General features: G+C 35.2%; 1 long non-coding RNA gene across 1 annotated transcript; it reads right to left on the reverse strand.

The window, feature by feature from the left end:
• Positions 1-1,765: 1,765 nt before the first annotated feature.
• On the reverse strand, positions 1,766-35,092 carry LOC140155177 (uncharacterized). Its single transcript, XR_011859353.1, has 4 exons — positions 34,879-35,092; positions 6,858-7,075; positions 5,201-5,268; positions 1,766-3,740 (listed from the first exon to the last, which is right to left on the reverse strand). It is a non-coding gene; the product is annotated as an uncharacterized lncRNA (long non-coding RNA).
• Between the last annotated feature and the right edge of the window lie 36,997 nt (positions 35,093-72,089).

Raw genomic sequence — 72,089 nt, forward strand, 5'->3', positions numbered from 1 at the left:
ACACTGGAATTCCTTGATCTTTAAAAATTCTGCGAAGTTTCTCCGACATTCCAGATACATAAGGTATAGTCACGTTCCTACCGCATTTAGTTTCACCGTCACCTTGTGTCACATGTGCGGATGACACTTAATCAGCTGATTTGTTTCGAGAGAGAGCCGTGTGAAAAGTCCGATCGCGATATCCGCAAAGTTCAAGGCCTTCTGATGGTGTTTTCGTTCCTTTTCCTTTGCGTCCTTGCTTGACGGAATCGTGTACGCTCTATGGAATAGCGTCCGTATTACTCCGAGATTATGAATCAGTGGATGGTGGGAATCAAATACAAAAGTACTGATCTGTGTGCATGGTGTGTGTGTCCTTTCTGTACACTGATGTTTCTAAGCGACCATCAATTTCCACTGTAACTATACAGTCCAAAAAGGCAAATTTGAGAAGAACTCAAATGAAGGCAACCTTCAGAAGGCATTGAACCTTTGCGGATATCGCGATTGGACTTTTCACAAGGCTCTCAAGCCAAATCAAAGTGGTAAAGTGTCCACAGCACATGTGACACAAGGTGACGGTGAAATTAAACGCAGAAGAAAGGTGACTGTATCTTATGTATCTGGACTGTTGGAGAAACGTCGCAGAATTTTTAAAGATCAAGGAATTCCAGTGTCTTTCAAACCAAAGAACACTATTTTAAACTGATGTTCTTTACAACAGAGGTGTTTATGAAATTTATATATGAACACAATTATAATATTCTGTTTGATCTGATGACATAATATTTCCCTTCGTCGTTGTATTTGCCAATGTAAAAGAAAACGTTCGCCGACATAAACGAAATCAAATGCAAACCATCGCATTAAATGATGCTGAAGACACCCAGCGTGGACGACAAATAATAGTATTTCTATTCTCATTTTTACTTTGCTGCGCACCTGTCCTTTGTCGTGATGTATGCCATTTGATTATTCTCATGTTCATCTATAGCCTCAAGAAAAACACAATGCCACTTGTAGCTGCTGGCAAAACGTCACAAAGACGCTTTCAAAAAAGAATCGAAAACTTTAAAAGAAACTCTTGATGAAACAATATAGCACATGTCCTTTAATGTTTTTACGACGAAACACAAACAGTTGTGTATTGAATTATTATAGTATCATTTGCAAATTCGTTACTTATCCATTTAGCAGTGTACTTCAGTTATATATATAAATGCGCTTTTGTAAATGCGCACGTGACCACCTCCGCGCTGCCATAACACCTTACAGACAGTAAGTCTCGAAGTGACCTTCTACATAGCGAGTGGTCTTTCTTTGTACATTCGAATGCAAAGGCGGAACAACATGAGACTGTTGTGCAGCAAAATTGTCGATTTTGTTCAACTTTGTGATTATATTGTAAACGTTTCATTGAATATTTTTTCCGTCGTCAAATACTTTCAAAATTTTGTTTTTGATAACATTACAGATTGGGAATTGCAAAATGTGTAATAATTGTGCAATTCAATTAATACTTAAATTTGATGATATTTATCTACAGAGTTCCTATCCCTTTCTGTATAGTGGTCAATGCATGAGGATTTGGTCACGCTTGCTGGTCTTGGTATGCCGTGCCCATGGGTCATTATAAACGCGCATTTATAGGTATACCGAAGTACACTGTTTTAATAGCAACTGAGCCGAAGTATGTGTGCTTAGCGCTTAATTCAGATAGTACAAATGTATGTGAGCTTAAATTACAACACACGTTAATTGAATCAAGAAATCTGGACAAGATGTGTAAAAGCAATGAAATAAGTGCATTTATTTTTTGTCTTTTTTCTCTCAGATTAGTCGAAGGCAACAATACGCAAATATTTTACAATATCATAATGTACAATACATTTATTTCATCTACTACACACATACATATCTAACCAGGAATTGACTAGCACGTTCCACAATACACTTTTAATACCACATTTAAAATAATTTGAATTAAGCCAGTCATTTTTAACAGACTTTCTTTAATTACTTATCCGAATTTCTTAAATTGTTTGTCTTAAAACAAAGATACCAGTAGATTGTCACCTTTATAAATCAATTTTGAGACAGACATAAGTTAATAGATGTTACCTTGAACGGTATATTTAATAAAAAATAATGTTCCTGTAATGATCAATGTTTTTGAAACGTATTTTAATGCAGTTGACTATATATGACAAATTTATCTGTAATGATATTAATTAATACATTTCGTTTGAGATTATTTACAGATATCTCAAGCACACTGAAAACACAAACAGATTGTGACGAACATTAAATCAATACGCAATCTTGGTATCACAGTGTTTTGAGAATAATCGATGGGATGTTAGCTTGGTTTAATTAGTCACAGATAAGGATACATGAATAATATTATATTGACTGATTTTAGATACGGCATGTTACAGATTTACCAAATATATATTTGCCAAATTGAAATAGACAGTATAAATATACTACCAGATATCTGTTGCTACCAGACGTACACTGTTGCCCAACTACTTTGTGGCTATTCAAAAGTACCAGTGTACTACAAATCCAGTACCAGTGTATGTACTGTACGTATGATACCGATGTATGTACTTTCAAGTACGCACACGGGTATTCTAGAGTATCCGATGAATTCAGCATTGTACCTTTGGGTTGAGAGAATAAGAATCTGGTAGTTTATGTTATGTCACTTACTTCTAACTTCATTTGCTGACTCAAACAATAATTATTGTCAACGTATTGAGACAGTATGTGCCGTGTTATTTACTTTAGCTGAATTCATACTCCATCGCTAAGCGACAAGTGATTGGTTTCTAGCCAATGGGATAGAGGGCTTTAGGTTGCGTTTCCAAAAGCGTGCTACCTCATTGGTCAACTGTAAAAACAGTGTTCTAATCATTTGTTCATTTTTAATATATCAAGAGATTTTTATTTCTGAATATTTCAGAACCACTAGGGATTCTTCCTCAGATCAGGAGGAATAATAATTGTCAGGCTCGGGATTTCTGTGAATACCTGTTTAAGTCCATAATTTGTTGCTCTGAGGTTTTTAATCGTTAAGTATCAAGAAGAAGGAATGAATTATGAGTTACAATGAGTTGAAAATATTGTTAATAAATAATAACTTATAGAGCTCTAACATGTATAACATTGCCCTTTCAATAATTGCTTTTATATACAACTAAACGTTCTTACGCAAACAATATAATTCTTACACACATACAATACACTATTTACCTCTCCCAAGCCAGTGAAGTCAAAGCGTTGACGCAATACGTACTTACCGTATTGCGTTTTTTACAACACTTTATACAACACTCTCTCTATGTATTTCCTATTAATAGTAACAAATACACAGGCCATCAATTATCAGCACCAGAATATCAGATATAATATGCTTGGACATTCGACATAGCGGCTGCATCGGAAGCCTGGCTATTTATTACCAAAGGAATTATTCATTTGTCATCTTTCTCAAGAATAGACATTACATACAATTTTGTAAACTCGCAGTTATTTTTTTATATTTTTTTAGAAAAATATTTTTTTAGAATTTGTTTCAAACCTACAATACTATGTTGAGGGTGTATCTAATTGTGCGCTGTACAAAAGAGATTCAATGTTGTCGTCATGTGCAGCCGGATTTAAAAGTTGTGTCCGTAACTCCAAATGTAAGTTAGTTTTGATACCCCATCCTGGATCTTGGTCCCTGGACATTCTATCTCTTGGTGTCATGCGAGCTGCGAATATACATAAAAATAAACAGTTTTAGTTCAACAACTTACACAAACCCCATTTTTAGTATTTCTCTACTTGTGATTTTTGATTCTAATTTCTTTCTGAGAATATGCATAAAAAATAAGCAGTTTTAGTTCAAAACCTTGCACAAACTTCAGTTTTCGCACTTCTCTACTTGTGACATTCGATACCAATTTCTTTCTGAGAAATATCCCTCTTCATTTTGATTTAGATGGGGATATTATAGATAACTCGTTTGATCTGAATTTTTTCATCCGAAGAATCACGGCTCACATCCGTCACTGTTGACCACAAACAATATATTTCTAAAGTGGGTAGTTGCATCCACTTCGATATAAGTGTTACACATAATTTGGAACACTTGAAATTTCAGTCTAAAGTCATAAAAACTTTGTACAGTATTTTATCACTGGAAATGATAGTACCATGCAGTGTGGTTTTTTGTAACAAGTGTGGTGGGCAAATTTTTTTTTTCTTACAAGGAGCCCGTGAAGACAGGTGAATAGAAAACCACAATTACGAAATAATAAAGTTCCCTGCCTAGAATATTAAATTATCTAAGTATAAATGTATACCTGGGTCTTAAGAACCCCTTCCCCCATCCTCTAAGTTTGACGACCTCGGGTAAGGTTTATAGGGTGAAAACAATTTCGTTAAAATGAGCGCAAAGAATAGTCGGACAATTACATGGAGCCGTTTGGCGGTTGTTTTGAACATTTTACGGTGTTAGCGTACACTGTAAACAGAGAAGATGAGAATCTTCTCTGCTGTAAATAAGCAAAATCGGCATTGGAAGTTTGAATTGCATTGTGGGACAGTTTTTGTAGTTTTGGGGCACCTTGCCCTTTGACCTATTGACTCTAAAATGTTTTACAAGAATGTAAACAACCCAAAAACATTATTATTAAATAAATAAATTATTCAAATATTTTAAATGATAAAATTATGACAAAAATAAATTAATAAATAATAATAACAGCAATTTCCCTGATATGTCAGAGGTCAAAGTGTCCCAAAACTGCTCTCAAAAACCGGAATCTAGGTTACTTCTCCAAAATGGTCTTGCAAACAAATTCCTTCGCATATTAACTAAGGTATAGCTTATCATGAGCAACATAGTGCGGAATGACATCGTTGGTGCATACATATTGCCAAAGTTTGAATTGGGTAACCCTTTTCATTCGGAGGACAAATTCATTACCTAAAGATTGTCCAATCAATTGAACTAGCAAGATTAGACTTGATTCCGTCTCGAGTTTGGTAGTGACGAAGTGGATATTTCACTGGTGCCAGTATAAATACTTGCGCTTACCCTCTAAGCGTACACACGTGTACAAAGGCGGTTTGTTGATACACATGCACGGCATCCGCGTAAAGATACTGTCCTCACTACCTAACTCGAGGTGAAACGAAGTATAGTTTTATCTTTAGTATTCATTACCTTTAAAATAAATGAACTCGACAAAAAGTGCCAATATCTAATAGCCATTATCCAACGCTCTCTTTAGCCTGGAAGAAAAAAGGAAAATGTATGATTATATTATTTGTGATCTGAATTTCCTGTTTATAGAGATAGTTTAACCTGATCAATACTTGATGTTATATTCCCAAACTTCTATAAGAATTACATCATTAGCATTGTCTTACTAAACACTATGACTCAGTTTTACTTTATGACCTAGTTGCTTTTTTATGTCATTCCTGTGTTCAAGTCCAGGTGCTCTTATATTGATATTAATATTATTGCACTACGATTGATTTTTAAAAATTTTGAATATTAATGCGAAATGTGTATCCAGCTAACTTCATAGAAAAGACGCGACCTTTATTTAGCGGGAGAAGTTCTAACTACACACCGGGCCCATACACATGAAAAACCACCGTGAAAATGCAGACCCACAGGAACTGTGCTCGTCCCCGGTTGTCAGGGCGTGCCCGTTTGGCCAAAATTTAGAGAATAAACGATAGGAATTTTTATTTTGCCTATCCTCTACCGTGTGATAGACGACAGGCAGGTCCAATATTTTGAGTAGTGGATGCCGGCGCAGCCGGTATCCACTACGATAAAAAATATTGGACCTGCCTGTCGTCGATCATAGGTAGAGGATAGGCAAAATAAAAATTCCTATCGTTTATTCTCATTCTTAGTCAGTTAAATATTATTTTAATAACTGTAAACAAATTTGTTAAGCAAAAACTAAGTTACCGTCATAAAAACTCCCCTCATTATAAAATGAACGAAACTTGTTTACAACTTCACGTATTCTGTTCCGAGTATTGCTAGCGCGTTCGCGTATTCCGCACTAGTCTACGCATCCAGCGCGATACATACGCGCACCTCTACACGCATGTTACGCATTATCAAGACGCATGATGACGTGGGGTCGTCTACGGCCTGATAGACGGCACCCGAAATCATGCGATTGTCCAATCAGAAATGTGGCTACGAACTAGACCACTCCCACTGACTAAGAATGCATAATAAAGGTCCCCGGTTGCATGGTGTTTTCACAATCTGTAGCCCGATTAGTAAAAAAATTAAATGTGTGTGTGTCCAAGGTTAGGTTGTATGGTGCTTTCTCAGACGCGTGTGTGTACGTCCCCGATTGCCGGTACAATGGTTGCGAACAACGAACTGTACAGGTTTAGCATGAAAACGGATAAATATGCGCCACTCTATATATTCAAGGAGTTACCTAAACGTTCTGATCTTTTCATGCTAACCAGCTGTCATTTTCGAAAATTGACAGTTATTCTTACTTAATGATAATTGACAGTAATGCTGACAACATGGTAACCTCTTTCTCTTTCTGCAACTACTACCTTACACCGTACCTCCAAACCGTGATCAACGTTACATGAAAAGAAGCATCTCATTTTACAGTACTTTACAATGCGTTGTCATAATCGTGGTATATCGAAAGGAGACACTTTTGGGCAGGATCGTAAATGGAGAAATAGCAAAAAATCTTAACCTGCTCAAAAGTGTCTCTGTTTGATATACCACTTCACATATACATGACGTATCCGACTAATCAATTTCCTTTCTTTTGATAAGGTTCTGTAAATGACAGATTTAATTTTAATTTTTAACATACCCTTTAGTGAGCCATTCTTCAAAAGCTTGGTAATCTAAGGGAGCTGCTTCACCGTCTAAACCTAATCTCTTCTTGAAGCTTTTGTACTTGAAGCCCGAGCTAGCTACATTTCTGTTTCCCCCTTTTCGAGCCCAATAGTTACCAGCCTCCGACAATGATATAACGATGCTGACGACCACAAAAAGTGTTAGCACCGATTTTGTTCTCATTGTTTAGCCCTGAAAGAAACAAAAATAATATACCAGTCTTAAATTAGTAAAGGTTAGATCAAATATGTTATCATATCATAACATAGTGCAGTTTCGTCCACGGCAAATTCACCGTGACCTTTCCAGCCATAAACCCGCTCATTGAAGATTTATGCCGATATATGCAGTACTAAACCATTATATAGTAATATATTGTCCAATGCAAATTTATTACCACCTGATAATATTAATCCAATGAGCGACCGAATTGTCCGCTACGGACGACTAATCCAATCGATAATGCCGCTATTGACATGTACGAGCGGAGCCCCACTGACCGAGTTTTGGGATATTTTTCACTGAAAGGCAGCTGTTTGCTGTCATTTACTCATCAAGGCGGACCACCGTTATTATAAAGACTATGCCAATTATTTAAAGATTGACATGTAGAGAATAAGCCATACTTGATTGACAGAAAGTACTAAATTTGTACTTATGACGGTTTTAAATATGACCAAACCAGGGCTGCCCGGTGAAACAAAATGTGCATTGGAATAACACGGCGAGTTTGGATAGATGGTAGGATTTCTTTTTAATAAAAATATATGTTCCCCCGTTATTAAAGCTTGTATCGGGTTGAAGATTTAGATATTTGGAAAAGAATAAGTAATTGAAACATAGAGCAAGTACTAAAATCATAGCTTTTATACTTTTTGATATAATGCTAACTAGTTCATCCCATATAGCTACAACACAGCGCTACCAGTAGGGTTCAATTGCCTATTGTGAGTGCCCCTGTGTTGTGTGCATACATGTAGTTAACAATAACTGCATGATGATTACTGTCTTGTATTGAAATGAGTATGGAAGCGAATGACAGAATCGTACACTTCATCATCGTATTTCCAGCACCTGTGTTCACACACGTCAATTCCACAGTCACATCTATAGAAGTGTGCCCTCTGCAGATTCAGTTTTCTATTTTGTTCATTTCATCAAAGAGGGCATTTTTATCATTCCTGACGATGATGCAGGAAAGAGATTATACATTGAATTTCAGGACTTTCTTTCAAATTTATAGTCAAGCAACACCTAAATTAAAACTATAAATAAAACACTTTTTGTCAGATTTTTTTCGAAAGCGCACGTGACCAGTTTGATAAAAGATTTGTAAAAGATGTGCTGTAGAATTACTTTATTTATTAAAACTCGTTTGGTTTTCTGTTGTAAGTAAATCTCTTTGCATTCCTTTCTTATGTTATGTTTTCATTTATACTACATGTACAATATGCACATTTTATCAAATCAACAGGTTAAATATATAATACTGAAGGCTCATAGTAGTGTACCTTAAATACCAGCTAAAAGATGCATACATTTACACTGCTTTGTCTAGCGTGTATGCGGCACATTGTCTTGCAGTATGCATTCACTTACGCTCTTATTACATTAGTTAGCCAAGCAGCAATAATTGTCAGACTATTACTGCCCAACTGCTTGGTCATTTTGACGCCTTGGTAGTTCAGAATAACGTTAGTGTGATCAATCAAAATCAGTTTAAAGTTATTTTGATTTCGCTTATAGTGCTCACGTTAAGCGAAACAGACCCAAACGCAATTGGATATTGCAAGCGAAATCAAACATGCAATCCAGAAAGTCAGTATTGCCAAAAGAAATTAAAGAAATCTGTCGAGGCTCTAATACTATCTTACTCTTGTATAATGAAGTATACGTAGCGGTAAACGTAAATAGAAAGCAAAATTAAACTTCTACGCTACTCAAATTTGGTATGCTCCCCGAAGCGCTTTCACCGGGTCAACCGGCGTCTTCAACGGATGTTATCATAATGTGTTTTCGCTGAAGGTTTGTTGTTGCTAGTGATGTTGAGACACCTCCGATGACTTCACAGGTGTAGATGACGTCAAACATTAATCAAAACCTGTCTGTGACAACCTCCTGGGGTCCACAACATCTTATTTTGACGTCATTGGAGGTGTATCAACATCACTAGCAACAACAAATCTTCAGAGCAACAACATCTGCTGAAGACGCCAGTTGAACCGGTGAAAGCGCTCTGGTTAGTGTACCAAATTTGAGTAGCGTAGAATTTAACTTGTGTTTTCTATATCAATGTTATGTACATTATTTTCAAGATTATATAAGAAAACTTTAATGGAGATGAACCTTCGGTATGTGCATAACGAAAAAGTATGGCCAAGCAAGACACAGAAAGAACGCGATTACGGATGGGGTGTGAAGGGGTGGGGGGGTTGGTGGGGTGTGTGGGGGGGGGTGTGTCTAACATAAGAGGGCAAAGTTGTTATCAGACGGGCTTGGTAATAACTTGTACATCTTTCTTCTCTGAAGTTCAGTTTGTAAATTACTCTTTATTGCGTATACGTAGTGATCATGGTCAAACATCAGTAATGACAAAAGTGATCATAGAATTCAGAAAGTCAAATAACACCCTCTAACAAGAAATCATTGACCTTTTAAAAGCTGGAACTGCTTTGAAAACGCTGTCATCTCCTTTCAGAAAGTGATACAACTTGCTAAGTGGTGAATATCTTATACATACACGTATCGTAATTATTAGTCTATGAGGATGGACATTTATCAATCTTTAGAAGAACGACTAGCGCATATAAATGTTGTAAAACAAACACAAATTGCCGCTGACGGATTTGAACCTGTACCATCGTAATACTAAACTATATTGAACAGCATATCGGTTCATATCGTTGCCTTTCACTCTACTCTTGGTCCTGGTACAAAACCTGACAGTGAAGCCTGTATTCTTTACTGAGGTCTTTGATTGCGCTATTTAATTTGCAGTATAAAACACCCGGGATAAAACACGCCCCTGAAAAAATGATCTCGCTTCCCCCTAAAGATCTGTTAATTTCTTAAAACCACTTGAAACTTTTCGGAAAGTTTATAAATGGCATGGTTAATCTGTAACAAAGTAACTATCAGTTAGTTTGACAATAAGTCAGCAATTATTAAACTAGGTCATTTATATTGATTGTAAACTATTAATACTCCATCACTCTAAAAACGTCATGTACCAAGACTGGTTATAGCAGATTGCAGCTGCTTTGGGCTATAACAGATTCCTTTACACTAATCTTGCTATTAAAGTATTATTGCTAAAACATAACATGTATTCCAACGTAGTGTGATGACGTTAGACAAACGTTGATCATCCTCGTATTGGGATTTAGATTCAATATATAAATATCAAAGAAGGAGGACATATACATCCAACTTAAAGCCTTAATGTAAGATCTTTTTAATTTTTTAGATTTTTCTTTTTTTCTTCCAAAATGATAAAATAGTTATGTGCAATCATTATGAAAGTTCCAAATACATTTGGACGCGGAAAACATTGGAAATTTGCAAAGAAATAACATCATAAACTTCACCTCTATCACTCGAAATATCTCGCACGTTTTGGATTAGGACGGCGAGTGCGGCCCCTACGCAGCCAGTTTGATTACGGTCCCTCCACATGTGTGGAGGGAGCGTAACCAAACTGGGGAGACTACAATTTACGGTCGTACCGCAATATTATCATAATCTGAAAAATTATGATAATATGTCGGACCAACAGAAAATCATCCCGTTTTACTACAAATAGGGCGAATTTGACAGTTAAGTTGGAACATGTGTAAGTATTACAAATATGCCAAAAAAATTGGTTTTGAAAACAAAATAAATGGTATATTCTGAAAAAAGGTCGTTAAAACGTTTTAAAACGTTATGTATAAAAACACATTACAAAACTATTTTTAAAATGTTTTTGAAATTTTATGCAAACATATTTGGCCAAATATTTTGTAAACAAAAAAAATAACATTATGCTAGAATATTTGAATTTAAACGTTTTCTGACAACCTTTTCTAACCTTTGGCGAATGATGTCGAAACATTTTGTGTTTGCTGGGATATAGAAAGGTTTGGCTACAAAAACGATTCTCTAAAGCGCTCCACAGACTCCGAGTATTGTACGTACAATATTGTATGCAACATATCTACGTTATTTAATCTATTGCCATTCTATTTCCAGTAATGTTTAAGTTCTAACGAATGTTTGATGACGATAATATGTTACATGTAATATCTAGTAGAAATATATTATCGATTTTACGTCATCAAACATTCGTTAGAACTTAAACATTACTGGAAATAGAATGGCAATATATTAAACAACGTAGATATGTTGCATACAATATTGTACGTACAATAAAAAGTCTGAATACTGCTTTATAACCACATATGCACAGTTTTCACCTCGATACACCTGAGCACACAATTTTGTCCAAGCTAGCAGTGAATTGTCTCAACACAGACTTTCATTATACTACACGGTTGAGTGCGTAGCATCATAGAGCTGTTATTATTATTAATTATTATTTATTATTATTTTATTATTAAATAAATCTGTGTGAGATTCTAGCTGGAAAATAGGCCTCTGTGTTTGGTTTTTCCCTTCATCCAATCAGAAATTTGTTATATCGAACGAAAGGTAACACTTCCCCCTAAAAAAACCCTATTTTCACTAGGTCAACAGATAACGCAATTCAATATTCAAGGCGAATGTGGTAAATCTGTTGAAAACGACATTTCCAAGCATGATATTTGATCAAAATGTAGGTTTTAGAAGTCAAAATCGCAAGTGTTTCTTACAATATTTTTCCAATTTATGTCATTAAATGAAAGAACATACTTATATGTGACGTGTCATATCAAAAGGAGACACTTTTGGGCAGGATCGTAAATGGAGAAATAGCCAAAAATCTGCCTGGGGTGATTTTTTTTCACAATTTGGGTTTATTGCGAATTTGTGATGCTATTAATGTTTAAGATATTGTCTGATAGTTTCAAACCGGAGTATAACTGCCATCTTGTATTTTTTTGAGACATTTTTCAAGGTAATTCCTACTCTCACCATTGTCAATAATATTTTCAAAGGCCGATATCTCAATTTCCAACTTTATAATACTATAACTTACAAACTCAATATCTTCGCTTAGGAATGTCTGATTTCATTGGGGAAAACGGCGTTGTGGCGCAAAATATCTCTATATTTAAGATATGTAAAAACCTCAAAATTTATAACCTGCCCAAAAGTGTCTCCTTTTGACATGACACGTCACATATTGTCCATGTACATGTACAAGGTGTCCCATAAAAAGGTTACATGTAGAAAATGGACCGCATTTTGTGATGGTACAACAAAACAATGTCATTTTTTCAAATATTATATATTCATCCTTCCTGTAACTGTTTGCTAAGTTTCAATTCCATATCTTAAAAGCAACTTAACTTATGAGCGCAAGATGACAGGGGTGTCAAGAGTGGCTAACCATCAAAAAATCGCACAACGAAAGTTGAACACAAGCACACTTTTGTTTTCAGATTTATTTATTTATTACCTTTTATGTTTCTCTTATTTTTCATTTTGAACTTATTGCACAAAAGAAACATATTGAAAATTAAATATTGTACACTGAAAATAAATCAGTTTTAAAGCTTCTTGACCCTTGTTGGTAAAAAACAAAGGAAGATGGTCATTCGAGAAGAACACGTTTTTGGTGAAAGCAATTCTGCACGCTGTATCTCCCGTCATCAACAGGAGCTATCAACATAGTGAAATGAATATCAATCTTTTGCATTTGGGCCTTGTTTTGATTTTGTTGACTTGAAATCGCTGTTGTTTGTTTTTTACATTGCTGACTGAACTCTTGAAATAAAACTGAACAAGTTTTATTTATTGTTTATGAGAATAAAATACTGCATCTGCCATGATATGGCTGGGCCTACTCAAGTGCCCCGTCAAATGCACGGTGGCTGTGACGGTGGTGTATTATGAACCTCGTATTGCATTATGTCACGTAAAGAGCTTGCGCAGGAATGCGGGGAATGCGGGATAAGTACGTAGGTTGTGAACTTGATATTCACAGGGGTACTAGTAGAGGGTACATAAACTATGTCATGAAAAGGATATTTATATTAATTTTGTTAACATTAACTTCAACAAAATCTACATGTAACCTTTTTTTTTGGACACCCGGTACTAGCGTCATTAGAATAAGCAATGACCAATTCTCTTTAAATATCAAATCTTGTGCAAAAAGTTATTATTTTCGCTTGTTTTGTCATACGGTTGTAAATTCAATGAAATATGAATGTGCTAAAGAGCGCTTAAAAATTGATATGATTGCAAGTATAGCAAAAGAAATCCAATCCCACATCCATATTGCCTACAAATTAACAAGATCCAGAGCCCATAAGCCCATAAGTCCATCGGTAAAGCCTATCCCCCTTTTTTTGTTTCTTCTTCTTTTTTTTTTTTTGTACACCGCCCGGAATGTCGTGCATTGTTATATTGACCACATGTGATACAGATTCCTGCTTCTAGAATCCAAACCGCTGAAGCAATTGAACTCACAACTGTCATCTTGAATGTTTGATTGATGTACCACAATGTAAAGTAGAAAACAACATCTGTTGCAATCCGACAACCAACCTTTAAGACTAAGTTCAAGTTGTACAATTATTGCTACGAAATGCCTTCTTCTCGTGTCCTTTATGCAAAACTATGCGTAAGTTTACAAATGATTTTTCTCGTATAGTCATGATAGGTGGAAATTAAATAATGTAGCTCCATGACTTTTATCAATTATGCGATATGTATTGGCTTTTATAATTAGTTTGTCTCCCATCCGAGGTCTTATTAAGATAATGGATATTTTGAGTGTAGTGTCTACAAACAGCATAGAAATAATTTTTCTTTGTTTATAGTTTGAGTTTAAGTGTGGCTTGGCTTTAATTAATGATAGTTACGTTGTTGTGTTGTGTTTAGTTCTTTGTCTTGTTGTTGTTGTTGTTGTTGTTTTGGGGGTTATTAACGTGTGGCTTACAACTTAACCAAAATGGTCTTTACCTCGATCATAGATACGTTAAGAACATTATCGGTGATGTATTAATGTTCAAAGCCCCTAAGAGAAGGCGATGTCTACTAGGAATCTCTCTTTTATCGGGGATTCTTTTTAGGCTACCAATATCTATATAGCTCACAATTTCGAACTAATAGAACTTAACGGTATGTCGACTCTAATATCCATTATATTTTTCTGCTCTTCGCTCATTATAATGCCAAGCGGAAAGATTAAGGCTACAAAATCTACTAAATGTCACTTCTAATTGCAACCATGCAAGCACATACTGATAGATGTGTTTTGGACGGGGTTTTGGAGTACATTGCTTTATGGTATTTAATGTGCAGGAGCTGGCCAATATCCTTTACATGGCTTAGCTTACACAAAGATGGTTTGGTTCCGCCAGGAAATGCATTCAATATCCAAAGAGTTATTTAAAACACGTTCGCGTTATAAGAGTCCCCAACAGCTGACTAATGACTTAAAAGTCTTATGACTCAATATTGAGTCGGTCGAATCTGCTGGTGTTTCAATACACATTCCTTTCTTCTGTTGATTCCTAGTCTCAGCGAATGATAACATTACAAATAACTTAAGGGCCCGGCTGTGGAAACTATGTGGCTCGCAGTTTGGGAAAGTTGGTTAAAATGGTTAAACTTGTTTCGTTGTGATTTTAACAAAATTAATGATTGTGTGGTTCTCTTGGTAATCCGTGTTGATTACAATATGTTAACATGTTTTTACAGTGTGTATGAAAACAATTAAAAACAAAATCTGTAAATTTTTGTCGATGTGTTAAATGTATCAAAATCCATTATTCCTATAAAATATTATGTACATGATGTCCCTGCATCGTGGGAAACTTAAATTTTTGGGTATTTTAGTGCCCGCACCAACCAGAACTAAATAATTGATCGGGTTAAGGAATAAAACTGCTATCGCGTACTTTTTTTAGAATTTTGACAATTGGACCCTCCGTTCTTGCAATATAAGCATTTTATGACACTACCTCATTTTCAATCCGTTCCACGGAGTCATATAAGTAACATAAGGGATTCTAAAAAGGAAACGTTAAATTGGCAGTAACATTGATATAACGATAGGATTTATATTGTGATCATTTCGATCTCAGGATATCACTCAGCCTAAATCTGTTTGGTTATCGCCTTGCGTCAGAAAGGCAGGAATATAGATTAATAGTAACCGATATGTAAACTGACTCTACCGCTTTATCAATCTTACCAGTTTTTTAAAAATGAATAGGTGTACATGTCGAGTTTGCTAAGTATTTTCTCACGTCTGGTGTGGATTAAATTTCGAATGTTATCACGAGAAGAGATTATGTTCGTTGTTGCATATTCATGAATCAATCTAGGAGTGACCTACACCTTGAACTCTTTAATCCACATCAGTGTTAATGGGTTTGGTCAGAAAACATCCTTCCATTTATAAAAAGATGACTTTTGGAATGAGTGCAATGTAAGCCGTGTCAAAAGTATTTCCAAACCAAATGAGCTTAACTTAAACTTAATACTGAACTTAACTTAAACTTCAATACTAGCTTAAAAAACAAATATTTGTGCCAAAGCATGGTTAGATTTGAGGTAATTTTAAACAGAAATATTCATGCAATGTCAACCACGTGAGCTTAGTATAAAAGATAAAATCATATTTTAACTCTATGAGGTGTCAAGATTTGCACAGAATTATTGTACCTGGTATTGCATTGTGCTTACACTTTATGGAGAAAAGCAAAGCATGAGGAAAGCAAAACAAGGGTGCAAGCAATTCTTGGCACATCGTTGACAGAGTTTCAATAATTGTTTGCTTTTAAATGGCGAAGAAGGTAATTTTTTACTCGTAGGTTTAAAATTGTACAACTCAAAATTTGTGGCACACCGTTAAAAACTTTTCCCACCCAACATGCCACATAATTATTGCACAGCCCCGGAAATCTTTTGTAATGTTGTTAATTCCTGGCACTAGGAATCAACAGAAGAAAGGAATTATATATCAAAACACCAGCAGATTCGACAGACTCAATATTGATTTTCATTATCTTAATCAATATATTATTGAAAAATAACACTTTTGCAATGTTTTGCATACTCATATACTTTGAAAACTTGCTTGCGTTATTGTTGTTATATAAATTAGTTATGTACGTTTTACAAAAGTGTTGTTGTTTCAGCCCTCTTTATAACATAGCTCAAGAACCACAGGAACTACAAAACTGTATCTGTGATATTTGAATTCTTGTACACACTCGCTATGAAATGAACAATGCAATTTTTGCCAAAGCTCACTACCATTCGCAAGATGCTGTGAACTACCAAATTGCAACCGTATGTGGTAATTAGATTCATTTCCTGGCAAACCTATGAATGATTTTTACAATATTTATTTTTAAACTGGCAGCAAACTGGTTCTTTATGCTGACGACACAACTTTGTACAAGCCTATTAGAAATGATGAAGATCTGGCCGAGTTCTAAGATGACGTAAATCTATTTATGATATGATAAAATAGAGATTCCCAATTTTAGACAACTTCATCTCTCGGGAACTTTAAACTTAAGCGCAACTTATATATTTATGGATTAATTTTTTGCGATCACTTTGAGATCATTTTGGTTAAATTATCAGTCAAACTTATAATAAAAACAACGTAACTATCATTGATCAAAGCCAAGCCACACTTAATAATATTTTGGAAACTATTCTCAAAATCGAAAATCTAAATAACCTCGAATATGAGACAAACTATTTAGTTATAACAACCAACGCAATATTTCATCATTTATCAAAGTAATGCAACTACTTACTTTCCATCTATCATGACTATACGAGGAAAATTATTTGTAACCTTATGCATATATATACTTTTGCATAAGGGGCACAAGAAGAAAGCATTTCATAGCAATACCATAGTTGAACAACTTGAACTTAATTTTAAAGGTTGAGCAGCCCACATACATTTCCCCCAAAGTTCTGCCGAAAGTGTAATGTACCCTTTATTTATACATCATACTTTGTCAATCCAAAGATAAATGTATGGTGTACGGATTGTGATTACATTTTCGATCAGATCGCACTTAATGAAATTTTCTCGCATATGATGTTTCCTGTAATAAAGTGAATCGTCAATATGGATTCAGAGTTAGATTTTGAAACACTTGTAAGATTTAAAGGACCATTCAGTGATTTGCTCATCCGGATGATCGTAAAAATCATCAAAATTCAGATGTTGGTACCTTTACCATTGTCATAGATGTGCTAACATAGCCTGCGAGTGGTTCAGCCAAAAGCCGTGTATTTAAGACAAAATATGACATTTTACATGAATCTGTAATTTAGATACTAACAGTATCTAAATTAGCTGCATGTATTTGAATGGGTCTTCAACTTCGTCAGTACTGCTGTTTTCTTTGTTTTTTGCCAAATTTGTCATTTCAAAAATACCAAATGACAATTTGAATGACTTATCCTTCACTTTTAAGCAATTTATAAACAATTTTTTTTTTTTACACTTGAGCTGGGATCACTGAATGGGTCTTTAAGCCATTGCTTCTATTCCTTGTATGGTAGGCTATAAAAGTTTTCCTATCCTTCCCAGGGTATGATAATAAAAGGCTCGGACTAAGGAATAGGGTGGCGCGTATACAAACTTATTTCCTTTAAATTGTCGATTCACACAAGTGTGAAGTGGTCATCAGAAAAACAAGCTTTTAAAAACGGTGTGCTTCACACGAGAGTATGAACATGTTAGACATGAACTACCTTATGTGTCTATGGTTTATTCCCTTACTTGAAGTTTTCAAGGGCTCTTGCATCTTATGAGTACTACTACAACCAGGATTTTTTCTGTCTAGAGCTTATAAGTTTAAGGTATTTGTGAAGGTACATGAGTTACATATTTTTTTCAAGGATGCTAAGGGTGATCAACTTTTTCCAAATGTTAGCGGTTTCACGATAAGCTACTTAACATTTCACTCTCAATTTCAAGTGCATTATTAAATGTAGTACTTTAAAGTTTTATTATATGCACCGATTTATGAAGGATGCCTGATTTAGGAAAACTTTAATATACGTCATTTATTCTTGAAATAAATTCATCAGGATCGTTCATAGTTCGTTTAATTGTGAAAGATTCTTTTTGAGATCCAATCAACTAATACTCACTCAGCAATATTTCAATTCCTGTCAGGAATTATGTTCACTCTGGTATGGTATTTCTAGATGTTTTTAAAACCTGCAAGAATCTTTTCTAGTTTTGATGACGTCCCAAAACTTCCTTGTTGCCGATTATTTATGAGTTGCTCATAATGTTATCCAGTCTATAAGCCCCTCATCCTTGTTCATGATGTCTTTCCCCCTACCACTGATTCAGATTGCTTCCTTTAGCAAGAGTGCTGTTTTGTCGGATTCTTGATCTATGCCCTGAGCCTCGTTCCACCCAATTAAGTGATTTTGATGAGCAACTTGTTCTTCAATGGCCGGTATGTGTATTTTTGAAGTTGGCGCTTTTGTGACCTGGTGAAACTCTTGACGCTTACTTTTTCAGTTTCTGACTTGTGTTCTGCTAGTCTTGTTTCAAACAAGCGACCCATTTCGCCGATGTAAGTATTGGAATATTTCTGAGTGAGTATCAGTTTTTTGAAAAATAAAAATCAGAAAACCTTTATCGGTTACATTGAAAACACTTAAACACCGCCATCTATATTTCCAAAACAAAGCCTCTCATCCACTGTATAATGAGGAGTGGATTAATCCGCTTAAAAATCGATGTTGAATTGTATTGTGTTGTAAGCTTTCATCATTATTTTGTCTACGTGTAACACGGGTGATGGAATGCAGTTAAATATCCCCTCGCAAGGCCACATCATTTCACATTTTAGGTGGGATAGACCTAAGGGGGGACCCAGCTATGGCTGCCATTGAGGTGTAGGAATGTGTGAAATTGGATTCGTCTATAGGTAAGTCCTAGGTAAGATACATTAATGTTTCTTAGGTCCTAGGTAAGACAATATCATAGTGCAAATCATTTTGTTATTACCATTACGGTACGAGACAATTTGATACAATTTTAATTAGAATTGAACAATTTTCACCCAATGTTGACCCTCGACCACTTCACTAATAACTACAGACTGATAAGTAGTAGTAGATATGTTAAAATCCATTTTTCTGAATAATAAATAACAGAATATTTCAATAGTCACAGTCTTGAATTTGGATCCTGTATAGACTTTGACCTTTAAATTCAGGGATTGCTCAAGGGTACCAATTGGACACTCATTACAGCCTCCTTCAACATGTCAAGAGTCAAAGACTATCATTTAGATCAATAAAAATGTTTGCCTTGGCTTGAGTTACCATACATATTAGCGCGCTTGTTTAAGGGCTCTGGTAACAACGTTTGGAGAGTATTTTTTGTGGGACATGAAAGCACATCAGACATATTGAATTGCATTCGGAATACGTAGAATATCCTTTTGATATCAATTCGGATTTTTTTGAAATTCGCATATTTTTAAAATTGATATTTTTGATATTTTACAATCCTCGAAGTAAACTTTATAAATCTAATGATATGTATTTAAAGTGTATGTAGCTGGGATGAAAAGCCGACGATCAATTGAAAATTTTGACCTATCGTATTGAAGATTGTGGATTTTTCCCCAAAACACCAAAAACATTTGGGTCTTTTTTTTTGTATTAATTCTTTAATTTTTATTATCATGATTATATCGCAAATTTCAAAAACCTAAATTATTTCATCACTATCAGAAAGACATTCCTCGTGTTCAGAATGCAATTCGATATGTATGATGTACTCTCAGCTCCCACAAAAATACTGCGCAAACGTTAATCTAATTCCTTAAGTCCTATTTCAAAGAGATTGGAAGTCGATCAAAACTACTTGACGTCTGCTGGTTTTGGGAGACATTCTTATCACTATTAAACATGATGATTATCTACTCTAATTGGATAAGTTTGCTTGTTGGTTGTTGCATTGTAAAGTATAGGCTAATGGTTAATAGTCAAAACCTTTGAGTGGTGTTCCTAACAAAACATACGAAGATTTCTCAAAATAGCGATACTCGTATTGAAACAAAATGGAACTACTAACGTGAATTTGACATTTGAAGTAGATGTGGATTTGTTTGAAGAACTCTTGTCATGATGAAAAGAGTTGTATCAATGTTTACATGAACTGTCCATGCAAATATCGTGTACATTGCACCCAAGCTTTGATCAGCGTCATAATTTTTTCTACCTAAAAAATTAACAAAATAAGAATTAAACGAAATTTTGTTTTTCAAACCGGATTTTGTTTCGTACTACACGTTTTGTCGTTGAGCAATAAAGAGAAATCAACAGGAATTGAACAGCAGTGTCTTAAGGGGGTACTACACCCCTCGATAAATCTGTGTCTATTTTTGCATTTTGCTCAAAAACTAATAACAGAGTGGTAACAAAAGTTATGTATATTATAGGGGCAAGGGATCCAATTACTACACTGGAATTTCAGTGACCAAAGACAAGTGGTTCGTTATTTATGATAAAAAATTAGGTACCGCTAGGATGTACCTCATTTCCGATCATATATACTGAACCGCTTGTCTTGAGTCACTGAAATTTCAGTGTAGCAATTGGGATCCTTGCCCCAATAATCTACATAACTTTTGTTACCAGTGTGTTATTATTTTTGAGAAAATGCAAAAATAGTCACAAATTTACCACAGGGGTGTAGTACTTTAAGGGTAGACGTGTTATTGTTGGTCGGAACAGCCAAAAAATCGATGTTCATTATCTAAATCAATATATTATTGAAAAATAACACTTTAATGTTTCGCAAAAGTTCATTCTACAAATCATTATACTAGTACTTTTAAAACTTGCTTGATTTATTGTTGTTAATGAGTTATGTACGTTTTACAAAAGTGTTGTTGTTTTGGCCCTCTTTACAACATATCTCAAGAACCACAGGATCTACAAAAGTATATCTGTGATATTTGAATTCTTCTATACACTCACTATGAAATGATCAATCCAATTCTTGCCAAAGCTCACTACCATTCACAAGATACTCTGAACTACCAAATCGCAGCAGTTTAAAATACAGCCTGTCTCAAAAAAAATTGTGCAAGTGAAAAGTGCCCTCTATGGTAATTAGACAATACCGTTGTGACATGATGCTTAAATCAGCGTCAAGGGCGTAGTCTCAGCTCTCAAATGCCGTTTGTTCTGTTCAATTTGCTTGTTTTAATCTCGAGATATGTTTATTTAACAACGAAAGGGCAAAATCACAATTGTGGCACTTTTACTAGGAAAAATCATGAAGACTGTACATGTAAATCAATGATAGCATCAAGTTTATCAAGAGTTCCTTCGTGAAATCAAAAGAACGCATCAATTATACAACAATAAAAAAAGCTTTTACTGTTTTATCATGATACAGGTATTGTATGATTCTCTTTTTCCACAGATTAAAAGAGAAATAGATATTTCACATTCTGCTGTAAAATTAAATACATGTGTATGTCAATGATTTATCTTGGTAAATACTGTTTTATTTGTCACTCAAGACATGTTAAAAGACAAACAAATATTGCAAACTTATAGGGTAATGAGCGGGTATTACTTGTTGGGAAAGAAATTAGACAAAATAATGCATGCGCGCTGATGTTGATGCGTCTTATGCACGAGCCACGAAGGGGGAGTGCATTAGACGCATCAACATCAGCTATCAGTGATTTACATGTGCAGCCTTCTTCCCTATAGCAAAAGTGGCACAATTGTGATTTTACCCTTTCGTTGTTAACTAAACATATCTCGAGATTAAAACAAGCAAATTGAACAGAACAAACGGCATTTGAGCGTCCTCTAATTGCCACAGAGGACGCTTTTCACTTTTGTTTTTAGACAGGCTGTAGTTGCCAGCCTTAAAGTGCTAATAGTGAGCACTTTAGTGCAGTTATATCGTCCTCTATTGTTAATGACTTTGACAGTTTTTAGATCATTTCGTTATAAAAGACACATAATTAAAATACCAATTCGGACATTTTTCTTCATTTGAAACAAAACTAAAGACTAAATAATTCCCGTTTGTTGTCATAATATGAAGACGAATTCTTTTTGAAACCCCTACGGCTGTACGTTTCAATGGGAATTTACTGAATACATAAACAAATTTGATTTGGAATGTCAAAATGTATGGTAGAGTATTCTAAATAGTATTTATGAACAAACAGATATATATGTTCCTTTTTTTTTTTATTAAAGACAAGGTCAAGGATATCATAGTACATGTAGACCAATTATTTTGGAGTTTATGTTGACCCACGTTTCCCCGTTCGATTAACTAAACTAGCGACAGCAATCGACCAGGAGTAATCCAGGATAGGAGTAACTATGAATATATTGCGTCGTGATTTTGGCAGTGTGCCAAATAAGTAAATTGTTGTCAGGAGGACACAGCGTTGGAAAATGTTGATACCAGCAGTTCTTCTTAAACTTGAGAACATTCTTGAGCAGTGAACACTCATTTGAAACTTATTCCGGAAACCATTGATATCCATCAAAACGGGTAATTACTGGTATTTGGCATTAAGCCACAAGAAGAAAGTCTGAACCTCTGCGGGCGTGTGAACGACGATACAGTATCATAGTAGGATACAATAGATCGACCTGCTTTGTGCAACTAAGTACTGTATTCCTTGTCGAATCATAACTCCTATTTAGTTAAGGTTCATCCATATCACAACTTCGATACATTCGCCAGGGAATAAGATTGGTGGTTGCAATGAAAGATGACCTGAAACATAATCGTCTCTCACTCTTTCTCGCTCTAACAATATTTTCCTACGCGATATTGTCTGTCACTTTATGGCATCAAATTAATGTCTGCTTTTCAGATAATTATTTTTCCATGACCTTAATGAAAACAATTTTGCCTTTTAGTTTAGCTGCCGTTGTAAATAATACAACCATATTAGTACCATATATTGGACGCGTAAAGAAATGGTGATATAAAGCGTACAGGTTATTTCTCATAAATGTTGTATCTCAGAAATCTTTATATTCACGCCGTTCTGAGCATAATTATTGTATCATTTAAGTGACTTTCAGCACAACAACTTATTCAACTAACCTTGACTTTTCTTGACCATTAAACTATTAATGAAGATGTGTGTCACACATCAAAAATTCAAGTTCAATTGAATTTGTTTTCAGTTTTTAGAAATTGTTTGTCACCAGGACGTATGAACTTATATTCGAATATCATTAAACTAGTCTTGTTAACGGAATAAACTTACCACTGTGCGAGACATTAATGGGAACACGCAGAATGAATGCTTTCTAATGATGCTAAAAATGTTATCTTGGTTCTCTATCAATATTAGGTTTAGTATACATATACTTGAGCTACCGCTAAGTGTCTGCCTTTAATTATAGCGCCATTAAATATTTATACTCAATTTGCTTTTGGCATACCACCAAATTCATTCCGTCAATTTTAACAACGATTAAAAGGGTTGGATCGACCATCTTGCATGAGGAACCCACCAGATCTCCGAACAATATTTTTTTAAGTGCTCATTTTCATGTTTCAGCAAAAAACAACCAAAACAGTTGAATACAGAAAACGAACAAACACATTAAGGCAGAAAAGTCTGAAAGACCCGAGATGTCCCCTTGACCTAAAATGATAAACGATAAATCAAAATAAAATCACAATAATAAACATTATGATAACGAACAAGATAAAGGACTGCTCCTTGGAAAATCATGTTTAGAGATTAGTTTTTCTGCTGTGTAAAATGTCCTCAGTTATCCCGTTTTTTAAGTTTGTAAATGTCGTTCCACCAATATGTTAGGCTTTTGCACCCCGCCCCAAATAAAATGAAATAAAATTAATTACATTAAGGGGTACTACACCTGTGGTTAATTTAGTGACTATTTTGCATTTTTTTCTCAAAAATAATAACACACTGGTAACAAAAGTTATGTATATTATTGGGGCAAGGAATCCAATTACTACACAGAAATTTTAGTGACTCAAGACAAGCGGTTCAGTATATATGGTAGGAAATGAGGTACATCATAGCGGTACCTTATTTCTTATCATAAATAACGAACCACTTGTCTTGGGTCACTGAAATTCCAGTGTAGTAATTGGATTCCTTGCCCCTATAATATACATAACTTTTGTTACCAGTGTGTTATTAGTTTTTGAGAAAATGCAAAATAGACACAAATTTATCGAGGGGTGTAGTACCCCTTAAATAATATATAACATTGTTTAAATTTAAAATATAAATGCAGTTGTACATCCAGACACTAAACAAAAAGTATTGCAACATCGCTGAAAAAAGAAGAATTTTGGCAAACTGTAAAAGTTGATTAAGGCTAATCAATGGGATATAGGTGTCCACTGTGGTGACATTGTGCGCGCGCATTCCAGTGCTTACACTGGCGGAATGGCGGAAACCTGTTTGAACGCAGAGAGAGAAAAAACATTAGCCCACAAAATGTCAAGGTGCCTTAAAATGGTCATCAAATGGGTTGATTGGTTCCTGCAACGCATCAGGAAAATGGTGGTGGGAGAATGATTCACCGATGTATCAGATGGAAGAGATCAACAACAACCTTAGAAGATTATACGGGTCTCAGATAAAAGAAATATCATGCGGCTACCCCCATGTGACCTTGAATCACACTAAACCATTGTTGGGTGTGTTCATTATTTGCGTAATAGTACATCCTTTTTTGAGTAACCACGTGACTCCAAACATATCTCATTCTCACATCCCTTGCAAGGCGTCGGCCATCATTAACTGGGTTTTTTTTTCATTTTAGCAGTAGCACCACTTCCGTACAACTTTCTTCTGTAACAATTCCTCCTGATTTGGCGACCATTTTAAAGGCATATGGACATTTTGTAGATGTATATACATTCCTCCCTCTCTGCTTCCACCATTGCAAGCACTGGAATACGCGCATGATATCACCATAGATGACACCTTCCAGCCAATTGATTTTTTTTTCAATTATATCATGCAAAGAACATTGCCATCTAGTACGCAATGTGCCATCGACGAGATATTGGATGACTGTTCAACGTACAGTTTGGTGAATTCTTCATTTTTAGCGATAATCCAGATTTGTAAACCCCAACTGCATTTTCTTTGGATTTTATTTCAATATTTCTCTTGTGTTCGCAATTTAAAAGGAGAGCAATTCTTTGTTGATCCAGCGGGGTACACGCACGCAATACTGTGCAGTCGCGCAATTTGAATGGAACACAGATACGCTACGCCTACTCGACGCTTACTTGCACGCGCGGTGCAAACTATGGAAGCACTGATTTCACATTGAAACCCAGTGGTCAAAATTCAGTGGCGTATAGCGTCATAGGAGAACGGGGGCACGTAATCGATCTGAGATTTTTAACAAATCCCACACAGGAAATTTGCCGAAAAACGGCTCATGCGCCCCTCCCCCCACCACCACCATCAGACCCGGTGAATTTTGGAAAACGGTTGCCAAAAATCACTTTCTCCACAATTATTGTTTTTTTTTGTAATGTCTGCTTTAAAGTCTTAATGTACGATCTTATAATATGAATTTGGTTAATTTTTTTCAAACCTGATTTTTTGGCATATTTGTAATGTTTACACATGTCACAACTTGCACCTAAATGGAATCAGCCAAATTTCTTGTGTTTGTAGGTAAACAGAGCAAGTTCGACATAAAGTCATAATTCAAAGAATTATGACTTTATGTCCTCCCATAGAACTGCGTGTTAAACGGCCAAAATAACAAGCAGTGTTTCTTTCACTTTACCTCGTTATTTCAGCTCAAAATTAATAGAAAACATTCCCGATAATTATTACTAGTATTATTTCAGCATTTTGAGTATATAATGACAAATTTAAAATTTGAAGGAAATCGTACATTAAGCCTTTAATGTGTACTTATGTATGTATTGCGTGAATGATTTTACTACATATTTGCAAGGTCACGGATATCATAATATAATTATTATTATATCTATTTAACTATGTAGGGTAAACAAGGTTTAACGTCTGTTGACCCATCCTTTCCCGCTCGATTAAACAAGCTAGCGTAGTATATTGACAACTTTGTAACTAGAAATACATCAAGAAAGGACAATAACTGTGTAGATTATTCTCATAAAACTTCATATTCTGTCGACACCGAAACCTTTTGTGTTTTCTTCATGTATTATTAAACGTGCTAAAACAAATATCAAACTGATATTACTATTTTGTGAGATAAAAGTGGAAGATACAAAATATAAATTGAACTTAATAAAGCGTGTCATTAGAGATTGCACGGAGTGCGTAGATACTCTCTAATTTATTTCAGATTCTCGTCTTACTATGATGCTAAATGTTGTCAGATCGGGTGTTCTCTCATGTATACAAATATTAAGGTTCAGTATGCTATATATATATATATGCGTTAGTTACCAGTTCCGCCTTGGCTTCTGTTAGAACTACATTAAGGTTAGTAACTATTTTCAACTGTTGCGATTTGGTTGTTCGCAGCATCCTGTGAGCTAGTAGTGAGCTTGTAGTGAACTTTTTATTTCATACCGAGCGTGTAGAAGGATTTAAATATCACAGATATATTTTTGTAAGTCCCGTGGTTCTTGAGTTATGTTGTAAAGATAGCTGAAACCACATCACCTTCGTAAAACGTACATAACTTACTAAAGTATTAACAACAATAAATCAAGCAAGTTTTCAAAGTATATGATTTGTAAACTGAACTTCTGTAAAACATATTGAATTAGACAATGAAAATCAATCTTTTTGGTTACTTCAACCAACAATACTTAGTCAACCCTTAAACATGTACACTCGCTTAGCTTTGGGCAGATAGCATTCCGTCAAGTTGAACAATGGGTTAACTTGGTTCGACCACATTGTGAGAAACCCAGCAGATTTTACTGACGATTATAATCCAGAAGCTTTTAAAGCTTCTCCCATGTAAGGATATATTTTAAAGTATATTGAACGTACCTCAGGGTTCTAAATTTGACATTATGTTTCACCTGGGTTACTCACGTGCAGGGATAGTAATTAAGTAACAAAAGCACTTGACTTTGCTATAGTACAACACATTTCACGCGCCTAGCGTTGTTAGAATTATACAATATTGAGTAGACGGTGCGTCTGAGTGACTAATGGGTTCCGGTCAGTTGACAGTGTTTCCATACAAAGTAGTCAGATGATTGGCTATCCTACCGACACCATTTTAGACAGAATAACTACATTTAGCAGCTGCATCTGTTCCTGAACATTAATTGCAGACACTTTTAACCGGAATTGTTCAACAGATCGCTTTGAATCTCAATGTGCGTTCTGCAATTTCTTATTTTGATCGTAACATCCCAATAACGCCATCTACGTCAAAACAAAGAGGCTCAGTAAAAGCTTTCATTAGTTCGAGTTCGAGTATGTCATTATGTTTTGCAGATAAGCCATTGTTTGAGGGCAATCGAATGTCAAAAACACCTTATCTTTCAAGGTGTGACAAGTCCAATTGTATGTTCTCAAGTAAACCAACGCAACGAGTTTAAATCACCAAATTTCATGCCAATATAGAATCAGGGTAATCGTGTGTCTCGCAGTTGGTGATGAAGTAAATTAAGCTTAAAGATCAAAGTTTAACATATCGCAATACAATTACAGCTCGTCAAAAGTAGTTTTGCAGCTTCGAAGCTTTTTAAATTCATGATAATGGAGCTCCCTGTTTCTTTCAATTTTTCCATTACAGTAAACATACCTAATTGAGCTTAATTTCTATCATTATTTTTTATGGTACATCTTTTGGGCAAAGCATTTGGCGAAACTTTTAATAATTTGCAGCCGGAATATGGACCTCCAAGATTTAATGGAAAAAAAAGAATATCATTTATTATGACCCTTTCTTTAATTAGCTATTTTTCTATGTATCTATTTACAGTATATTGTGCTTATTATTTATTTGCTATTCATTGTACAGGCTCGAGAGAGGCCATCGGGCCAAAACGTTAGTGTGAAATAGGAGTTTTTGTAACATCTCGTGATAAATCAACGATATGATACTCAAAGTGGAGACCATTAATTGGCCATTGTACAATATATTATATGAGACATTATTCTACAAGTCCTGTGTGTACTAATAAGCTTAAATAGCATCAATCTTCCATTGTCCGTAGTTACGCGTAATAGACATTTTAATTGGCGTGTCAAATTAGATTCAAATTAATTGAAAACTCACGATGAGGATGAGGATTGCAGATGCTTCCATAAACAATAAATAATCATGCTTCTTCTTTAAGGGTGTGTAAGGGGCAAACTAAAAGTACTGGTACATGGAGAGGGGAAATCACAGCGCCAGATAATATGACCACGCCAACTACTGCGAATGTGTATTTATTTTGGTAAGCATTTTGCAAATCGAAGTAATATATATCCGCGCATGATACCAGACCATTTTTTTTCGCCTTGTCCGTTTTAAATTCAAGACGCTCTGAATTATATTGCTATATCATTAAACATTCGAAATGAACTAACTGTTCACTTCTTATGCTTATAACTTCCCAGCAAACACAAACACGTTTTAAAAACGTTTTAAATAAGTTATAGTTTGGCTTTTGGTTTAGGTAAAAACGTTTTAATAACATTAAAATGTCGGGTTATATAAAGGTCATGATAACGTTTTAAAACGTTTTGTATGAAAACACACTACAACAATATTTTTAAATGTTTTCAAAAAATGTTATTGTAAACTATTTTTGTAAACATTTTTGCCAAATATTGTGTCAATACTTAAATAACATTATGTCAAAATGTTTGAACCCAGCAAATACAGAAATGTTCTTAAAATGTTTTTTTTTTCAAAACCTTTTAATAACATTTAAATGTCGGGTTATATAAAGGTCATGAAAACGTTGTTAAAACGTTATTGAAAATATTTTGGGCTAACATTTTTCGCAAAATATTTTTTCAACCTCAAAATAACATTCTGTTTAGAATGTTTTGTATTAAGTTTTCAAGAATGTTTTTGGAATGTTAGTAAAACGTTTTTATACCCTTTATATAACCCGACATTTAAACGTTTTCTGTAAAACATTTTTGTTTGCTGAGCAGTAGATTATCAAAAATGTTTTTAAAGTTATGAAAACGTTTTATACTCTTAATATACCCTTTATATAACCCGACATTTAAACGTTTTCTGACAACCTTTTATAACCTTTTGCGAATGATGTCGAAAACGTTTTGTGTTTGCTGGGTTATCTCTTGTTGTGTTTGACATCGTTTTCTTACCGTTCTCTTAACGGTTGTTTGATGTGATCATTTATTAATTTTTCATGCTTCTCGGGTTATATAAAGGTCATGAAAACGTTGTTAAAACGTTATTGAAAATATTTTGGGCTAACATTTTTCGCAAAATATTTTTTCAACTAAAATAACATTCTGTTTAGAATGTTTTGTATTAAGTTTTCAAGAATGTTTTTGGAATGTTATTAAAACGTTTTTATACCCTTTATATAACCCGACATTTAAACGTTTTCTGTAAAACATTTTTGTTTGCTGAGCAGTAGATTATCAAAAATGTTTTTAAGGTTATGAAAACGTTTTATACTCTTAATATACCCTTTATATAACCCGACATTTAAACGTTTTCTGACAACCTTTTATAACCTTTTGCGAATGATGTCGAAAACGTTTTGTGTTTGCTGGGTTATCTCTTGTTGTGTTTGACATCGTTTTCTTACCGTTCTCTTAACGGTTGTTTGATGTGATCATTTATTAATTTTTCTCACAAAACATTATATAATGTTAAATTTTATGCCTGAATAATACCACCAACTATCACACTAATAACCTGTATAATATTTTGTAGCAAATTTAAACATAGATTTTTGTTTCTATATCAAATTATTCATCTTTTTCTGCTTTTTTGTGGAAATTTTTATTCTATAAAATATACAATTATGTGCAAATTGAGGGCGCTATTTACATATATTTTTAATTTTTTTGAAAATTACCTTGTCATTTTGCTGATGTTCTAATAGCACTATACAAGTGTCTGCCCCTTGTGCCATCATTGCTCAACTTTTCTTTAAAATGATTCCGTTTTACATGCCATCAAACAACCGTGTTTTAGATTTTTCATTCTGTATACCAAATGACTTGGGTTAATCGTAGAACTATCCTTTGCACTCATTTTGATACAAATTTTTAGTAGTACATTATTCGGACCATGAAACATCAAGGGCAGAGGTGTTGGTGAAGTCGACCATATGTTCCTATAATATTTGCTCTTGTGAAATTTATGAAATTGTTATTTTACTGGATATAGATTCTTAACTCGGAAATATAGTAAAAAATGCTTTGTCAATCCCATGTGAATAGGAATTTTAGCCCAAAATCAATTTCGTTCTATACTTTTGTGTATGTCCGGGGATCCATTACATTATGACGTCCTGGCAACATCATGTGGAAAATGTTTGTACTTATTTTAGTATCACTGGAAAGAAGAGACTCATATCCACACCACGTACAACGTTATAGGACCAGGGGGTTTCAGCAATAACCCGCCCCCTTCGTATGACGTAAGATGCCTCGGTATAAAGCCCGGGTTTAGAGCTAGGGTTATACTAACGCGATTGTGGGCAACTGGATTATTTCTTAGTTATGATTACGATGTGGGTTCTCGCATGTATACACATTTTAGGCTTCAGTATCTATGCCTGAGTTACCACTGCATTTATAGTTTGACTTTAATTAGGACTCCATTAAAAAATTATAGTTAATTTGGTTTGGGCAGACCACCAAAAGCATTACGTCAATTTGAACAACGATTAACATGGTCGGTTCGACCATCTTGTATGTACAGACGTGAGAAACCCACCAGATTTCCCGACGAGTATGGTCCCAGAAGCTTTTAAAGCTTCTTTCGGTCGTTAATTTGACCTTATACAATGTAGTTCACCTACTCACGTGCAAAGATTATAGGTTAATAAATGCGTAATAATAGTTGGGAGTGAAATTGTACCAAATAAATGCACGGTACTGAGATGTTGATGCGTCAAATGCAGGAGCCCCGCATGTGCATTATTTTGTATTTCTCGAGCAACAAGTGATAGCATTTATTAAAGATGAGTAACCTGATCTGCAGCTTCATCCTACCGTTTTTTCCTATCAAAATAGAGATTTTGGCATCAGAAGAAAGCTCGTATTTTTTTCATAATCCCAGAGAAATTTTAGGCCAAAATTGCAATTATATTCAAGTTTCAAGTTTCCAGTTTATTTATTTACCATCATTTATCAAATACAAAAAGTATAATATGTGAGTAATGAAATAAAGATGGAGGGTAATCCAATTAGGAGCACAGCTCGAGAAGTATAATTGGTTGCCCTATTTAAATCATGTACATAAGTTTAGGTGTAATGAATGAGAAAGTGGTAGCCAATTCATCGCCAATTGTGGTGTACCACACATATTGTTCTATGGGCCATAGACTTCTCCGTAGTCCACTTGCCCATTTTGCATACTCTGGCTATTACATTATAAGCATAAAACTCTGATTTGTATTAATTTGTGTGCAATTGATAGATTTTCACATCCGATCTTTTCAGTCACCGTACTCCCTCTGTTTGTTAGCTTCCCAAGTGGATTTTTTACTCGGGCTTTCGCAAATAAACTGGTAGATTCCAAAATCAGACTTTTTCAGTATTAAAGTGAGCCATTATGCAAGATATGTTGCATTCAATAACATAAGTATACTTTGCTTTTACTGTCACTAATTATATAAACTCTTTAAGACCATTACTATTAATTATAATACACATCAGTATAATTTCGAGTTCCAACAGGATGCGTTCATCATGATTAATAATAACATATTTTTGTTTATCAAAATTCGACTATGGCATAGTCTATATGGGCCATTGCGAAGCACATTTTTACTTCTAACATCAAAAGGGCTAGAGCAATTTACCTCAAAATTTGGAAATTGGATTATTTACAGGCCTCAATGTGAGGTGCAAAACACAATACAAAAATATCTGACCGCCTACCTTTAACCTACTAAGGGACAAGTATATCGATATGCTTGAGCTAACTGCATACAACCACTACACTGCCAGGCAAAAAACAATACCAGGCAATGAAGTCAGAAGTCAACAAATCTATAGAGATCAACGTTTAACGCGATAAAAATGACATTTGTGGATTTTTCACACTATTGATTGATTGAAACAATAGCCCAATAAGCACCATTTTTGTAGACCCATGTGAAATAATAAAATATCAGTACAAAATGTATTTGCTCCAGATTTTGGTATTTTTCTTTCCTATCTTTTTGAGCAAAACTTAAACATGTGCCATAGACCATCTTAGATTGTTTTAACAATAAAAGACCGACGACTGAATTATTAATTGTTAAGTATTCAGTGATTTTTTGCACGTCTATTTGTATGTATTCAAAGAAACAATAATTAATCTTTACAAGGCCTTATATCATAAGATGTCAGAACCTTGGGAAGGTCATTTGCCAATAAGTCATCTTTTAAATCAGCTAATATCTACAGACTCATAATAAAAGTGTTTGCATTGCAAAGAACACACTTGATTACTATAAACAAATAAAATGCACGTGCATTCAATATCATGACTTACACCACACGTAATTATTTACGCTGTATGCCACAACCAATAGCAGAATGTTTTACGCTTGTTAGACTGCCTTCAAAATTAATAAACCTTTGACTAGGGTCCATGAGCGTTTTGTTGAGCCTTTAAAAAAGGATACTCAAGCAAGATACACTAAAACTAATATTAACTGGATTTACTATTGGCGATGTAATTTTCAGTTGCGTTTCGTTAATATAAACTGAGCTCAAAAAGAAACTTATAATTTTTCACAAGGTCATATCTTGAAATCCTGTCCATCAAATTGAACCAAAATTACACACAGGTTTACTTCAATACTCTACTCTTAACACATGTCAGTAACCAAGCAGTTATCCAACTGACACAACAGCAAAATGCACTGACATGGAACAGCTTCCTGGACCACATTCACAGCCCAGCCCTGTTTCATGAACAAAGTGTATGAAAAGCAGAAAGCAGCACCGTTTTATCATCTGTGCAAGGATCTTGTGTGCATTCTCACAGATTTTTTGTGCTGGGTGCCAAATTTTGGGCTGTAAAAGTGGAGGAAGCCCAGGAAGCTGTCCCATGACAGTGCATTTTGCTGTTGTGTCAGTTGGACAACTGCTTGGTTACTGACATGTGTTTCGAGTAGAGTATTAAAGTAATCCTGTGTGTAATTTTGGTTCATTTTGATTGACACTATTTTAAGATATGACCTTGTGATTCACAAGTTGTAAAAAATTATAAGTTTCTTTTTGAGCTCTGTTTATATCTAAAGTTTCATGAAATAATGTTTTAGATGATTATAACCTTGACCGCCAAATTCAAGTTTGGAAAAAGAACTATATCTTAAAAATCCAACATACCTAAATAGCAACTTTAGTAGATATACTCCAATCAGCTACTTATTTTTATTGGAAAATATGATTTCTTCCTTGAAATTATGCAGAAAAAAACCAGAAATTAATTTAATTTGTAGTCGGTTAAAATAGTGTTAAAAATCAATGTCAGTAAAACATAATTTAAGGTCATGATTCAAACATATTCAAGCCTTATTGTACCCTTCATAACTTTCGACTCCACATCTCAGATAGACAGTTCGCAAGGCTATATTATCCTTTAAGTCGGAGCAGTGCGTGAGCTAGCGGTTTTTGTACTCAAAGCCCACACTCACAGCGAAAGGTATAGGTTTTATACGTGAAATCTCAAGGCTCATTGTAATGGGGTTTATTTCAACCCATATGCATGATTTTCCTGGGAGTGGGATATAGCGAAAACTTTGGCCTATCATTTGTCATAAACTGCAATACATATGAAAATATAAATGGGACCAGTAGTTTCCTTGACTCATTTCCAAACGATGTATTGCAAAAATGTAGGATTTTATTAAGCAAAATTACCAAAGACTGAAGGCTCTGACGCACCTTAAGAACTTAAAACACCTTTCGTTATTGAATGCATATTTAAACTTATTTAAAAAGGTCTGAAGAAGTCACTGTGGAACACATCTACCGGCGCTAAACTTTTTTTTTTAAAGCTGTGGACATGAAACAGGGTTTTTTATGATTTACGTTTAAGCATATATGCTGTGGGCATATACAATGATCCATATGGATCGTGGAATGTACTTAAATGTAATTAATCGCAAATTACATGCCCCGTCATTTCCTTTTCATAGTGAGCGGTATTATCTAAAGGATACTACTCATAACTATACCATTGTCATGCCATTATCTACCCTGTTATGCTTCATCTCATTTTTAATAGTGTTTATGATTTATACCATCGAGCATCGAAAAAGGATTGTGTTTTTATACGCTTGTAATCCAATATCAAAAATGTAAAGGTATACCTATAAATCATTATAAATGGGAGAAATTTATATATATATTGACATCGACTCATCGGGACTCAACCTCGCGGACCAGCATGCATGGATTATATATTCTACTCCTCAGTCAAAAAGCAATTTCTACAAATTGGCCTTTTTGCGAAGATAATTAATGTTTTCGAATAAAATTGGCGCACACAAACTGTTTTTTTCCTTGAGCTATATATTGACTGTGATCCGTCCTTTTTATACCAGTTACTGCGAACTTTTTCATTCAAATTAACCTAGCATTGGGCTCGTTTATGATTAGCGATAATCCCCTACCCTTAAAACACTGTCATTATCATCTCTACATAAACGCTTATACACTTACCTTAACCACTACCCTATAATCAAACTCCTTTTGTATAATCCACAATATATTTGTTTTCCTCCGAATCTATTCCAGTCTTGGTTTTCGTTCTGCGCTCGTTAAGAAATAAAAAAACTGCTGTTAGTAGTTATCCACTAGGATGCGCAAACCAGAATAGCCTGAACGTCGGTTTTGTCATCTACATTATAGCGTCACCAACATAAAAATCTCTCTCACCAGAGAACCACGGATCCAGCTATGGATCACAACGAGTTTGAGCTAATTAATATTCATATGGCTGACTAGGCTGGCATCACTGGTTTGTACCAAGAGTATGGTGATACAACTGCTTGTTAGGGCGTCAATGAATGGTCACAACCAAAATTGACGTAATAGTCCATGTTGCTCCATGAAACGTCATCATTTCTGGTACTACCTAGTGGTGAGGTTCGTTGCTTTAGGGGGCAATTTCCACTAAATATGTGAGACATTTGATTTCAGTAAGACAGGATGCAAATGCCACTTGATTAGGTTTTCATTAGCAACGTTGGGCAAAGAATGATGATAAGAGTATTTCAGTTTATGATCATACATGCATTTTGATCATTTTGTTTGTTTGTTTGTTTGTTTGTTTGTTTGTTTGTTTGTTTGTTTGTTTGTTTCTGGTTGAGTTTTGTTTTTAGGTTATCTTGTAAACATTACAAATAAAAACACTTTTTAAAGCTTTCCGATCGATATTATGTGATATTATGCTTAACTTAAAATAAATCATATTCATAGTTGAAAATAATAAACTTTACATCAGCACTTCCCTGTTTACATCAACAATGACCTGGTTTAGTAAAGTAAAAGTGGCGGACTTTCTTTCTTTTTGATTAAGGTTCAAATCTCATGATTTTATAAAACAGAATTTCACAAAGATTTTTCTAGTGCATCTTAAAATGCTTTTATGGAGCGCATCTCCTAGAATGCCCAAGTGAATTATTTTTTGTTCTCGGGAAAGAGCTCTAAATTGAACATTACCCAATCACTTAAAAATGCGTTTTCAAAAACATATTCTATAGACATGATTTTGCTAAGTATGACACTTTTGTATGTAAAGACAGTAAGGTTGTTCATCTTTTAAATATAGAGGTATAAACTTAAAGCATGACAACGGATAATTCGTAAGGTTGGGTTATAACTTAAGCAGCATTGCCGCAAAACCAAACTATGAAAATAAAGCTAATGCACTCTTCAGTAATACAGTGTATTGCTGTATGCATGGTAATGTGTTTTATAGGGATTGGATTCTAGCTGTTGGCGATACATAAGAACAATGATCTTTGAAATTGTTAGAAAGGCAAGATACTGTTTCTATTCCAACCAAATATTCGCTTTTTATCTTATTTAGAAAGTTGTGCTGAGCATCAATATTTGAATAAATAATAATTATCTGTGGTTGTATTTTTAGCATTCTAATGTAAAAACAAAATCACCTCCTCGACATTTTTCAAATCAAGTACCATGTACTCTTTGTATGTTTATAGGTAATAATAAACTGCATCGCTCCACTTATTTATAGCGAGACACATTCTTAATTTGTTTTTTTAAATGCAAATTTATCGATCATGTTTCAGCTAAAAATCAGAATGAAACCGAGCATCAAATGACATCGATAATGATTAAAAACAAATGCAGTAACTCGTAAGTTTAACGTTAAATGTTTCATAGTTTCCTTATTTCATTAGCTATACTTAACATGTGATCCTGGGATTGCCAGCAATTGTGATTGCCTTTTGAACACATCGGCATACTTGTTTTTTCCACATCAAAGATTATAATAACATTACATGAAGGCACTCATACAGGTTTCCAGCATACCACTTATTTTCTAGGACGAACACCAAATCACAGACTGCTATGAACAGTCTGTCTATTCTGAAGAGTCTTACACCATATCTACGTTCACTCAAAACTACACGACGCCACTCAGTTTACTTATCATCGCTTACTGCTGGTACATCAGTCATAAAGATTAACATAGGCGAGACAGATTAAAGAGGGTTCGCCAAGTCATTTTCATTACCTTCTTCTGTTTATTTAACGAAACCGTGCAAATACGTGTCGGCATGTTACCTTTAATCATTTATGGAGTTCAAGTTAGTTTAAAAATATCATCGAAAGGAGTGCTAAGTAGTGGTACATGAAAGGAGTCCTCTAACAAGAGTCGTCACTGCGCAGTGCGCGCGCCTCACCAGACGTGACTTGCACATTGAAGATCTACGCATCGACGATATGGTTTCTTCGCAAAGGATATCAAAATGGCCAATTGTCTGAAATTTGGTGCGACTTAAAAAGATGCTGCGTGAATTAATGTGTAAAAGGATAAATCTAGGGTTGAGAGCCAGAAAGCCACAATTCACAATCACCTACTTCCACAAAATGAGCAGTCGCCAGGGCACTGTAGAAGATAGTCCATTAATCATGACAAAATTCACTAGAAAACAAAATACATTGTGGAGGAAATATTGATTTTTGAAGACCAAAGCAAAGAGCCAACTTTATGCTCATTTTGTGAGAGCTGGTCATAGTGAGTTACGGTTTTCTGGTTCTGAACCCTCGATGTTTCAGTGGGTATCAACCATACATAATGCTTTCCAATTTGAAAAGACCGCGATTAAGGCGGCTTCTGATTGATCGATGACACACGCTGATTGCCGCTCACTGCAGGTGAGTGGAACATGTAATATCACACCTTGTCCTTAATTTTCGATCATTCCGATTCGTGACACTGTAGCTATAATGAAAGACAGAGATAAAAAGACTAGTTCGCGTCTACAATTCTGACAACTAGACAGAAAATACCGTACTGCGCAGGTCGGTAACCAATCACGACGCGCCTTCTCCACACGTTCGTATTATTGATCATTATTTTTTGCTTCAAGTTACGACCACTCAAACTAGAGACTTTCTTTCTTTATTTATTTAAAGAAATGTATTTAGTGTCCTCAAACATGTCAAAAATATAAAAATGTATACTTACATTATATTCGTCATGGTTTAGAGTATGTCAAATATTTACATAAGTACCGTGCTATTTTATCAAAGAATTAACCTATTTTTTAGAAATACAAAATGAATATTCATTATTTTCGCTCATGAGCAGCTTTATGTGATAAATTATTCGTATAACCTAGTTACTCATACAAACTGTTTACACAATGGAAAGAAATGCCGTTTGATTATTCCAAATGTCATGTTGGTTAAATATGTTGTATTTATGCATTGACAAGACAAGTGAATTTCTGTTATCAGTCGATAAGCCTTGATTCCTAGGAGGATGACCAAAAGAAGTTGTCAAAATGTGCATTTGATTACTTTTCATTTCACCTTTATTTACGTTCTCTTTTGATCATTGATCACTTCCAGTAACATCATTGACATTGCAAGCGAGTCGAATCTATTGGGGGAACCTATAATATAGAATGGGATTATTTTGAAATTTTAAAACGCTTGAAATGTCACAAACAAATAAGCCTATGTTAATAAATAATATAAATACAAGCTAAAACCGTTGGGGTTCGATACTGAACCCCACAAAACTAACCGAGTATGTGGAAAATGCCATACGGCCGGGCGGTTTCATAAGTTGCCGGCTCTATCATGCCACTCACCACCTGAATATAGGTTCCCTCATATTATGAGTATTCTTACTTTTTTCTCCGTAATTTTAACATTTAACAAATGCATTATTTATATTCCGTTTTGATAATAACTTACTCTGATTCCAGTACTGTATTATGCACAGCTTATTGCATATCCTTATTTGTAGATTGTCTCCCGTGAACTTATACTATACATTCATTTCATTTATTTATTCATTCATTCATCTATTCATTCATATTTTATTTCCATAAAAACCAATACAATACAACAAGACATAAAAAGAAATACAAACACAATATGGAGGAAAAGGCTAGCAGACCAAAAAGGCCTGAAAGTTAGCGTTTCCCTAAAATCACATGAAATTACCAAAACAAAGCAACTTAATATAGCATAGCCAAAAGACAAGACAATGGAAGGAAAATGTTCTCAAAATGATTAATCATAATCATGCGCACAAAAACGTAATCCTCAATCTATTGACTGTTATAATGAAAGACAAAGATAAAGACAATTTATCGCGTCTGACGTCACCTGTCAATCAAACTCGAGCACGGTTTGTTTACAAGTGTCGTGATGATGACTTGCTGAACGCGGATTTATAACCGGTCGCCTTATTGTTGATTTTGCACCTTTCGACATGCAAACCATCTCAAAAGTTAGGGCTTTATAGTAAGAAACTTTCTTTGGTGAAGGCACCATGTCCACAATCCCTAGAAAAGCTGCTTTTTGCCTTGTAAAAGTACGAACTTTTCGCCATTTGCTGCTATTCCTTTTCTCCGATCAGCACCAGATAGATCGGTCATCCTTTTACGCGCTGATTAACCTGTGTAAACCAATCAAGGATCGTAATTGACAGTGACATCAGACGCGATAAATTGCATTTATCTCTGTCTTTAATTATAGTAATTTAGGAATTTAGATTTAATATCATTGAGATATTGCTTTTGTTTTAAGTGTACGGATACTTTTTGTGCGCAGTATAGATGAATTCAACGAGCCAAGTCATGGTCAGGATTTGGTCGGCCATTATTGGGTCCTCGCATGCACCAAACTGATGTTGTGAGTGCCCAATTGGGTGGATTAAACCCGCTTAAAATTCGATGTTAGATTCTTTTTGTGTTGTAAACTGTCATCATTCTTTTGTCTACGTGTAACACGGGAGATAGAATGCAGTTTAATATACCCTCCAAGGCCGCATCATTTCACATTTTAGGTGAGATAGAGCCGACGGGGACCCATCTAATGGCTGCCATTGAGGTTTAGGAATGCGTGAATTTGGATTCGTCTATAGTATATGTATTTAGATGTATGGTGTTTGTTGACAGATGCCATCTGAAAGGTTCTTTTTGGACATATCATGTTGTTATCATTAATTGGCAGAACTACTTTTGTTCAAGGTCATTGTACTTTTTAAAGCTTTTTAAAGTGAACTTTATGTGTATTTTGTAATATACAAGTTTAAACTTGTATACTACGAAATACACATAAAGTTCTCGAGAAGACATAAAGTTCTCGAGAAGTAGCATGATTACATCATCCCACGCCATTTCCTCTTCATTGAAAATGACCCACCTGTGGCGTGTATTTTTTATTTATACATGTTCGTCTGTATTTCCATTGAACTCGAAAGGAACGAATGCGAACGACAATGGAACACGGAGTGATGTGCGTATGTATATAGTTTGTTTCATCCACTAAACAAAGTAGCAACCAAGTTAGTTCCGCTGCTACAAATACTGCTAATAGCAAAATGTTGGGCCAGCTTGGATATGTGTTCAGATTAGACTGCCAAGCAATTCTGTGAAATGTAATTTGGAGGTTGTTCGTCTCCTTAATGACACTGTTCTACATCATTTTACCTCCTTCTTCCCGTCGTGTCTCTCTTTTTTCTCTCTCTTTCTTTCTTTATCTCACTCTTTCTAGCTCTATATATGGCCAAGTTGAACACAATGAGATCACAAAAGGTAAGCCAATACCTTTCAAAAAACAATACCAAAATTAACTATATTTTCTCTTTTTAAATAAAATGTTTTATGTCAAGTGCGTTTTCCGAAATGACACTTGAAGTTATTGCTCAAACTACAAAATGAATTCAACGGCGTGTATAACTGGATATAATTCAAGTACAAATGTATGATTTATATTGCTTTGATTAAATATGTAATGTTTATCGATGATGCTAATACAGTCAAAATGCAATTGTTTCAGGTCAATGCCAGTATGAGCAATAACAATAATCTATTTAAGCGGATTGAAAGAAGGTAAGCTCTGGAACAGTAAGACAACCTGCTTTCGCTCAATACGTCGTGTGTATCTGGATAATACCATATGAAAAGGTTTGACTACAAAAACGATTCTCTTATAAATGCATCTACGCACAATTTCCCCCTCGATACATCCAAGTGCACAGATATTTCCAGCACAGCGAGTCTATATAATCTCCACGCAGTCTGTGTTATACAACACGGTTTAGTGAATAGCATCATAAGATTTGTGTGAGATCTAGTGGAAAATAAACATAAGTGATTGTTTTTTGCCAAATCCTCAGTGTTCCCTCCATCCAATCAGAATTTTTTTTTAAATCGAACGAAAGCTAACACTTCCCCCAAAACACTTTTTTACATTAGGTCAACCGATAACGCAATTCAATGTTATAGCAATGTTATAATGTGGTAAATCTGTTGAAAAATATCTATCCTTACAATATTTTTCATATTTTATGTCATTAAATGAAAGAGCACTATTATATTGGCCATATACTAGCTATATTAGAATGAGCAATGTTCTGTATTGCGTCGGAATAACTTAAAGAGCAAAGGAAACATTTTGCTCAAGTAAAGATGGTCACACTTACTTTATTTTGAGTGAAGACGGATTCCGTTTCAGGCTGTACGAGTGAGTTTTGTTTTGTTTCGTTTTCATTCACAAAGCTGAAATTAACTTTGATTACTTTAGGTGTGCTATATCATATCAAATCAACATGTAATCTAAAGTTTTCCAAACAGTGAAACACTCCCAAAATTACGCTGATTTTTCTTTTGCAATCAAAACAAAGCTATACCTTTATGTATGTATGCAAGTGATGTGTGTTAACATTTCACCCCTTTAAAGTAATCTCTTCCGTGTGTCCATTTTCCCCACTGCTACCTTGAAACAAGATACAGTTCGACCAAACAAAAATCGATCAAGCACTTTTCCTTCTACCATTTTGCTGGTCATCGGAGAGATTTAGGTTTTAGTATAGAGAATTAAATGCTATAAGTGATTAACAATAATCCGTTTAGCAGGAAAGAATTACCCTTTGACTATAGCATTCGTATATTGTTTTATTAAAACTTGTCGTCCTTTAGTCAAAATCTGAAATATTATGGGTTTTTTTCATGTCACTGTTGAAATGCAAGGGAAGTGTATTGCAGCTGTAAGGGATAAACATTAAAGATGACTGGTGAGTATGTGTATTGAAACACTTTAACAAAAATGAAATGTAATCGCAATCTAAATTAATTTTCATAGATACAGAGATAGATGAAAACCAATTTGTGCTGGTCATTCTTAATTTCAGATATGAGGAGACCTGCATTTAAATGTGGTCTAAATACCCAGGGGTCCTGTGTTCAAATCCTACCGGAGAGAAAGAATAGATTGAGTGCATAACATTAACCTCGAGTACTAAGTAACTTTCTTTCTTTTAAATGGTCACTCCGTGTGGAGACCACTTGTGTCCTAATGGGACCAGACTTAAACCAAATTCTGTTTATTTGATTCTTCTCTAAAATTTCTTCAATTAGATAAAATCCAGACAAAGATAATTAATATACATTATGTTTGTCAAGCAAACTAATGTGTGACACCGTATTTGTATTTACCACTGTGTGTTTATTTATATTTTTTGTATATTATTCGATAACAAGCATAATGTGCCTATTAACGAGTTGCTTGGACAAAAACGAATTTTTAAGGTAGTTTGTTATACTTTTTCATTGTGTTTCTTTTAATTTACACAGATATTTATAAATTAAAAGAAAAAAATTAAAAATTAAAAAGGTTTACATAACTTGTCCGAGCAATTCGTTAATAGGTATTATCGAAATTTTACGGTATAGCACTTTACAAAACTTAGTTGGATAATATTTTCGAGTATTCTGTAAATGATTGGTCCTGGCTGACTGATATTATTGGCTTTAAATATTTCTCGCTAAGTTCTCGCTAAATTTTGATCGTGACGGTTTGGTGTTGTGACGTAAAGCCATTGTTAATGTTAGTTTACTATATCATAACACGATGTAAGTTCGCATCGTAAATGGCAATTAGATTAATTAGATGAATTGAATCAATTTAATAACAAACGTTACGTGTAAGTGTCAACAATCAATTGATGCAAGTTAAAGGTTATAGTAATACGGTTTGCCCGTTAGGGCATTCACATACAGCTCTGTTATGAGATGTTATTTTTTAATTACTATTCGTTGATTACTATGTTTTTGTGTTTTTTCTTTCTTTCTTTCTTTCCTTTTCTTACTTTCTTTCTTTTGTTCTTTCTTTCGTCATTCTTCCTTTTGCTTTCTTTCTTCGTTTTTTTCTTTATATTTTCTTTATCTATATTTAATTCTTATCTTGTTCTTCACTCTCCTACTGTTTTGATTGTGCTGCTAGCTGCTACTTCTGGTATAGTTCTCGTCGGCGTCGTTCTCGTCAAAATTATGAAATCGTATTATTTCTGTACAATTTGCATCATGCTGTGCAACTTTTATTATATAAAAATAATCCATAAATATCCCTAATATTGTGAATTTTGCTTCATTCTAGAAAGTGTTCTGGGGGAAAGCTGTGATTCCCTTTACACATGTATGAAACTAATCACATTTAGCATTGGATAACAGTACCTAGAGCTAGCTAGTGGTTTTGAAAACAGTAATGTTCAACCACTTTGAAATCTTGCCAGCAGGCGAGCTCGTGTTTCACTAAAGTTTGAAAACAAAATTTCACAAAAAGTCACAAAAGTCACCAAGAGCATTTCATAGTTGGAATAACAATTTCATATTCTTGATCACATTTACATTCAGTAACAAATTACGTGTTTACGTGAATTCTTTAATTTTCAATAACTTGCATCAAAAGTCTCTCTAAAATACAAAAACATAATCAGGTGGTTTATTCTATTTACATATTTTAATACCTGCATCTTTGAAATCTCGTAAATCCTTTTAGTTTCATTAAAAGCAAATTCAGGATAATCCATGCAACAACAAAATATTCAAGTTCTTTGCGATACACATAAGAGACTTCCTTTTCCTATTAGAAGATGGGTTTCACGTGACGGGAAGCCAATGAAGCTCTTGTACGATTGGAGTGTAATGTCAAGGTTTTCTGGGGTTGGTAACCGCGCGAGTTTATGTATTTTTATGTATTGTATTTTGAATATTTTGGATACGGTGCTCTCCCTCGTGGTGGACCATAGAGAAATGACAGACGAAAGTAGAAATGCCCTGATGAATGTTTGTGGTCTTCTTTATCTATGCCATTCCAAAATTGATCTGGTTCAGTATTCAAATGATTCCTTTTATATTTGTTCTTTGTGTGTAGGTTTTGTCGATATAATACTATCTTCGTTAGATTTGGATATTAGCCAGGTTTATCAGGTTTATCAGAGGACATCGCAATATCTGTTTGCACTATAGCAGCCCATTTAGGGCATATGTGATGGAAAGTATGTCCCGGGTTCTGCTATCTCACAGTGCTGGTCACTGAATTGCTATAAATTTCATCTCTTTTCCCTACGGTATTTTCCAGTCTGATCTCTCATTCTGTCTCGCCTTTTAATCTTTCACTCTCGATCAATACACGCTATTCTAGAAAGAAACTATAATAGCTCATATAGATTCCGCAAGTATTCAGATTTTACGCGGGACAATATCATAAACGTTAACATGATACACCAATGCACCAGACTGTTTAGCTGTTACTCAATTTTATTGTTACCCCGGTACGTATAGAAAGCACATTCCCGGAGCACATTACATTTGTTATTCTGCATAATAGAGTCCCAAATTCAAACGTCGCATTATTCAAATTGACCTGTGGCTCAGATAATCGATATAAACTTAAGCTTATGCCCCATGTATCTACCTCCGGATTTTAGGCATGCTGAACCAGTAATCAGAAAAACCCGGTCTTGGGGCAACCTTCGAGCGTGCTTTACCTCTTTTTCTCGCCGTTTTCTTGTTTTTTACTCTCGTCAAATATTATAATATATGAAGGCATTTATACAGGTTTCCAGCATGCCACTTATCTTCTAGAACGAACACCAAATTACAGACTGCTCTGAACAGTCTGTCTGCTCTGAAGAGTCTTATAACATATCTACGTTCACTCAACACTACACGACGCCGCTCAGTTCACTTATCATTGCTCAGAACTGGTATATAAGTCATAACGATTAACATGGGCGAACAGCCAATTCATTTTCACTATCTTCTTCTGCTTGTTTTAACAGAATCATACAAATGAGTGTCGGCAGTTTGTCTTTAATCATTTATGGAGTTCAAGATAGTTTAGCAGTACATTGCAGATCTACGCATCGATAATAGTGTGGTTTCTTTGCCAAAGATTTCGTAATGGTCAATTATTTTATCTGCAGAAATGTTCTTCTTGACCCCCCCACCCCCCTCGTTTCACAAAAATATGAAAAAAATATGCATTATGTTATTGGCAGGTGATATCTTATTTAAGGTGTTAGTAAGAAGGAAGCCTTTGAAGTAACAAGCAAAGAAAGGTTCTCGGTAAAGTTTCAAAGTTTTTATATATGTCTGCTCAGCTAGTAACATCCTTTGATATCGATATCATTCTTAATCAGTGGAAACTCGGATATCATATCAATCCTTACTTTGTCAGTCAATCTTCAATACATACACTAAACACTATACGATACAGGATCGACCTATACGTTTGGTAATGTCCAATTGCATTGTCCTGGGACTCAAAAATTAAAGACACAACAGTGGGGAGTTCTTGTTGACGGTTGCTTGTTTGTGTATCAACCTTTTATTTTATATCACGTACCGATAAATTGGTAATATTGCCTTATTAACAGGCATGGTGGAAAAATGCCGATCTTCTATGATCGTTTTAGTAATTTAACCACTTGTTGGTTCCATGGGAAAGTGACCCTTGACCCGGACAAGACCATAATCCGCAGCAATTTAAGAGCACATATTATTCCCTATGGTAAATGCCCCACAGCCAAACATGAACATAATTTGCGCTACTTAAGGACACACGGTACCCTTGTCGTATTATTAATTTATAATTATATACGATTCTTTGGAGAATGACCCCTTGACCCGGACATGACCATAATCCGCGGTAATTGAAGGGCACAAGTTACTCCATATTTTAACATCGGCTATTGAACTTTTAAATTTAGAATATACAATGAGTTCAATGTATTTGATCAGATAATTATTAAATTATCTACGATTCCTTGGACAGTGACCCCTTGACCCGGACAAGACCATAATCCGCGGCAATTTAAGGGCACAAGTTATTTTAATATCAGTTATTGAACTTTTATCTTAAAAGATAAAAGTTAAATGTATTTGACCACAGATATTTTCTTATTGTGGAAATATTTAATTTCATATATAAATTGGTTTTGATAATTTTTTGACTTTCCGTTACAATACTTTTTCTGTAATAACCAAAATTGGAAAGAAAAACCGCCTTTTAGGGCATATATTATTCCATACGGTAAAATACCATAACTGACTTATGACTCCTTAGAGAATGACCCATAGACCCGGACATGACCATAATCCGCGGTAATTTTTAAGGGCACGCGTTAATTCTCATTTGAAAATTAATTATTGAACTTTTCTTTGTTATATCAAACTGTAAAAATATCAAATTTTTTATAGTTTGTCATAAAATTTGCCTTATATCGTGAATTTCAAAATTTGAAAATGACTTGATATCCGAAAGACATTCTTCGTAAATTCTCATTTGCACATCAGTTATTGAACTTTTATCTCAGAAGATAAAGTTAAATATATTTGATCACGGATAGTTTCTTGTGGAATTAGTTACTTTCATATATAATTTGGTTTTGATAATTTTTTGACTTCCCGTTACAATTATCTTTTTATAATAACCACAACTGAAAAGAACTGATCCTAACTTGACATAATGGACATGACATTTCATGCAGACTTCTTTATTCGGGTGGGAAGGGCGGGTTTTTTACTATCACGATGACCCGCACGTCTTAATAGATTGATACCAAAACAAGCAGTGTCTCGTCCAAGCAAGCCTACCCACGCCCGGTTTTGCTGGACATGACTGCGCAAACTCATTGCCTAGCTTAGAGCCCCGAGAATAAAGAAAATGCAAAACCAGTAACGATTTCTATCAATTGAATTACCGTCTATGATACAAAGGGCTCGAGCTCAGCTCATCAATAGGCCCCTCCAAGGACAAACCCAGTCAACCCGCGCACGCTGGCCTGGGCATCGATGAAAAGTTTTTTCACCAATGACAAATTTGGTTTTTATTTATTGCGTTGCAAATAAAAACTGCATTGTTGCAGGCCTTTTTGGTCGATGCCATTTGCCAAATGTCAAGTTGATAAACTGCAGAAGCCCAATTCTCTCTAAGCTGCATCCATTGATAAAACAAGTACATTTCTGTTTTAAGCCTTGATTCCTGAGAGTATAACCAACATTATTAGGTGGTCTATGCTACAATATGTAATGTTGTATGCCCTGATTATCTGACAAACGAGGTCAATATTACTCAAACCATTAAATCCAATTCTTATATTTACCCCTAATTTGTGTAATTGATTGATGAGCAATCGGTTAGTAAATATATCTTTTTTAATGCCAAACCCCAATGTTTAATTGACGATATATGCTTGTACGTTGAAAGTGCATTTGATATATCGTCGCTTTGATGTCGACCGATGATTTTAAAACAAATCCGTATTAAATATGAACGAACGTAAGTAGATGTATGGTGTTTGTTGTCAGATTCCATATGTTCCTTTTGGGTATGGTGTTATCATGAATTGGCAGAACCACTACGATGACTACTATGCTTTTATATTACATAATACACATACAGTTCACGAGAAGTACATTGTTCTACTGCTACCAAGTAATGCTATTATCAAAATGTGAGGCCAGTTTGGATATGGGCTCAGATTAGACTGCCAATCAATACTGTGAAATCTAATTTGGACACTGTTCGCCTCGTTTTCTATCCTCCTCCTTCCTGTCGTGTCTCTCTTTGTTTTCTTTATCGCATTCTTTTTTCCCTCGGTCTCTCTCTCTCTATGGCCAGGTTGAATGCAATAGAGGTTATCCGTGTTCTATAAGCTGCATATCCTATCAGCGCCTGCTATACCTTGCTTAAAAAAGAAATATACCTGCATGTGCAACCATGACTGTTTCAAATTAGCCCGCCACAGTCATGCAAGTAACTCCGAGGTCGCACATTGAATTGATTTGAATGAGGAATACTACGGGAACCAGCGCCTTTTGTTAGAAGTCACACATGAGTAACGTGGATAACCTCTATCAGCTCATTAAAGGTTAACAAATATCTTTGCAATACGATACCAACATGAACATTTTTCTTCTTTTTGAAACAAAGGTTTCATGTTAAACGAGTCTTTAATAGAAGTGACACTTAAAGGCATTGCTCAAACTACAACAAAATTACTTCAATAACGAGAATATTACCAGAATGACTTCAAGTACATATATATATTTATATTGCCTAAACTAAAGCATGTTGGTGTGAAATCTTATTCAAACAAGTATCCTTTCAAAATTTAAAATCACATTGACATTTTATCACAACATTCCGGGATAATGCTTTTTAAGTAGTATCTATTATCATTACGAAAGTATACAAGTACCATTTATTTCAGATGCCGTTTTCCTGGTTTTGTATTAACAATCTGTTTTGTTTATCGATGATGCCAATACTGTCAAAATGGATTATTGTTTAAGGTCAATGGCAATATGAGTAATAACAATAATCCATTTAAGGGGATTGAAGGAAGGTAATCACTCGTACGGTAAGACGACCTGCTTTCGCGCAGTACGTGTGTAATCTGGATGTACTTAACAATCACTTCCGCTGCATACTAGCTCTGTTTATACATTTTATTGCATCAAAACAACTTGACAGGCAAAAACGGCGTTTAAAGAAAAGCTGAATTTGGTTTCAGGCCTTACAGGTATGGTTTTTTTTTTATTCACAAAGTTTAAAAATTGTATTGACCAATATTTGGGTATGATTTTATCAACAAACTTGTATAGAAAGACCAACCTTAATCAAATCAACGTGTATTACCCAAAATTTTTAAAAAAATACTACTCTACCTTCATTTATTTCAGACAACTTACGTGTATTGATATTTCACCTCCTTTAATATAATATCTTCCGTGGTTCCATTTTCCCAACTACTACCTTGCAGCAAGACACAGCTGGACCAGAAAGATTGATCAAGTTATTTCATGTTGGCCTTAGCCAACGCAAACATTTAGAGTAAAGTGTCCCCAAATGAGGAACACGGTTGAACAACTCCAATGTAATTAAATGCTTTTCGCCGTAGAAGTGATGATGTAACAGGATTAACTACCATAACAATAGGTTTAAACAACTTTGGAATATATCGCACTGCACTAGTACATTCACGCGGTACCTCTGCATTGAACCATAGGTGTCAAAGACCTGGATCGTAATTCTATAGACGGATCTCATTGCACGCATTCCTACATCTCACTGGCAGCCATAACTGGGTCCCCGTCGGCTACAATACACCCAAAATATGAAATGATTCGGCCTTGGCGGGAATTTTAAACTGCATTCCATCACCCGTTTTACACCTGCGGCGAAATCACACGTAGGCAAAAGAATGAAGAAAGTTTACAACACAATAGAGTTCCCTTCGGTAAAACACACAGCTTCTACATGGTCTATTGCCTTTTACGTGCGGTACAAAGAAAATAAAGTCATACACCATATCAAACGCTACTTCAAATGGACGCCTAGTACTTGCGAACAAAAGGACTTTATATGAATGTCTTCTACATCTTCATCTGATACATATTGAACACAGCCAATATGTAAAATTATCTTTGCAGTACATTTAAAATGAGTTTCTTTATTGTGCGACACAAATACCATATCCTTTGATCTTTTACGTAATTTGTGGCAAAAGTTGTTTTTTCTGGTGGTGTTTCCCGCCTGGTTTTAAATTCCGTAATTCACAAGTGTTAGTTATATAATTTATTATAAAAATAGACGATATGTAGCGGTTTTAAAAAGTTTTAAAGTATATAAAACCACGTATAAATTTATGCTTCAAACCTAAGAAAGGAAATCATCTTTATAAGAATAGCATCAACCCTTTTGGTTTGTATTTTTTGAATTGCAGTTACAATAACTATTTACGTCGAAAGGTACGTGAGCATAAAAACAACCGTGTTCGTGAATTTTGAATGTAAGAAAATATATTTAAATGTATTGTATTGATTACTTCTTTCATCTTATAGTTATGTTTATGAATAACAAATATCTTGACATACGTGTAAATAGGTCGTGCAGTCATTGTGTACAATACCCACCTCTCGACACTGTTCTACTTCATTCATAATATTTTCGTTGCAATGAATATTTTAAATAGTCATTTGTTATTTTTCATTTTAGAGAATATTTGACGCAAATTTGTTCTGACATCTTTAGTTTATAGCATATTTCGATTTATAAAATAGCTCTCGAGAACTTGAAACAACAAATCGACATGATCGAGAAATATCCTCTTATGTATGAGAATAAAACTTGATCTTGATCTGTCTATTCTAGTAGTTAAAGGGGTGTCATATAGGGACACAACACTGGTGGAGCTTACTGAAAAAGAAGCCACATGATCTGGGTTAACCATCCCTATGATGATCTAATTATAAAGTTATTGCTTTCTGATGTAGTGGTGCTCAATATTTCCACTATGTTACTGGTTATGACGGATATACCTTACAGCAAGTAAGTAAATGGTAATTACCAATGGATATGTCAATTCATCTTGTAAAGACCAGCTGCCACTTCGTTGACTTCTCAAATGACCTTGAAAATAAGAGGCCTTCTATTTGGATTTAAAAGTGAAATACATTGAAGTGGTTTTAATGGTAACATGTGATATGAACCACCCTCCATAACACTATGTGGGGTATATCAAGTACTACGAGTGTCTTGGAAATGTGATATCCAGAATACTGTGTAATGTGTAATTTACAGAGTTTGAGCAGCTTGTATTTGGGCCCTATGTGCATAGTCCGTTTTGCATCATTCAGAAACGTACACTTTCTAAAATCCATACTTTATATATAAATGTTTAATTAACGGTGATGATAATGAAATATTTAAGAATATGCCCAGAAGCAATTATTTATTACTTCTGTTTATCTATTAGATTGAAGTGTCCATAATATCCCCATTTCAAGTTTGAAAATGCTTATTGTCGTTCCGTAACGTTGAAAATGTCACGGGTATTGGGCGATGAAAGGGCGAGTCTTGGTTTGCATTGCAAACGATAACAGAGTGTCAAAATGGAATTAAATCACACATGTTAATATCAAACCAAATTATTACTTTTTAACATTATTAACAAATCATGAAATTGACCATAATACAGTGACTGGTGTAAAGTGATTAAGTTAACCTATGATGATCTAATTATAAAGTATAATATGATGTAGTGGTGCTTAATAATTCCAATACGTTACTGGTTATGCCGGATATACATGTACCTTACACTAAGCAAGTAAATGGTAATTACCAAGGAATATGTCAATTCATCTTGTAAAGACCAGCTGCCACTTCGTTGACTTCACAAATGACCTTGAAAATAAGAGGCCTAAATAGTAGGATTTAAAAGTGAAATGCATTGAATTGGTTTTAACAGTAACATGTGATATGAAACAACCTCCATAACAAATAAGGATAGGATTGCACCATCTTGGATGTTTCGTTACCTAGGTAACACAGCAAAATATGTCAAGGTCAATAAGCCTCAATGGTAGGGCATACTTGACCTATTTTGCTGTGTTACCTAGGTAACGAAGCATCCAAGATATTACAATCCTATCCTTATTTGATTTGTTTAACCAAAACGAACAATTTGACACCTGGCAAAATTGGAGCACTTTGTTGTTTTCGACCCCTATAGAGGCAAAAACGTGACCTTTGACCTTTTTGCTTATAACTCAAGAACAATACGTCCTAGATAGGTCAAACTATACATTTTCTGAATCCTTGTGACTAGGGGAATACATTGGAATGGTTTTTAACACAATTTGACCCTATGCAAAGTTCGATGACCTTTTACCCCCCTTGGGGCTAGTTTATATTTTGGGAACATCCTGATTATGTTTTGGGGTCATCTCAGGAACCTAAAAAGTTGGTTTGGTTTGGTCCTGTGGGAGTGCACAGAAAGTGGTCCTAGCTCCCCGAGTATATGTGGTGTGTATCAAGTACTACGAGTGTTTTGGAAATGTGATATCCAGAATACTCTGTAATGTGTAATTTACAGAGTTTGAGCAGCTTGTATTTAGGCCCGATGTGCATAGTCCGTTTTGCAACATTCAGAAACGTACACTTCCTAAAATCCCTACTTTATATATATATATGTTTAATTAACGGTGATGATAATGAAATATTTAAGAATATGCCCAGAAGCAATTATTTATTATACTATCTATTTATTTATTAGATTGTAGTGTCCATAATATCCCCCATTTCAAGTTTGGACATGCTAATTGTCATTCCGTAACGTTGAAAATTTCAGGGGTATTGGGTGATAAAAGGGCGAGTCGTCGTTTGCATTGCAGACGATATCTGAGTGTCAAAATGGAATTAAATCACAAATGTCAATATCAAACCGAAATATTAATTTTTAATAATTATTAACAAATCATGAAATCGACCATAATACAGTGGCTGGTGTAAAGTGATTAATCTTTTGACAAGTTAACCATGCCTATGATGACCTAATTATAAAGTAATTGCTTTCTGATGTAGTGGTGCTCAATATTTCCACTATGTTACTGGTTATGACGGATATATATATTACACCAAGTAAGTAAATGGTAATTATCAAGAAATATGTCAATTCATCTTGTAAAGACCAGCTGTCACTTCGTTGACTTTGCAAATGACCTTGAAAATAAGAGGCCTAAAAATTGGATAAAAAAAGTCAAATACATTGAAGTGGTCTTAACAGTAAAATGTGATATGACAGGAGCTATTTACAGAATAATGTATAAGACAATGTATACATATGGTATAGACTCGCCGGTCTATTGCCAGCTGGTCTAATACCATTTCGTCTAATTCCCGTTTAGTCTATATTCAATTGGTCTATTACCAGAAAGGCTAATTGCCACTTAGTCTAATAATCATATAGTCTAAAGGCCATTTAGTCTAATATTGTTTGGTCTAATAACCGGTATGTCTACTAACCACATAGTCTAATAACCATTTGGTCTAATATTTCTTTAATAACTATTTGGTCTAATAACCGTTTGGTCAAATAACCGTTAGGTCTAATACTCGCAAAGTCTAATAAACGGTTAGTCTAATATCATTTCGTCTATTTATTAATAAACTAAATGCTTGTAAGACTAAATGGTTTATAGACCAAATGGGTATTAGACCAAATGGCTATTAGACCTATTGATTATAGACCAAATGGGTATTAGACTAAATAGTTGTTAGACTAAATGGTTTTAGACTTATTGATTAATTAGACTAAATGGTTATCGGACCAAATGGTTATTAGACCAAATGGTTAACGGATTAGGCCATTTTAAATCGACTTTCGAAAAGTTTTTTGATACATTCATTGATTTCTCAAAAAGTAAAAATCGCAGTTTAACAAATAACGGTTCAAATGAAAGCCATTATTGGGGGCTAATTGTTGTATCACTATGATAGGCCTGACACCAATATAAACACTTGTTTCGGTGACCCTAGTTCATGGTCATTTCTGCTCACGCACTTTTTTACAGATGGCCTGGAATTTCATATTTCGGTTTCAGCGATTGCCCGAAAAAGGTGGTATGTTTTTGAAAAGCGTTTCCGCTTGGAATGTAGATAGTAATTGTTGCTATTACTCTTCGCGATTTTAATTTATGCCCTCTTTAGCCGGCAATTTTCACTGCATTTTACACAATAGATACGTCGCTTGCATAAATACCGCTATTTTTAACAGTATCGTTTTTGTTAACCAACATACCATCCAAAAGAGTTCTCAAGACTTTGATGAAACCATAGATACCAAATCGGACTGCATGTGATGAACAGATTTTACACTAGAATCAAAAGAACCAGCGTAGGCCCTCTGAAAATGTACTTTTTTTAAATATCGCGTTGTGATAAAAATGACTGCCTTTTCCTTGTTTTTTATAACAAGGAAAAGCTTTACTTACCTCAAACTTCAAACGTAGTGCTGTCTCAGTGTCCGTTACTGGTTGGTATTATTCAGATTAAGCGATTTTCATGATTTAGGCCTACTTAGCCTACATTTGACCAACTATTTGCCCACACCGTGTACGAATATATTCCAAATATGGCGCTGCATTCAGTATCACACTAACGACAAGGTTATACTAAGATGTGTAAGACTTTCTGACACTATATTCACGGTTGTTCTAATGGCTATTCAAACTTATGACAAATTTGGCTGGTTTGCGTTGTTCAATACCATTTCACCCTGATGTGACAGTGACGTCACATCCGGGGTCACGTCAGTATAAGGCTGGTTTCATACTACCCTGCCGGTTGCAATGAGCGGCGTGGCGCACGCGCATTGCAGACAAACGGACACAATCAATGCTTGTCATTGGTTGAAACGCTCTGCCGCTTGCCGGGTGTTCGTGATCGCGGGCCATTATCGTGATGATCGGGGATTCCTTTTTTGTGATGAAGGCACCAGCCGAAATGTCCGTTTTCCAGAATGCAATGAACATAACTCTGTACTCCCCCGGGGAGATGATGTATTTTGCGACACTCATACCCCCTGGAATAGTGCATGGCGGGAAAGAGGGAAAAAGGTCTATACGAATTTTATTAGGCGCATCATCACTCGCTGGAGTTCGATGGCGCTGGTGTACATACGCACGCTCTTAAAGACACCGCATAGATGCGCGAGCGAAACAGCTGTTCACAACGCGTTGACATCACTGCCACATCGGGGTGAAATATGGTATAGGTAATAGATGACTATGAAACCTCAAACTCGCCCCTCGATAAAGGTTGGCAATTGAAGCAGGCCTCAGTTTAGCGAACTTTGTCTAGTTTAATGCGATGCGAGTGCAAGCGCCGCTCGGACTGTGAAGGTTTCTGGATACCGAATATGGGTTTAGATTAGGCCTATATCATGTCCTCTAGGCCATATAATTTATTTTTGGAAAGGAAAGTCTAATCTCGGAGCCTATTCAATTGAGAAGGGACTGGATTTTGTCATAATAATATAAAAATTAATACTCGTCGTCCATAACAAGAAATAATGCCTCGCGATTTTTTTGATATCCAGCCATAGTATTTTAATTGATTAAACTGAACATGAAGCTATATCTTTACTAGCTTCATGCACTAATTTGCAGACCCGCCCGGCCTTCTACATGTAGTGAGTACCACATTAGATTGTGTTTACAAGAAATAATAAGCGCTGCCTCCTCGAAATTTCTTATGCCATCAGCTTTGATGATTAAATATTATCTACAACTCGGCACATGTGTTCAAGGCCTTTCTTTTATCTATTGACCTCAAAAGAAAGGATTAGAATGATCAGAATGCCGTCCCTGACCCCTTTCCACACATTAATAATGAGTCGGTAAGGGAACGTGCTACCGTTATACTTCAGTGAGTACGTATGGCTACTACGCAGTTCAATGGCCTTATTGTGATCTGGCGGGCGTTTTAAAAGCACGGTCCCTTACTGCGTGGGCATATTTCCGGACAAGGAACAATAGAGACCAATTGCCTGGCAATGACGTCACATGTAATCCCAGTCTATAGTGTGATTAGAACATTATAGGCTGGTGGTCACTTATAGTACGATCAGTACGAAAAGTCCAATGCGATTATTAATATATTTTCTAAAATTAAAAGAACCACTTTTTAGCGGGAATTTTTGTAAGTTACACAGCTGAAGTTGTGAAAGGGTTGAAAGACTACAATATTACGGCATAAACAAGAATTTCTTTGTTTGGTCGTTATTCCTATAGGCCCATCCCTTAAAGGACCAAATGATTATTGGACGTAGTGGTTATAGACCTAATGGGTTTAGACGAAATGGATGTAGACGAACTGGATATTAGACCAAATGGTATTAGACCAAATGGCAAATCCCCGACTCGCCAAGGTTCTTCTTATATGTGTGTGTTTGGAGTAACGTCATGAAACTTTGCAACTTCAGCTACGAGGTAATCATCAAAACAACTTTCAACAACTTTAAGATCGCCTGAAAGCACTGTGTAGATTTGGAATCAAGATGAAAATAGAGAAATATATATATATATATCAACCTTACTTGAGAATCTGTTTGGATAGACCGCTTATATATGTAGACTGGTTCTATTTAGAAAACAATCTCGTTCCTAGCGACAAGTTTGCGTAAAAGTTGGCAACCAGTTTATTTTTATTAATTTGGGAATGCTGAAATCAAATTTGTTGTCTGCCAAGCAATTTTTTAAGACCGTGATCTACAAAAAGACCCCCAAATGACCCCATAGGATCGCATAGGGAGCAAAAATTCCAATTTTATTCCAATAACACTTTCAAACATGTCGAATTACGCGTCTGGCTCCATGGATCCCGGAAATGTAATGTCTGTGCATGTACGACCTATCGTTAAGACGTTATGAGGCACAAAAGGTCACAGGTCGATTTGCTTATTGTGTATGGGTGAAAGTCAAAGTTGCTCAAATTTTCGTAAAAGTTGTGGCAAATTGTTCGCCTAGTTAAGAGGTTTCAGAAAAATGCACTATCTGTGATGTCTAGTTAGCATGTTACACATTAAAGAGTCAAAAATATGTAGGATTTCATAAGATTCAATGGAATTGGTATTTATTTATCATGAATCTTCTAAACTTGACATCGCAGATAGTAAAAACTATTCTTTTCATGAATCCCTAAAAACTTGAGGAACACTTTCCATCAATTTTTACGAAAATCGAAGCAACGTTAAGTTTTCACGTAGACCAGCTGAGCCTCATAACTTGGTGGTTATATGTCCTACGCGCAAACATGTTACATTTTTGTGATACTTAGACCCAGACGAATAATATTTTAGTGAATTTGGAGCATTTTTAATTTTTGCCCCTTGTATGAACATGTAGGGGGTTGGGGTCATTCTTTAGGGTCACGGTGTTCCAATATTGCTTCGAAACAAAATATTTGAATTCAGCATACCCGAATTAACCAAAATAATTTGATTGCCAGCTTTTGCGCGAACTTGCCACTTGATAAAATAAAAAAAATAAATGTTGGTATTTATACAGCGCCTTTCACATGTGTACATGTACCAAAGCACTTTACATTTATTCCGCTGTCATTAGAATATATCAGCTGCCATACAATGCCCAAGGCATGCTCATACCTTTGGGCGGCGATCAATGGACAATATTCATGACAGCTCCCCGTTTCACCCCTGGGTAGAGAGAGGCAAGTAAGGTAAAGCGCCTTGCCCAAGAGCACAACACGATGGCACCGCCGGGGCTCGAACTCGCAATCCACCGATTACAAGGCAGAGCCCTTACCGCTGCGCCAACGTGCATAATCACATAATTATTTCCAAAATAGAACCAGTGTAATGCAGCACAAAACGGTCAGATAGATAATATCACGTCTCACCTGTTACGAGATTGAGTAGTTTGTTGTTGCTTACATTAGATTAAAGATTAAATTGACCACCTCAATTCAAATTTCTTAATCTGTTTCTCTCACCACTTTTTGATTCCACTAAGTCTTTGACGTTAAAAGTGACCTTTAGTAAAGGAGGCCTAATTCGTTATGTTGAACACAAATAGCAGCTCAATAATTCTCAGATGAATATTTTGAGCCTTTTTGTATATTTCCATTTCCATAATTGATCTGGTTATTCAAACCATTAATTTAATCCTTGCTATTTATCTGCTTAACATTTTAGTTGAGATAATAATATAATTTGCTTTATATATTTTTGGGGAGTATTCGTTGAGACAAATTCAAATCTTCGCATGTGACTTGCTAGTCCATTTGGGCAATCAGGTGTTAGGTGACAAGGTCTCTGAATTGATTTAAGTTATTCTGCTCTCTTCCCCACACTCGCTCCACCTCTTGCTTTGTGTGTAAATTACGGTAGACGACGTTAAAACGATATGCCAATAAATCAGATCATCTAATACATACATACTCTGCAGACAATGTAGAGATTTGTTGACCGTCTATTTAATTTCAAAATTAAAATCTCGTCATGGTTATCGAGATTGCGGGAGAGTTTCATTCATGTGTTTAACAAAGACGATATTTATACTTTCTGTAAGTAAGAGAAATAAAATCATTAAACGTGCCTAAGAGCCACCTGAACTGCCTTCAGGAGAGGCAAAAATATACACGCAAAAACGTAAAGCTATACATTTATACTGATCCTTTTATATTTACATGTTGTACAAAACAAGGTATCTTTGCCACTGCATCATCCCGCAAACTCTTAAATTACATTGGTTAAAGCTAAAGGTACTGGAATGTTAGTTGAGATAAAAATACACATGTCGATATTTTCTTCAAAATCTGACACTAATTCAATACCCATATTAGAGTCGTATTTCAACCAGTTTTATTTAACTGTTTGCGTTTTGTCCGTACATGAACGGTATACCCCGTCTAAATGAAATTATTTATGAAGACGTGGAAACGATAGAAGTGATAAGAAGTTTTTTAAAGGGAATGACAAATTTAGCATTGTATCCAGGGTCATGGCCGCACCTAAAGTACTAGTAAACTAGAGGTTTAGAAAACAAAAGTATGTAACTACTTTTGAATATTACCACTAGGATAGCTTATATTTCACTGCAAGTTTGACAAATATAAGAAGTAACCATTGTCATCGTTGATAGATTGAATGTCAAAATTCATATTTATTAAACATGTTAAATGGTATTACCATTCACAAACATCTGTTTCTGAAGTGAATGCTTGTAACTTACAGTTATGATATTTTATGAATTGCTAAAGCAACTGTTCCACGGAACCAAACACAATGTAGTGTATTAGACCTGTTTGAACTACATGCTTTTCTACCTTCAACATTATTTTCATTCCATTGTAAGCTATGTAGCTATGAATTTCTTCTTGAAAATGTATCACGCCAATCAACGGTCAGGTGATTAATTTCAGTAGTTTTTACCTAAGCTCAATTTCAAACAATAAAGTTCTTGGAGATAACAGGAGGTAAATACGTCACTTTTCTGAAAGAGTTCGACATATTCTCGATTTGAAGGATTAAACGAATTTTCACATTTGCTAACTTTACCTTTACACTGTATCCATATAATGATAATTCGTGGACTCCTATCATGAATTATGTTGGAGAACGAAATATAAATTACAAGATGATCGTGATGATTGTCTCTGTTTGAATTGTCTCCGGTTAAAAGTAATCTGTATATGTTCAAACTGGCCTCGTTTACTGGCGTTTGTGGAGAAATTTTATTAAAGCCAAACGACTTGCAATCTTACTTAATTTTGTATCACTTTACAAAACGCCATGGACATTTTGTCTATATGACTTGACCTATTGCTCTGCTATTAAATCCAATGTAGACTGCTTATGCTTGACTTGTAAGAGGATATGTGGCAAAAGGAAAGAGAAATGACAATATACCGATACTACTCGAAGAGAGTCTTTAAAAGCAGCATCAATCAGCGAAAGACAGTCGACCAATTTAATCGCTGTTGAGACTGAATCAAATCAGGGCGGCGGTTGCGTAGTTTGTTTAGTGAAGCAAGTACTAGAAATCATGCTGGATGATGTTCAAGTAATGACCTTAAAATAGGCTACATAAGAATCTCTTATAACAGTTTTAACTTGTTACCGATTCTACTTGAAACAATACGCTGGATACGATTTAATGTCTTTTTGAGTGGGTTTTATATCTGTGTGGGTGTTTGTGTTGGGTGGGTGTCCTAGGCGTGAGGATTCAGGTGGGTAGCTGAGGATACGCGAATATGGATAATGTGTTTGCACCTGTGTTTTGTTCCATATTAATCGATTATATTCCATAGATTCCAATTATTACGATAATGTTGATCATTCGTTTCATTTACAGAAGAATATAAGAAGCAAATATTTTCCCTGTATTTTATGAGATATTGTAGCAGGGTGATGATATACAGTGTGTTTTATTTTCAAAGTTTGAGTAGTATTTGTACAGAGCATACAAAGAACTTAATTGAAATGACCACCTTAATTCAAATCTCTAGCTGTAAAATGTGTTACTCTCAACACTTCTTGATTCCTTGGTCTTTGACTATATGTTGAGATAGTAATTTAATTGTGTTTGATAGATATTTGGGTATAGCCAAGTGTAGGCTGCCACCATGGGCGTCAATCCCGGGGGACAGGGGGACATGTCCCTCCACCTTTTAGCAAAATGGCCCGGTTTTTTGTTCTTTTCAGCCACTTTTTAACCATTTTGGTCGGTTGCCCCCCCCCCCACACACACACCCCACACACACATTTCAAGCCGGATTGGCGTTAATGGCTGCCACAATTTTATAATTCAAGAGCATGACAAAAGATGAAAAGGAAGACCAGCACGGCGTTCGAGGGGATATATCTGAACCTAGAACTAACATGTGACCCGCTAGTTCATTTTTGGTACAACCATAATCACACCAAGCAAAGTATCTCCTGCCAAAAAGATCTAAATGGTTTTGCTTTAACGATTTTTGGTTGAATTTTTTAGTTGATTTTTGATGTAGAATATGGTAGAGATTGTAAAGCAAAAGCAGGAAAAACAGTACTTAATTAATCATAACTAACTATAAAAATATTTATTTTAAACAAAAATCAAATAAGATGATAGCCATGATAGGGCATTATGTGGCGACTTCGTATCAGTGTGGCTACGAACATGTCAAACCCTACTTTAGCTTGCGGCAATTATTTGTTACAGGTATTGCAAATTTCAATAAAATCTCAATCCATCGCTTACGCTCAACCAACTCTGTGTTATTTGCATTTCCGGCGTGTCTTCACTTTATTTTCTAATCATTTCAATATACTTGCCAATTTATACTACGAGCCATTAAGGAAGTAAGTCTAATGTTTTCTTATACCCTTCACCATGCCACGAGTTGCTTCTTGTCTCTAGGTTTTCCTCTCATTATTGGATTTATTGTGATAGCCTATAATACGGTTTCTCAGCCTTCGGGAAGCTACTTGGTACGTGGGATAACTTTCAAATGAGTTGAGACATTAAGATGAATCCACCTCCAAGGTGTGATATGTTGGTCTAATTGGGATAGCATTTATGCGTGCCATTTGCGTATCAGATTGGATTGGGGTTTGCTTGTGTACTCAATCTCCTATTCGATCAATGCACACACCTTTTGCTTATTAATGTAGTAACAAACTAGCTTCGATATCCTTGATATATTCAAGCCAATTTAAATTTCGTAGTCATTGATTTGTTAGTTTATATAAAACTTGGAGCTACTGCTTTACTCATACTGTTGTCAACCAAAAGAGAGAGACCAATTGGGAGTTATATATAACCAGGTACTAAAACGGTTACTTCTTTCAAAATTTAATGAAATGGGTAAAAATCTTAGGAGGAGTATTCTGCAAATATGTTTTTATCTCTTGAATTGCCGCTACCATACACTCTGGAAAGTTGTGGTAAATGTTTGATTGCACAAAAGGCCGTATTTGTGAATTTTGAACATGATGATTTAAAGAGACGTTACATGGTATGAATTATTTGTTCTAACTTGCATATGTCTATGGATGAAGAAATATTGGTGCAAACACGATCATTCCCTAGATACGCTCGTAATTATTAGTTCATAATTGTATTGTATTGAATTATACAGACAGTTGCGAAAATCTGTTATAACATATTTGTAGTAACGTCATGGAACTTTGGAACTTCAGCTATGAGGTTATCATCCAAACAACTTTCAACAACTTCAAGATCGCCTGACAGATATCATGGATATAGTGCAGATTTGGAATCAAGATGAAAATAGGGAAATATATCAACCTTACATGAGAATCTGATTGGATAGACCGCTTAATTATGCAACACAAAATGATCAGACAGATAATACCACGTCTCACCTGTTACGAGATTGAGCAGTTAGTTGTTACATACATTAGATTAGAAATTAAAATGACCACCTCAGTTCAAATTTCTTAATCGGTTTCTCTCACCACTTTTTGATTCCACTAAGTCTTTGACGTTAAAAGTGACCTTTAGTAAAGGAGGCCTAATTCAGTCATTCGAACACAAATAACAGCTCAATAATTTCCAGATGAATATTTTTGGCCTTTTGTATATTTACCTTTCCATAATTGATCTGGTTTAATTGATCTAGTCGAGATAATAATATATAATTGAAGACCGAATTAAAAAGACTAGTTTGCGTCTGACGTCAGGACTGCTTGCTGACCTACGCAGTACAGTATTTTTGGTTTGGTTGACAGGACTTTATACGCAAACTAGTCTTTTAAATTCAGTCTTCAATTATAGCTTGGTAAATTTTGGGGAGTATTCGAGTGGACATATCTCTCACGATACGCCAATAAATAAGTCCGTCTATTTAATTTCAACATTAAAATATCGTTATGGTTATCGAGATTGCGGAGGGTTTCATTCATGTGTTTAAACAAAGACGATATTTATACTTTCTGTAAGTAAGAGAAATAAAATCATTAAACGTGCCTAAGAGCCACCGGTGGATAAAAACTGCCTTCAGGAGAGGCAAAAATACACACGCAAAAACGTAAAGCTATACATTATACTGATCCTTTTATTTTTACATGTTGTAGAAAACAAGGCATCGTTCCCACTGCATCATTCCGCAAACTCTTAAATTACATTGGTTAAAGCTAAAGGTACTGGAATGTTAAGAGATAAAAATAAATATGTCGATACTTTCTTCAACATCTGACACAAACTCAATACCCAAATTAGAATCGTATTTCAACAAGTTTTATTTAGCTGTTTGTGTTTCGTCCGTACATGAACGGTTACCCCGTCTAAATGAAATTATTTATGAAGATGTAGAAACAATAGAAGTGATAAGAAGTTCTTTTAAAGGGAATGACAAATTTAGCATTGTATCCAGGGTCATGACCGCACCTAAAGTACTAGTAAACTAGAGGTTTATAAAACAAAAATATCCAACTACTTTTGAATATTACCACTAGGATAGCTTATATTTCACTGCAAGTTTGACAAATGTAAGAAGTAACCATTGTCATCGTTGATAGATTGAATGTCATAATTCATATTTATTAAATGGTATTAGCATTCACAAACATCTGTTTCTGAAGTGAATGCTTGTTATAGTTATTTTATGAATTGCTAAAGCAACAGTTCCATGGAACAAAACACAATCAGATACCGTAGTGTATTAGACCTGTTTTTACTACTTACCTGTATAACTTCAACATTATTTTCATTTCATTGTAAGCTATGTAACTATGAATTTCTTCTTGAAAATGTATCACGCCAATCAAAGTTCAAGTGATTAATTTCAGTAGCTTTACCAAAGAAAAAAGGTCTTGGAGACAACAGGAGGTATACGCATGAGACTAATTTTGCCTATAAGTTTGTATGCAGTAAGAAGCCAATGAAGCTCTTGTAAGATTGGAGTGAAATGACAAGGTGTTTTGAATTGCGTGATAACATGAATAACGCAAGGTGATATAGCACCTCAAACAAAGAAAAATCCCCTTATGTGAGTGGTAATAACGTTAAGTACAATCAATTAAAACCAATACAATTGATATCAACGTGAGGAGAATTTCTAATAGAGTTCGAAATATTCCCGATTTGAAGGATTAAACGAATTTTCACATTTGCTAACGTCACCTTTACACTGTATCCATAATGATAATTTGTGGACTCCTATCATGAATTATGTTGGAAAACGAAATAAGAATTACAAGGATGACAGTGATGATTGTCTCTGTTTGAATTGTTTCAGGTCACAAGTAACCTCCTATATTCATGGTTTATTTACTCTATTTCTTTTTCTTTCCTAATAATTATGTTCAAACTGGCCTCGTCATACTGGCGTTTGTAAAGAAATTGTATTAAAGCCCAAACGACTTGCAATTTTACTTAATTTCGTATCACTTTACAAAACGCCATGGACATTTGTCTATGACTTGACCTATTGCTCTGCTATTAAAATCCAATGTAGACTGCTTATGCTTGACTTGTAAGAGGATATGTGGCAAAAGGAAAGAGAAATGACAATATACAGATACTACTCGAAGAGAGTCTTTAAAAGCAGCATCAATCAGCGAAAGACAGTCGACCAATTTAATCGCTGTTGAGACTGAATCAAATCAGGGCGGCGGTTGCGTAGTTTGTTTAGTGAAGCAAGTACTAGAAATCATGCTGGATGATGTTCAAGTAATGACCTTAAAATAGGCTACATAAGAATCTCTTATAACAGTTTTAACTTGTTACCGATTCTAATTGAAACAATACGCTGGATACGATTTAATGTCTTTTTGAGTGGGTATTATATCTGTGTGGGTGTTTGTGTTGGGTGGGTGTCCTAGGCGTGAGGATTCAGGTGGGTAGCTGAGGATACGCGAATATGGATACTGTGTTTGCACCTGTGTTTTGTTCCATATTAATCGATTATATTCCATAGATTCCAATTATTACGATAATTTTTATCATTCGTTTCATTTACAGAAGAATATAAGAAGTAAATATTTTCCCTGTATTTTATGAGATATTGTAGCAGGGTGATGATATACAGTGTGTTTTATTTTCAAGGTTGTCCGCTAAGTTATTAATCACCTTTACTCGAAAACGATCTGACAGATATTATGTCTCACCTATCACAAGATTGAGTAGTATTTGTACAGACAAAGAACTTAATTGAAATGACCACCCTATAATTTGTTTCTCTCAACACTTCTTGATTCCACATTGTCCTTGCTCTTTGACTATAATGTTGAGATAGTAATTTAATTGTGTTTGATAGATATTTGGGTATATAGCCAAGTGTAGGCTGCCACCTTGGGCGTCAATCCCGGGGGACAGGGGGACATGTCCCTCAACCTTTTAACAAATGGCCCGTTTTTGTTCTTTTCAGCCACATTTTAACAATTTTGGCTGGTTGCCCCCCACCCCCCCCCCCCACCCACACACACACACACATTTTAAACCGGATTGGCGTTAATGGCTGCCACAATTTTATAATTCAAGAACATGACAAAAAATCAAAAGGAAGACCAGCACGGCGTTCGAGGGGATATATCTGAACCTAGAACTAACATGTGACCCGCTAGTTCATTTTTGGTACAACCATAATCACACCAAGCAAAGTATCTCCTGCCAAAAAGATCTAAATGGTTTTGCTTTAACGATTTTTGGTTGAATTTTTTAGTTGATTTTTGTTTTATTATATGGTAGAGATTGTAAAGCAAAAGCAGGAAAAACAGTACTTAATTAATCATAACTAACTATAAAAATATTTATTTTAAACAAAAATCAAATAAGATGATAGCCATGATAGGGCATTATGTGGCGACTTCGTATCAGTGTGGCTACGAACATGTCAAACCCTACTTCAACTTGCGGCAATTATTTGTTACATGTATTGCAAATTTCAATAAAATCTCAATCCATCACTTACGCTCAACTAACTCTGTGTTATTTGCATTTCCGGCGTGTCTTCACTTTATTTTCTAATCATTTCAATATACTTGCCAATTTATACTACGAGCCATTAAGGAAGTAAGTCTAATGTTTTCTTATACTCTTCACCATGCCACGAGTTGCTTCTTGTCTCTAGGTTTTCCTCTCATTATTGGATTTATTGTGATAGCCTATAATACGGTTTCTCAGCCTTCGGGAAGCTACTTGGTACGTGGGATAACTTTCAAATGAGTTGAGACATTAAGATGAATCCACCTCCAAGGTGTGATATGTTGGTCTAATTGGGATAGCATTTATACGTACCATTTGCGTATCAGATTGGATTGGGGTTTGCGTGTGTACTCAATCTCCTATTCGATCAATGCACACACCTTTTGCTTATTAATGTAGTAACAAACTAGCATCGATATCCTTGATATATTTAATTTAAACTAAGTTGTCATTGATTTGTTAGTTTATATAAAACCTGGAGCTACGAGCTACTACTTTACTCATACTGTTGTAAACCAAACGAGAGAGACCAATTGGGAGAGAGAGAAAGAAGAAGAAAAGAACAGAGGCCTGTTATATATAACCAGGTACTAAAAGGTTACTTCTTTCAGAATTTAATGAAATTGGTAAAACAAGCTTTTAATAGGAGGAGTATTCTACAAATATGTTTTGTTCTCTTGAATTGCCGCTACCATAACAATTTGGAAAGTTGTGGTAATGTTTGAGTGCTCAAAAGCCCGTATTTGTGAATTTTGAACATCATTTTAAAGAGAGGTTACATTACATGGTATGAATAATTTGTTCTAACTTGCATTTATGTCTATGGATGAAGAAATATTGGTACGATCATTCCCTTAACAATTAAAATATTAGTCCATAATTATATTCTGTTGAATTATACAGACCGTTGCTGACATTTCTCGAGAACTTTAAACGACAATTTAAGAAATGAAAGTATTTTCAAAATGAAAAATATTATAGACACTTATCTATTTTTTGCATCTTTATTGTTCAAAATACAATGTTTGGTATTTAAACACTGTTCTAATAATATTATTGTCTTCACTTTATAGACGTGTTTAGTCATATTAATTATATAGGTCGAATGAGGGCAAAAACTCAAAAACCAAACTACTTGCGGTTTGCTCTTTAGACCGACCAAATTTCAGCATGATTGTAAGTAAATCAGTGTGCATACTCAAGCCCATAAAGTGCATTTGGGTGCGGTATATTGGGTACAGTGGTACAAATGTTTTGCAATTTCGTCCCTCTTGGACATTTTGCGATTGCACTCAACTGCTACAAGATACAAATTAAGTAACACATATTGGTCTGAATTATAGCACCTAACCAGTACTTAATGAATTAACAATGTGTAGTCTCGCAAACAGTGCGTTAAGTTAATCCTAATAGATTTTACCTAATTTTAACAAGTAACTTTAAGTTGGTCAGTTGTCTACGCCAAATGCGTGGGGTGTTTTCAATCACAAAGTAATTAACTTACCAAGACCCAGCGGTGATTGTTTATTATTATTATATTCCTGCCATAATTACAATATGTAAATGGCTTTTGATGGATAATTTTAAGTCATTTGGTGAAAATAGTATACAATTAATGTGATCCGTATTTCCCAATCAATATTTTCGCCACAGGAATTAATAGTGGAAGAGAAGAATCTGTTGGGATCACAGAGAGTAACACGATTGCTTTGAACGAAAAGAGAGTAAACATTAACATTCAGCTAAAATAAAATGTGAAAATAACTCGAAATGTTTAAACAAATGCTATACTCTGATCAGCCCGTAATAGGCGGGACTCATAACATCGTGGATTGATATAGAATGGCGTACACACATCTGGACGCAAGCTGTGCGCAGCGTCTGCGCAAACTGCGTTTTGAATATTGCGTGACTGACCCGCGCTTTTGTGAATTTACGCGGGCGTAAGTTAGAGAACTTTATTGATTGGCGCAGTAACAAAAACCGAATAATTTTCGCTTATTGCGAGCTGATCATAGTATAGAGGAAACGTAAAATTGTCTTTAATTAAGTTTGCTATCAAGTAGAGTGAATCGGATGTCGGAAGATTGTTGTTTATGCGCCTGTCACACTACACCGAATAGGTCTTCCGTACAAGAAACGGATGGTATTTTAGTAAATCCGTTGTTGTTCGTCAATGATCGTTTTATGTTCTTTTTATGTCCTGCTATCATCCGCCAAATGCGTTTCGTGTTAGGTGATGTTCGTTAAGTCCATCGGCAAGTTTTGTGCATGCACAAAACTTGAAACAAATGTACCGAATACACATGTTCGGTATTTATCCGATGTGTGTTCGTATGGTGCTGCATATTGCCGGAGTTAGTTCGCTCTCCTTTCGTTCATGTTCGTTATTTGTTCGTTGCACTCGGCCCGTGTTCGTTGCAAATACGTTCCTTTGAGGCCTTCGCCACCGGATAGCAAATTTTTGTATTCGGTGATGTACGTTGACCCAGTCCGTCTTAGTGTCACACTACACCGGATCGGTCTTCCGTACAAGAAACGGACGGTATTTTAGCAAATATGTTAGTGTTCGTCAATGTTCGTTTTATGTTCTTCATATGTCCTGCTATTATCCGCCAAATGCGTTTCGTGTTAGGTGATGTTTGTTTAGTCCGTCGACACTCAGTTTCAAGCTTTGTGCATGCACAAAACTTGAAACGGAGTGTGCCGGATACACATGTTCGGAAGCTGTCCGATGTGTGTTCGTACGATCCTGTATATATTCCCTGGGTTTGTTCGTTATTCTTTCGTTTATATACCGCAGGTGTTTGGGAGGTTTAGCAGGTGCTTGTGCCGGATGTAGGCCTATGGCGAACATGTGCATCGATCATGGGGGGGGGGCTCTTTCTGAAGGGTGTGGGACGCAATATCTAATTCCCCCCAGTAGTTTTAGTAGTGACTGACAAGTAGAAAAAAGGGGGAAAGGAGAGGAAAAAAAGAAAAGAAAGTGAGAAAAATTGAACAGAGAAGAGAAAAAGTTAAATTGCACGTAATTTAGTAGGTCCATGCATGTAAGTAGTATTAGGGGAGGGGCACTTTCTGAAAGGTAGATGACGCGATATCAAATTCCTACCAGTTTTAGTGATTGACAAGAAAGAAAAAAGAAGAGAAAAGGTTAAATTGTACGTTATTGAGTAGGCCCAGGATAGAAGTAAGCCTAAGTATAGGCCTGTGATCATTATAGGCAGTGCTTAAAGGTGGGTCCTTGGCCCAAAAGCCTGTGAAAATTACTGCCGGCCCGTCGATATGTAGGGCCCGTGACATTTTGTCACCAAAGTCAGTATTTAAGACGGACTTAGGTCTATTACTGACTTTAACATATAAATCCATGCATGCTTTACCTGAAATTACGAGTCTGAAGTCTTATATCTAAGTGTCAGTGGACCAGTGTAACATTTTAAATTTTGCAAATTCAGTTCGGGCCTTCTTTGTTTTTTGTTTAAATTTTCCATTTTTAAAACTAAATTTGTACACAATAGGCCTAGGCCTAATAATGTAAATAGGCCCTACAGTCCCCATGCAAATGACTTCAATTGGACCTTCATTTTGAAAAATGGACGAGTCTTCCTTTTTGCTTCTGCTATGGACATCCACGTGTTATTTTTAAAACAATTATTGTTTATATTATACAATAATGGTGAAAACTTTTCAATGGCTTCAATTATGCTTTCGTTTCACCAATTTGCGGCTGTTTCAAACTAAAATAGTACCCAATAATAGTGCTAAAATTGATCCAAAAAATGACAAATGGCTTCAATTGGGCCTTCATTGTCCAAAGGTTTCTCACCTCTATTGCCCCCGGACGCTGGTTGCCCTGATATAATAAGATTTGTAGCCCTTTTGTACTTATTAGCCAATATTTGACCATTTTGTTTTTCCCCACTTTGTTCACCCTCTGACAAAGTGCTTGCTACGTCACTGCCTCTAAGGGGTCAGGATTATTCGCGGCCACAACGCATAGAGAGACGAACGGGAATCGGACCCCTAAATCCGGTCATTTGTCGGACGTTGACCCCCAAATCCGGTCATTTGTCGGACGTTGAACGATCGAATATAAGACTCCTGCAGGATTATTAGCGGCCACAACGCATAGAGAAACGAACGGGAATCGGACCCCCAAATCCGGCCATTTGTCGGACGGTGAACGACCGGATATAAGACGCCTGCAGGATTATTAGCAGCCACAACGTATAGAGAGACGAACGGGAATCGGACCCAAAATCCCACCGAATCTTCTACCGGACTGGTGATTTTTCCACCGAATAAAATATTTTTGTATTCGGTAATGTACGTTGATCCTGTCCGTCGTAGTGTGACAGACCTATTAGATACAACCAAACAAGAATGCCGTTTTGTTCTGTTTAAACAACACAATAAATGTTTGTAACTCTTCAAAAGTAATGATTCATCTTTGATGGAGCAATATGTAGCGTTGACAATGGTCAAATAGCCTAAGCTATATAAAACGTTTATTTGATTATGACCAATATCTGACGTATTTTACTTGCTTGCGAAACGTTATTGATTAGTACATATTTGATAGAGGATTGAGCAATACATGTATGTATTGCTGACAACGTTCAAATAAGTTATATAAAACGTTTATTTAAATTTGACCGACAAATGATTTAATTAACTTGATTGCGTAACTTTATTAATTAGTGCATCATTGATGGAGGATTTGGCAATTTGTAGCGTTGACAATGTCCAAATAAATTATATAGAAACGTTTATTTGGGTATGACCGACATCCGACTTATTTGCCTTGGTTGCGTAATGTTATTGATTAGTGCCTAGTGGGGTTTGTTTCACCGGTTTTCTTTTACGAGGAACCCAATAGCAGCTTCTCCACCTTTACCTACAATGTGTTAGTGTATTTTAATGAACTTCAACTTATATTACTGTGAACTTGTAGTACATCTAATGCTTCTACCCGGGGGTACTCCGGAGGAACATGGATTTCAGTTTTTAAAAAAAACATCCAGTTTTACTTTATCTTGTGTATATTCGACCATATGTTGATTGAATTGTAATTGTGTTAAGCTATTGTGCAGTCACTTAACCAGTAGCAAATGTTGATTGGCATCACCAGTAGCCAATGGTTCTGTAGCCATATTATTAATATTAACATAGGAACGTCTCTATCTCAAAAGTTATATTTGATACAAATTCATGTCGGGAAAACACCTCTCCCTACTGTTTGGTTTACAATCAATATTATATAAGTCATTTAACACTGTTGTTAGCATTCCAAAGATTTTTGGAAAATGACCCCTGAATGACATGACCCTCAATTGGTCTATGACTTTTGTGCTTCAGGTATAGTCAATACCTGTTTACATCACCCCAGGACTCTGCCAAACCAACATATTTAGCCCCATTTTATAGTCCTATAACACATTCAAGATGTTAACAAAAAATTACCCAGCACTCCGGCCATATTGAAGGTCAAAGGTCAACACAGTGGTCAAATTTCTATCTTTTTAAAAAGCACGCCAAATTATTCCTCTCATGTCGAGGTTTCAGAAGAAAGTATAGTTTGACCTACCTGCGACATGCCGTTTTTGAGTTATAAGCAAAAAGGTCAAATCTTGAGGGAAATTTTGTTTTTTGGCCACACGGGTCAAAAATTAAAAATTTTCCGATGTCAACGAAAATTGCTCGTCATGTAAAATGAAAGAGGTAATCACGTTGTGCACTCAAGTTAATTGTTTTGTTTACTGACACATTTTCTTTGGGAAGCCGTCATTCTTCTTCTTTTATGTACAGATATGAAACTAATCATGATTGAACAAATTCATCAGGATGGTAGAGTAAACTCAGTAATCAAACTTCTTTATATCTGATCCAGAAATTGCACTTACTTTGTGTAAGTTTCAACACTTTTGCCTTTTTCAACACGACGCTAGATGTATCTCCAGCATAGGTCTTGGTGTTGCCAGTTGATTTTCAGTTCATACATCTAGCGTCGGTTGTCAGGAGTAATCACTCATCATCAAGTGTTGACAAAGGCAACCATTGTTACAAAGATTGTCAAAATTCATATTTAATAAATGGTGTTATCATTCACAAACATCTGTTTCTGAAGTGAATGATTGTTAATGTTTTGATATTTTATGAATTGCTTGCTTTGAATCTCAAATGTATCACGCTAATCAACGTTCAAATGATTAATTTCAGTAGATTTAAAAATTTCAAAAAAAAAACAAAGTTCTTGGAGATAACACCTGTATACGCATGAGACTTCTTTCTGCCTATGCATTTGTACGCGACAGGAAGCCAATGAAGCTTTTGTAAGATTGGAGTGAATGGCAAGGTGTTTTTAATTGCGTGATAACATGAATAACGCAAGGTGATATACTGAAAGCACCTCAAAGAAAGAAAAACCCTTACACAAATAATATATACGTCAGTTTCGAAATAAAAAGAGTTCCGAAATATTCCCGATTTGAAGGATTAAACGAATATTTTGCATTTGCTAACTTCACATTTACACTGTATCCATATATTCAGAAGAAAATTCGTGGACTCCTAGCATGCATTATAATGGAGAACGAAATAAGGATTTTAAGGATGATCGTGATAATTATTGTC

This window comes from Amphiura filiformis, chromosome 6 (genome assembly GCF_039555335.1).
Source record: "Amphiura filiformis chromosome 6, Afil_fr2py, whole genome shotgun sequence".
Taxonomy (NCBI): Eukaryota; Metazoa; Echinodermata; class Ophiuroidea; order Amphilepidida; family Amphiuridae; genus Amphiura; species Amphiura filiformis.